At 34.1% G+C, this 72089-nt stretch overlaps 3 protein-coding genes across 3 annotated transcripts; 1 reads left to right on the forward strand and 2 right to left on the reverse strand.

Moving 5' to 3' along the window:
• Positions 1-3544: 3544 nt before the first annotated feature.
• LOC142615000 (uncharacterized) lies at positions 3545-13963 on the reverse strand. The gene is made up of 20 exons (XM_075787654.1): positions 13374-13963; positions 12148-12273; positions 11826-12068; positions 11606-11737; positions 11421-11510; positions 11130-11303; positions 10945-11034; positions 10740-10829; positions 9850-9978; positions 9539-9748; positions 9364-9435; positions 8474-8602; positions 8110-8181; positions 7931-8023; positions 7711-7812; positions 7225-7596; positions 6825-7112; positions 5854-6243; positions 5502-5745; positions 3545-4791 (listed from the first exon to the last, which is right to left on the reverse strand). The coding sequence occupies exons 1-20, from the start codon at positions 13453-13455 to the stop codon at positions 4104-4106; spliced, it is 3816 nt and encodes a 1271-aa protein (XP_075643769.1). The 5' UTR covers positions 13456-13963; the 3' UTR covers positions 3545-4103.
• An 8524-nt stretch (positions 13964-22487) lies between these two features.
• On the reverse strand, positions 22488-29656 carry LOC142621847 (zinc finger CCCH domain-containing protein 64). Its single transcript, XM_075795214.1, has 10 exons — positions 29506-29656; positions 29130-29403; positions 27538-27667; positions 27293-27412; positions 26974-27091; positions 26108-26556; positions 25415-25700; positions 25081-25174; positions 24585-24730; positions 22488-23146 (listed from the first exon to the last, which is right to left on the reverse strand). Exons 1-10 carry the CDS (start codon positions 29578-29580, stop codon positions 23018-23020), a joined length of 1821 nt encoding a protein of 606 aa, XP_075651329.1. The 5' UTR covers positions 29581-29656; the 3' UTR covers positions 22488-23017.
• A 29179-nt stretch (positions 29657-58835) lies between these two features.
• Positions 58836-60482, forward strand: LOC142629056 (uncharacterized). The gene has a single exon (XM_075803063.1). It carries the CDS (start codon positions 58969-58971, stop codon positions 59764-59766), a length of 798 nt encoding a protein of 265 aa, XP_075659178.1. The 5' UTR covers positions 58836-58968; the 3' UTR covers positions 59767-60482.
• Positions 60483-72089: the final 11607 nt, after the last annotated feature.

Raw genomic sequence — 72089 nt, forward strand, 5'->3', positions numbered from 1 at the left:
TTTGCTGCAAGTGGAGCTAATAATTATGCCTCTTAGGTTCCGGACAGAGGAGGTTGCGTCAGAAATCCAGGGACAGCTACGTCAATCAACGCTAGCCTTGGATCCTTCGCCCTGATCACGTGCTTAGGATTTTGAATGCGATTAAAGATGGGCTTGAATCCGAGGATCACATGAACTGCCCGGAGTTATCCATCTCGGTGGAGGAAGATCTCTAATTAAAGATTCGATTGAGATCCGCAAAATTTACCAAGCTCTTGGTCGGGGCTGTATGAAATTCGTCTGCAAGTAAACCAAAAGTGTAAGTCACAAGCTAATTTAGTTCTTAAAAAAAATAAAATAAATAAATCCAGGAGAAAGTGGATGCCCTAAGTTAATCTATAATCTGTGGAAACCTTACCTAGTTCCCTATCTTCGGTAGGACAATGCAATCCATCATGCCAGTCTTCTGAGACAATGAGGAAGTCTTTGTCCACGCCTTTATTCGACTCAGGTATACAAGAGATTAACCTAACAGAGGGGACCCTACACTTGAAGTAGTAACTGGTATCTTTTCCTTTTTGGAAATTTTATACCCAGTTTACATCGTTCCACATGAGATTAGTCTCCATCTTTCAGTTCATCATATCTACACTACCAAGGACCCTAAAAAGGTTGGGAGATCATTGGGTTGGGGATAACCTATAGTTAATAAGAAAGTCCCTAGTAACTCTACCCATTGGAATTTCCAACCTGCCTTCTATGAAGGCAATCATCGGAATAACTACTGAACCAAGTGGTCTGTTTATGACTAACCATTTGCCTAGTTCACAATGTTGGATTTCAACATTGTTGGAAATCCTATACTTAGTCCTAAAAGCGGGCATGCCTTCGAGAGTGTCAACTAGCGTAGCAAATCTACCCATAGGTTCTTATAAGGTTAAATTATAAAAACAAAAAATAACAACAAGTAAATCCCTTTGTGGTACGAAGTGTGAGACCAAACGCACCTACAAGCACTGAAAAAGCTTCTCCTTGAACTGTTGCTTCAACGAAAAATTGAAAAACAAGTAAATGGGACAGAATCACTCCCAACACCTTTTTATATAGGAGTAAAAAAATGAGCGGTAAATTTCCCGTTCAATAAACTACGGAAAATGAGGACCGTAGGATCATCATGCCGCCATAGAACGTAAGGGCAGCAAATAGTCGCCTGACGCAATAACTGTAGGAACGTGGATACCGAAGTGCTAGGGAAGTGTAGAAGATAGCTGAAACGACATCTCCATGTGGGAACGCGCTTGGCACGTACTAACCAGCCTAGTGTTACTAAAACCTTACTCTTAGATCAAGTTTCAATAGCCAAGTTTTAGGGGGCTCATGTGGGGTGTCCGAGGACCGAGAAGAATAGGGAGTAGGATGTCCTTCACCAACTCATTTGTAAAGCGCCTTTGACTCGAGAAGTTGGTATACCCGAGAAGAGGATAAGGAAGGTGCATAATGTCTTATGAGTGCCCGAGTGGGAGAAATAGCATTCTAGGAGAGGAATAGTGTAGTTAGAGGAAGCTCCCTAAAAGGCTATACCTACTACCCCGCATTGAATGCTCTATAACAATCTTATCAGCTGTATTAATGAAGAAGTGACCCCTGAACAATGATTTCATAGCTAGCAACCCCTTTCTACCACCTTCAACAGAGCCTTGATGGGACAAGTATCAAAGGAAGAGTTTTGGGGTGTACAAGTGGAGGACTAGGATACCAAAAAGGAAGATATATAAGAAGAAAGAAGCTCTACAATGAAGGGACTTTTTGAGAGAGAGAAAAGAAAAGAACAGAAAAAAGAATAGTGTATTGACTGATATAAACCCGAGAAAGACTTATATAAGAACGCTTCTTTGGAAGGGACCGAGGAGAGTTTTTTTTCAACAGTTGCTTTACTCATTCTTCCTTAACTGTGAACCACTTCACTAGCCTAAACCTTAACGAGCAACTGTATTGTAATTGCCTTCCCATCTCTACATGCAAACAACTTTATTGTTTGGGCTTGGGTTGAAGTACAAGGCACCACTATTCTAAGTGGGCTTGGGCTTCTAACTCCAATTCTTACCGTTTTCAAATTTCATCCTCCAACCATCTATGTTAGTGATATTGTCATGACAACTAATTCAATCAAAATAAGCAAATATACATATCAACAAAGCCAATTATTTTCTCTCTTTTTTTTCCCTTCCATGTCATTGCCATCGGCCACATATCTCTCCAAAAAAACGCCAGCCTTCCAACTTGTCAACCAACCCGAACTACTTGTCCCCCATTCTAGAACCCACCCAAACTACTTATCAAATTAACCAAATACCCACTTCAAAACATACTCTACAAAATCATTTCCATACACTCGTAAAACAATCAAATCCAACTAATAATTAAACAATCAAAATTTGAACCGCAAAAAGGTCCCCTATAGAGGTACCGGGTGGTGGGTTTATTAGTCCAAGATGTGACATAAATCTTGAGGTTCAAGTTCAGCCTACTACACATTGGCCCAATGAGTTTTTGGAGTATCTCATGGGCATGGAATAGCTTGGTCAAATATTGGGACGCTAGTTCCTTATATATAAACAAATATTTTAAAAAATAAAATAAATAAATAAAAGGGGGCTTACTCTGCTTACCATGAGACTACTTCACTTATATGAGACCACGAAGTGTTTTGAGTGAAATAGAAGAGCTTGTGGTGAAAAGAGATTCAGAAGATTATGGTGAAACCATGAATGATTCAAAGATGGACAAATTTATTATCAAATGCAGACAAAGAGATCCTAATCAAAGTAGTAGCACAAATCATACCTATTAATGCAATGAGTATGTTCAAGCTACCACTCTTGGCTGCGCTGTGACCACATAATCAAAGCAAGGAGCATGAGCTCGCCTACTTTTCACAGGTCCCCCAGCGCAGCCATCAGATTTCTTCTCATTGATGTGGCAGGAAATGGAACATGACGATGCAGAGTTGGAGCTGCTTATAACATTGGCTTGGAAGTTGGAAACTATGGCAGAACAGAAATGGTAGAAAGACTGAAAGCACTTGAAACTCTACTGGCTACAGTATTGGCAGCACAAACAGCCACAACACATACAATCTGCGAGGCATTGGACACCACCAAGTGGAGTTCTCCTCAAGTTATACGGCAGTAATTGGAGCTATTATAAGGAATGAACAGGGCCTTCCTATTGCAGACCTTAGCTGAGAGGAGAGGCTAGTCAGTAGTATGAAGAAGAGAAATTCGGATCCGAAAACAGGTACTAGAGAGCAACTCACTCATCAGTCAAGGCATTGCTGGCAAGACGGTCCATGCCTCACAAAGATTGGCCATATTGTAGAAGATGCAAAGAAGCAGCTGGCACAACTTAGAAGATGGGATGTGCAGCACGTTAAAGGGCAAGGAAACAAATGAAGTTGCCCATTATTTAGCTAGATATGCCTAAAATATAGAAAACTTAAATGTCTGGATTGAAGATGTGCCAACCTTTATAGCCCCACACATTCACCATGATGTTTCACACATGATTGAATGAATGAAAAATCTGCGTTCATTATCCAAAATAAATTATTTACATCCTATGAAAAGTAACAGCGTAACTACAAAATTCACTGCATTGGAAGTGGAGAATTGAATCTAACAGGAAGCATTTCTCGATACAAAATGTTATATACATTTTCAGTAATAAAAGCAACATTTTCTTTTTTCAATTACACATCAGTGGACTGACAGTTTGAAAACGTTGTAGTAGCCTCGATCCAGAATTATTGCCAATGCAACTCCATCAATACAAGTATAGACAGACAATGGAGGCCCAGTCCGAGACCAACTTCCGTTATCATTTGATAATTATTACTGCAAATCTGAATTATATTCAAACTCTTCCCAATAGGCATTTGCATCCAGAAGTTAATTTATTGCAGCGTAAGTATTGCAGTTCCAATCATAACTTGATTACATCCCACTTCCGAGCCTCAGCAAGCCATTCTTGTCAGCATGATGGAACAACTTCCTGCTTGTGCTTCCAAATTTAAGTTCCAAAAATTCAAAGAAAAATTAACCTTTAGCCACTGTAATTTATGGCATTCAATGGGAACCTGGCCATAACCTGAACATAACCCCATGTTCACTCACACTGCCCCCAGACAATCTCCTAATTCTCTGCCAGAAGTGCCTGCCCCTTCCTGTTCTCAAAGGACCTGAACTACAGTACCTCCTAAATGACCCAGATGCCTGTCTTTCCAATCTTGCCGATGAACTAAATAAATCCGATACCGATAGTCCTCTCTCAGTATCAATTCCGGAATTAAAGTTAGGAACAAAGTAATCACTTGGCAAAGGATCTGGCAACTGTCCTGAGCCAGTAACAACACCAGCATCCATGTCAATTGACAAATCTTCCTGGCTTGAGCATCTTGAACCTATCTTTGCCTCATCACACTCATTACATACCAGTTTTAAGGCCTGAACAACCTCACCCATAAATGGACGGTGTGATACCTCTGGTTGTACACACATTGATGCAATGGCTGCTACTTTGGCAATGCTATCAAAAGGCACATCAGATCCTAGAGACGCATCAATCATTGTCTCCAAACCTTCTTTACTAGTGAGGAGCGGACGGGCCCATGCCACTAAATTCTCTTGGCCAGGTGGTTGCGACATATCTACTGGTTTTCTCCCAGTCAAAAGCTCAAGAAGGACAACTCCATAACTGTAAACATCACTTTTTACAAGAAGATGACCAGTCATCGCATACTCCGGAGCCACATACCTGGTAGGTTATGAGGATGAAAGATTAATCAAAAATAGAGAAGCACTAAAGCAATGCAGCAGAGCTATGCAAAATAATTTAGACAACAATAACTTCTGCTATATTTAGATATGAAATTGCTTTAAATAACAATGACCAATCAGGGAAGGGTGACAATAACCCAAATGCTGCTTCTTCTTCTTTTTTTCTTCCAACTTTCATAATTATTCTTCTAGAAGAAATAGCATGGAGTAGTAACTAGTAGGAAGTAAGGAAGAGTAAAGGATAGATTTTAGGCCTAAAATTTTTACTTTAACATTAGTTTAAACTATCATTTTTATTTTTATTTTTAACTTGGTTAGAAATACTAGATATGCTGCCCCACAGCTTGAACCCGCTCCCCACTCCTCAACTCCCAAGCAATTAGTACTTGGGGAGGTACCAATCTGCCTCAGATGCGGTTGGCAGTTTAAGCTACGTTTAAGATCTAGGTTTAACAAGACCTCACTGAAATTCTCGGAAACACCACTGACTGCATTTTAGGCCTATGGTTCCTCTGAAAGAAAAAACCAGACTGTCATAAATCAGTCATCATGACCTGTGACATGCATGATTTTCCAGAATGTTAATAGTCGGCTCAGATGTGGGTATATTGTCTTTGGGAGATAAGAGCGTGTCTATTGTCCCCATTCAAAGATATAACTTATATCTTTAAAAAAAAATGGTCATACCCAAAAGTTCCCATGACACGTGTTGATATGTGTTTGTTTTCCTCATCCAAGGCAGTTCGAGCCAAACCAAAATCAGACACTTTAGGTGTAAAATCATGTTCCAACAAGATGTTGCTGGACTTGAAGTCCCTATGTATGACACGAGGGCTGGAATCCTCATGCAGATAAGCTAGACCACGAGCAGCGCCAAGTGCTATCTTCATGCGGGCAGCCCAATCAAGTGGAGCAGTTTCCTTGTCAACTCCTACAAGCAAAGAAAATTATCAAAAATATAAACATTTTTACATAGAGTTTAACTATTATAAACAGCAGCTGAACTCCAAAGCAAGCCCGGATAGAGCAAAACAACTACCATGTAAATGAGATTCCACACTGCCATTTGGAATGAGTTCATAAACCAAGCTGCGAGCACGCTCCTCTGTACATATACCAATCAACTTGACTAAGTTACGATGATGAAGACGGCTAAGCATCTCAACTTCCGCTAAGAACTCCCGCCCTCCCTGCTGATCATCTCTCTTTAAAACTTTGACAGCTACGTTGGTCCCATCTTCAAGAACACCACTGTAAACAAGGCCAAAGCCACCTTCCCCAAGTATTCTTGAAACATCAAAATTGTCAGTAGCTTTCTCTATATCGCTCATACTGAATGTCTTCGCAGATCCAGTATAAGGAGGAATACTGGATCCAAATGATAATGACGCAGAACTGGGCCCACTTCCCATCAAAGACCCAGCAAGCCCTGCAAAATATATTCTTCTTTATATTGAAAGAGTAAAACTTCTGGATGAACCAAGTTTGAGCGTGAAACCCCTGATTAAGTGATTTTGTAGGGGCCAAAATGGTTACACATTAAAGAAATTTACATATAAGAGATGTCTTAAAGCTTCATAAGTCTAAATAATCTGGGATTACCTAATAATTACTCTCAAAAAGTATTGAGAACAGCTTATTTAGCTTTCTACTAAAATATTTTTGCTAAAAGTGTGTTAAAGTATACTTTAACTTTGAAAAAGTAAGAAAAATTAAGGTTTTAAAAAGCAGTACATAAAAGTTAAAAGCAAACACACGCAAATGTATTAGGTGGTTTTCTTCTGTTGGTATGGAGTACCACATGGTTGTACTCTAGGAGTACCTAATAATTACTCAACTTATACATGTTAGATTTGTGTAAAAGTCAATAATTAATTGAAAGCATTAAAGCTGAAAGTATTTTCTGTCCAGAAGATCAAATAAACTTGCCAAGTCCAACCACTTTGAACAACCAAGTAGCTAATGTTATAACAGACTGCACCAGGTAATAGTATTCATAATTGGGATTACCTGATGGTTTGGTTAGAGGTGGCAAAGTATGTGCAGTTGGCACTGTTCCACAAACATTGTTTCTATGTTTGAAGAGCACCACCCATGCAGCAGCAGAGCATAAGACCACCCCTACAAAAGCTGAAAGTGCAATAATAGCAATTATGCCACCACTAAGCCCATTATTGTGCCGCCCTTTCTGCAACTCGACCCCAAGAGGTTTATTTGTCCTTGCATTGCTAGTACCAGAATACGGACCACCATCTATTATGGTAATTCCTGAAGGTAAAGGTGGAGATGGGGGCAAACCTACAATTACAGGTGCAGTAATCTATATTAGTTCCCAGTTAAAAATTATTACACAGAGAGAGAGAGAGAGAGAGAGAGAGAGAGAGGAAAGAACCGGAGTGTTACTATATACCTTGGTAGCGGACATATAGTACTTCATAGTCTCCAAAGTAGGAAGATTTTATAACAACTTGTTTATGCCAAAATCTCTGAAAAGTCAACATGGCTGTGGTACTATCAAACTTTTCGTCTAGGGGTACCAAGTCTATATTGACAATAGTCTTCTCTGCTTGCTGACTATCAGCATTGGCTCCAATAATGCGAACTTGACTTTGTTTCATAAAAACCCCAGCAGCAGTTTCTTTAGCCAGCTCTGAAACCAAAGGGAAGAAGGTATACAGATCAACACTCAGGAGCAGTCCAACTTGCATGGGCCTGACACAGCCACAGGGTGACCCAGGAGGAGTATTCGTATAGGGTTCTATGCATATGGTTGATGAACAATCTACAAGGAAGAACATATATGTTACATTCTATTAAAAAGAATAATATTATTGGAGCAAAAGAACTGCAGAGACACTATTAACCATTAGTTATAGAAAATTGAGTTTATACATACCTTCATTAGGAGGTGGAGGTGGAAATGCTTTAAGTGGTGGCAGGACTGGCATCTTTGGACTCTTTGATCCAGAAGGCGAAACATTAGGGGGAAGAAGGGGCACTTGAGATTGCAAACATAATCCATCAGGTAAGCTATTGACTTGACTATAACTGAACTGAGAAAGTTCAATCAATAATATTTAACGTATTAGGAATAAAGAATCTTGAGTTTTCCTTACTTTTGGTATGGCTGGATGCAGCTTTTGGAGGTGGAGAAGGAGCAGGTGAAACATTGCTCATTGGTGAAGGAAGGGGGACATGAGATCGGGAAACTGACCATGCATTAATGGATTAGAAGTCGAGACAACCTTATAGCTCACTGCTGAGTAGTTGGAATAAACGTTCGCTATAATGTTACCTGGCATCAGGGGAGGAGGAGCATAGTGTGCTCGTCTACTTGTCGGGAGCAAACCTGGAGACATGACCGGACCTACATATAATAATGAAATGAAAAGCAACATGTGATGTCTTTTTTTTTTTTGATAAGTAAAATTAAGGTAATGATAGAAGCAACAACATATGATGTCTTTAATGTCAGAGAATATAATAATATATCAAATAAAGTATTTATGTACATATCTAAGGTAAAATGAAAGAGATGGTGCAGGAGCATAATCAGAATGCCTCATAGCTTTGTGTGTGGAAGGAGCCAAAGTTGGAAAAGAATCTTCCAATAATATTAACAATTATATTTTACCAATCTAGCTGAAATACGCATTTACCTTGAGCTGGTGAATGGTCCACAGGGGGTGATGGCTTGACTGTTTCATGTGGAGGTGCAGCCTCCGGAATCCTATTCCTCTTTCCTCCTATGCTTGAAGGAGGAGTTGATGCAGGTGAGACATCAGGGTCTGCACTTCATGGGGGCCAACCAAATATAATATCAGTCAGATAAAGAGCTTTAACAACCATGGCAACCATATCATCAGAAAATAAATGGATAAAGTGGTTAAATGTATATATTGGCCCTCTTAGAGAAATGGTCAGATTTTTAATACTTAAAACAGAATATAAAAAAATGGGGGCATGTGAGGTTGAAAGGAAATGGGATTCCATAAGTCCAAAGAAAGCCTTATCGAGAACAATTTTTGAGTAGAACCAAAAAAAAAATCAAGTTGTGAAAAAATTCGCTGGTGTGTTATATCTTTAAGATTACAGTGTAAATACAACTCAACCATCAAAGTCTTCTTGAAACAATTTTGAGTTGTCACAGCAATTTTTATTTATTTATTAATTTGTGTCATAGATATGTCATGATCACCTTATTTCTCTTGAACTTTGCTCATTGGTAAAGGAAAGGGGAAATGGGATTGGAAAGGGAAAGGGAAAGGATTCCGTCCCATTTAAATCCTCCAATTTTCTCCAATTTTAATCTAGGTGTAGACACATGGCATTTAAACAATCCAATGGTCTTAAAAAAACTCATGTAAACCACATAAAATCAAATAACGCCATGTGTCTCATATCTAACAAAAATTGGAGGGAATCGGAGCATTTAAATGGGAGGGGATCTTTTCCCAATTGTAAAACTGAGAATGCAGCAGTTGATTGGAAATGCCATATAGCTCACTGCTGAGTCTTTAGTTGGAATAAAAATTCACTATTATGGTACCTCGCTTCAGGGGTGAAGGAGCATAGTGCTTTGGTCCCCTTGTTGGAGGTAATGCTGGAGAGACGACCGGACCTACATATAATAATGAAACAAAATGTGATGCAATATATTATCTCAAAGAACGTAATGTATCAAATAAATTTTTTCTGTACATATCTAAGGCAAAATATTAAACCTTGCTGTTTTGTAGTGGGAGAAGAAACCGGATATGATGATGTAGGAGCAGGACTGGTGATTTTGTTCCTTGTATGGTGATGCTTATAAAATGAGGTTGTAGGTGGAGGTGCAGGAGAATGATACCCTTTATTTAATGGAGATTTAGGAGATAAAATAGATGGTGCAGGAGAATAATGAGAATGACTCATATCTTTGTGTGTGGAAGGAGCTACAGCAGGAAATAACAAATAATATTATGAAAAGTTTTACTATCTGATAAAACATAATTTATTTTTCCAAACTAGCTGAAATATGTAGTTTTCTGTAAACCTTGAGCAGGAGAATGGTCCCCAGGGGTTAATGGCTTGGGTGTTTCATGAGGAGGTGCAGCCTCTGGAATTCTATTCCTCTTCCAACCAATACTTGAAGGAGGAGTAGAAGCAGGTGAGACATCAGGGTCTGCACTTCACAGAGGCCAAACAAATATAATATCAGTCAGACTATACAGACCTTTACCATGGCAACTAGCCCTTGGAAAACAAATGGATAAACTGGTTAATTGCAAATATTGTCCATCTTAATGAATATCTTAATGAAATGGCTAGATTTTAAACACCTAAAAGAGAAAATAATGAAATAGGGGGAAGTGAGGTTGAAAGAAATGGGGTACCATAATACCAGAGGAAACCTTGTCAAGAGTAACTGTTGAGTAGAACAAACAAAATTACATTGTGCCAAAAAAAAGTATGCCGGTATGGTATTTCTTTAAGCTTGTGCTGTACATACAACTCAACCATCGAAGTATTATCGCAACAATTTCAGGCTTGTCACAGAAATTCTACTATTGCCACATTATATATATATATATATATATATATATATATATGTATATATCATGATTACCATATTTCTATTGACCGTATGTATGGACAACATAGCAACATGAGATAAATGAAGGCAATGCCATATTTCCTTGGATTACTTACAGCCTTAGTGTTTCAACTTGAAGCATGCAGCAATAAAGGACATAAAAACACAGGTGTCATTTCTTGTAGAGAATATAAATTCCCAAAAGAGGGAAAAAAAATGAAGAGGGAAAAAATACCTCCTTTATTTAAAGCATAAAGGTTCATGAAGCAAACTGGGTGGAGGAACATAAACTCCCAAAATTTAGACATAAAGAAATCATTGAATTTTTTTTTTTTTTCTATAAGTTGCACCTGGTAATACAGATGGGGATTCACCAGGCATAACAGGATGGATGACCGGTGAATTTTGTGGCAATTTACTTGGTGGTGATGCAACTGGCACTGCAGAATTATGAAAAAAATAGGAAACAGTTAGGTCAATTCAACAGGTCATTCTGAATCTCTTATAGTTAATTAGAAACTTTAGTTTTGAAAAAATGAATGTAATTAGATGCACCAGGTAATTTGGATGGTGTTATTTCTGGCATATTTGGGTGAACTGCAGGTGGATTTTGTCCCACTTTCCTTGGTGGGGATGCAACGGTTACTGTATTTCATAAAAAGGGGTGGGGCGAGCAACTCAGAACATTCCAACCGCAGATTTAGCAAAGGGGTGAAAACTGAGAAGTACTGGTCACATACCGGGAGTAATTGGTTCTGGGATGGGAGCCTTATTATCTGGTGCATTGCTTTGATGAGAGTTTGGTGACAAAGTTCCTGGCACACCAGGTAATACGGATGGGGATTCACCAGGCATAACTGGATGGGTGACCGGTGAATTTTGTGGCAATTTACTTGGTGGTGATGCAACTGGCACTGCAGGATTACGAAAAAAAAAGAGGAAACAGTTAGGTCAATTCAACAGGTCATTCTGAATCTCTGATAGTTAATTAGAAACTTTAGTTTTGAAAAAATGAATGTAATAAGGTGCACCAGGTAATACGGATGGTGTTATTTCTGGCATATTTGGGTGAACTGCAGGTGGATTTTGTCCCACTTTCCTTGGTGGGGATGCTATGGTTACTGGATTTCATAAAAAGGGGTGGGGGGAGCAACTCAGAACATTCCAACCACAGATTTAGCAAACAGGTGAAAACTGAGAAGTACTGGTCACATACCAGGAGTAATTGGTTCTGGGATGGGAGCCTTATTATCTGGTGCATTGCTTTGATGAGAGCTTGGTGACAAAGTTCCTGGCACACCTGGGTGGCTGACTGGTGAGTTTTGTGGCAAATTCCTAGGAGTTGCTACTGGAATTTTACGTTAAGACAAAGCAGCTAATTCAGAACCAATTTCAACTGGGAATACAGCACAACAAAAGCCTAATAAGTTCTGTACCTGGAGCAGCAACTGGCATTGATGCAGCAGTCTTCTTAACTGGTGAAGGACTTGGCGGAATGGATGGTACATGTCCTTGAATAGTCAGAGGTGGAGGAGCTATTCTATATGGTGGTGATACAGTTGGAGTGCTTGACACAGTTGGAGTGCTTGGTGACAAGGATGGTACAAGCCCTTGAATACCTCCAGGCAATGGGGCAGATGTAAGGGGCGGTGATGCAAGTGGAGGGTGGGAATCTGACCCTGGATTGTCCAAACTAGAAGCTTATTTAGATGGCCTCAAGATAATTAACATTCTATAATGCCAGGTCATAAGGATTACCGTTTGGCTGTGATGATGAGCTTGGTGCACTTGTTCTCCATGACTTTCTATGATATGCAGGACCAGGTGTTCCTTCTATCGGAGGAACTAAAGAAAAACTTGCTGGAGATGGGGATATATTGGAGTCTGAAAGAAAATAAAAGGCAATTGATATTATTACGAAACTCAAACAAGCAATGAACAGGTCAAAAAATTGCTAATCCTTGTACATTATTCATTAGAATGATGAACACAGATTTTTAGCATTAAAATTATAATTCAAACTATTTTGGCAAGTTTCAAAAATGTCAAATAGAGGGCTGACTTATGGGCTCTATTTATGAAATCTTCAGTAACATTAAGTGACATTTTTCTCGCTCATGAGCCTTTGCAGGAATATGAATTTTGATTACATGATTAAAGTGTTGATGATCCCATGTGGTATTAGAAGGGAAAATTATCAAACAATACTTGTTTCTTCTATTGAATCTATTCACTGTGAGAATCTGGGGTCATCATAATCTCTGTCACTCTCATGAAAATATTCCAAAGAACTTAGCAATTTAGCCTGCAGACAAGTGAATCTCATGAGAAGATACCCCACCGGTCAAAATTGTGCCTTGACTGCCGGAATTTTTACAGTTCTCAATGAGATCTGAGAGCTAGCCTTAACTAAGCAACTCCTATATGGATTGCATTTCCTCAGATAAAGCCTCAATGGATCAGCATTCCCCAGATGAAGCCTGAGCTAGGATAATTGTTGCTAAATAAATAGCACTTAACCACAACACTAGGCGGGATTTTAGAAAATAGATTAGTTGAATATTAGCTATTGGAATTTCCTGGAAAACTTTAGCTTGAAACTACTTGCTGCTAACTCTGGATATAAAACTACAGTGAAGTAAATTTGATAAAAGCTGGTAATAAAATATAAAACGTTCAGATCGATGAAACACCAATGTCCAAAACAGCTTATCTCAACCTATTACTCTTCATGAATAAATTAAAACATGAATTAACTGCAGCATTGAGCTACATGTTCAGACTGTCCACATTTTTGATCAGATAAACTAAACTGACAGCATGAAATTTCATTTACCAGAATCACAAGATGTTGCTTAAGCACAGATTAATCAAAACCCATGTTAAATTTGTTAACTTTATCACATGGGTTTTTTATCATATACGTCAACTTTTAACTAAAAGCAAAATCTTTTGAAAATAAAATAAATAAATAAATAATTTACCTGTAGATCCTTGGACAGCCAAAGCAAAGCCAATGACACAGAGTTTCATCAGCTGGAGCATGGCTGGCATCACCACCGCCATCCCATACAACACCAAATCTCAAAATCTCCAACACAAACTTCCCAATGATGATGAAGTAAATGAAACTCCAATATAATAGTAAAAGAAAGGAACCAAATTACAATACTAGGAATCAATAACTTGAAGCAGGAACAAAAAGGGGGTATTAAATTAAAGAAGACCCACAAATAGTGAGAGCCAAGCAATGAGTAGTATTCATGCTATAAGGAAACAAAGAAGTGGGTTTGGTGGAAGAAACCCAAGCAATAGTTTTCTCAGAACTCAAGCACTGGAACTTGCAGAGCTTTGAGTTTCCCATGTGGGATAGAACCGCCCACATAAACATAAGCTAATGAACACAATTAGAACTGACACAGAAGAAGCAAACAAATAAAATATTTACAAAGCCCTTTAAAAGTACGAACATAAAACTACTCACAAGGTCACAGTGCTAAGTAACAGACACAAACACTTTTAAGAGAGAGATTAAGGTGGGTAGAGAGAGAGAGAGATATTCTTTGTCAATATTTTAATGGGAGGGTTGGATTTAAGTGGGTATGTTAATGGGGATTGAACCAACTTTTTTTACTTGGGGTTGAAAGTTGACACTATTTGGGCTACTTTTTTTTTTTTTTTTTTTTTTGTTTAGTTTAATGGGATTTTGCTTGACTCATTTCCTTTCCTGGTTATAAGTTGTTTCTGTTGGCCATTTGAAGATAGTGACTTTTTGAGGGTGAAATGAGGCATGTGTCAAAGCTTGAATATGACACATCACCCACTGTTTCTTTCAAGATTGAGATCATTTCAATTTTTAACGCAAACTAATGAGATACCTTGGTGTATGGTATTGGTAAGCATATTCTAATATTTATGGTTTAGCAATCAGCATCCACATCTGCTTCTTGGTCCTAAAATATATATATATATATATTAGTCACCAACAATGGTCACCAAATCATGGACTACAATTGTCTACAGCTTATACAAAGTCTAAAACCTCTGATCAAAAAAATATCTTAAAAACTACGGTTGCAAAAAAGATAAATAAATGCCACAATTTATAGGTTTTAAGTTATGTAATTGGTAGGCTTTTTTTCCCCACTCCAAAACTATAAATTGTTGCCCAGCAACCTTTAACTGAAAACTGCAATTATTATAGAAAGAGAGTCATCATTCTTGTTGAAAGTTAATTGGATTTTTATTGGGAATATTTAATGTAGTCAACTTGTATTCATAATATTTTTACAATATTTTTATAACAAATCTCAAGTGATAGGTTCTTATTTGTTGTTACAGGTGGCTACAAAAGTTATTTAAATAATGGTTTTAAATTAAAAACTCGTAACAACTTACCACTTAAGATTAAAATGTTATGGACATAGCACTAAAATGGTGATTTACAGCCGATTGTATCGGAGACTTTTCCAGATGTTTTGATTTGTGCTAATGTTTCGACTGTTACAAGAAAAATAATAATAAATACTTTTAAAAGTGTTTCGATGGAAAACCTTGTGTAAAGATAATTTTTCGTGTTTTCTAGTATTTGGTAGCATAAAAAAAATGAGCCAAATAAAAACTATCTTTGGTCAACAGAAAAAAGTATAGCTTTATTTTTTGAGATAGTTTTCTATTAAATATTTTTCAAAAACAACTCTATCTCATAGCAAAATAAGGAATATTAAGAGATTATTTTTAACTCATTTTAGGTTGTTACTAAAGATAAGAAAATAAGATAATTTTATCCAAAATACTTTTTATACATAGGAAACCTTCCCTCCTTAACTATCAAATTATATTTTTAAAAAATCAAATCATTTATTACTCACTGAGGGAAGGGAAGGGAGGGAGGCATAAATGCTAATACCAAGAAAATGCACCTATTTCGTGGTTTTGAAAATCACCAAATCAAAAATTATATTAGAGGATGATAGAACAACCCCCACCCACTCATCCAAATTCTAAAAAAATAAAAATAAAAGGCATAAAAAGGTGGAGTCTTTTGGGTAAATATTGGTAAAAATGAAGTTTTTTGGGGTTATAGTCACTGTTCGAAGTTATTTGGGAAAATGAGGAGAGAGAGTGAATTTCGGCAACAGTGTTGCCGAAATTCGAAGAAAAGTATGAGAGAGAAAATCCAAACTGAGGAGAGAGAAATTTTGAGAATTTCGGCAACAGTGTTGCCGAAATTCCTTCGCCCAAACCCCGCCCGCTTCACGAGTGCCCATGCGCGTGAGTGCCAAAAGGAAAAAATAAAAAAGGTTTGTGGCAATCCCATTGCCGAAAATGGAGGGAAAAGAAAAAAAAAAAAAAAAAAAGAAGAGAGAATTACAGCAATGAGATTGCCGAAATAGGGGGGGAAAGAAAAAGAAAAAAGAAAAAAAAAAAAAGTGGCCATGTAGTGCCGAAATAGGAAAAAAAAAAAAAAGGAAAATTTGCAATGGGTTGCCGAAATAGGGGGAAAAAAAAAAGTGGCCATGTAGTGCCAAAATAGGAAAAAAAAAAAAAAAAAAGAGGAAATGTGACAATGGGATTGCCGAAATAGGGGGAAAGAAAAAAAAACAAATGTGGCACTACATAGCCACCTTTTTTTTTTTTTTTTTTTTTTTTTTTCTCTCCCCTATTTCGGCAACCCCATTGCCAATTTTTTTTTTTTTTTTTTTTTTTTTTTTTTTTTCTTCTTCTTTCCCCCCCTATTTCGGCAACCCCATTGCCAATTTTCCTCTTTTTTTTTTTTTTTTTTTTTCTTTCCCCCCTATTTCGGCAACCCCATTGCCAATTTTCCTTCTTTTTTTTTTTTTTTTTTTTTCCCCTATTTCGGCAACCCCATTGCCAATTTTTATTTTTTTTTTTTTTTTTATTTCCCCAATATTTCGGCAAACCCATTGCCAATTTTCATTTTTTTTTTTTTTTTTTTTCTTTTCTTTCCCCCCTATTTCGGCAACCCCATTGCCAATTTTTTTTTTTTTTTTTTTTTCCTTTTCCCCCTATTTCGGCAACCCATTGCCAATTTTCCTTTTTTTTTTTCCCCTATTCGGCAACCCCATTGCCAATTTTCCTTTTTTTTTTTCCTATTTTGGCACTACATGGCCACTTTTTTTTTCCCCCTATTTCGGCAACCCATTGCGAATTTTCCTTTTTTTTTTTTTTTCCTATTTCGGCACTACATGGCCACTTTTTTTTTTTTTTTTCTTTTTCTTTCCCCCCTATTTCGGCAATCCCATTGCTGTAATTCTCTCTCTTTTTTTTTTTTTTTTTTTTTTTTTTTCTTTTCCCTCCATTTTCGGCAATGGGATTGCCACAAACCTTTTTTATTTTTTCCTTTTGGCACTCATGCGCATGGGCACTCAGTGAAGCGGGCAGGGTTTGGGCAGAAGGAATTTCGGCAACACTGTTGCCGAAATTCTCAAAATTTCTCTCTCCTCAATTTGGATTTTCTCTCTCATACTTTTCTTCGAATTTCGGCAACACTGTTGCCGAAATTCACTCTCTCTCCTCATTTTCCCAAATAACTTCGAACAGTGACTATAACCCCAAAAAACTTCATTTTTACCAATATTTACCCAAAAGACTCTAAAAAGGTGTACTCCTTACTTGGAAACACGACTAGAAAATTATATTTTCGAAGGCAAACTTTTTTCTAATTTTTCTTTATTTAATTACTAACCATCCCCTCCTACCAAGGATCTTTGTATTTGTGAACAATTATAAGAGCATGTTCACTATATTGTAGAATGTGAAAGTGTGACAATTATCTTCGTATGTGTTTGGATGGAGCTTTTTGCTATGACTTGTTTATATTCTAGAAGAGAAGATTAGGACATGGGAACACAACTTTAAAATAACTTAGTGGAGGTAGATTCTTTTCTAGTTTTCACTACTTAACAACTACCCATTCCCTTTCTTCAGGGACCTTTGTATTTGTGACTAATTGTAGGAGCCTGTTGACTAAATTATGGAACATGAAAGTATGACGATTATCTAAGATTGTGTTTGTTTCACCTATAACTTTTTTTTCAGGATATATTTTCCCCAATTGTCGATGTCTAGTGTGACCAAAAATGATGGTCAGCCTAAATATATTTTTCCAGTTGACCATAAAATAAGAGGCATTTTAGTGTAAAATATTTTACACCCTGATTTGAGATCCTGAAATTTTACGCCCTAAAAGTCCTTCACATTTGAACAAGAAAACTCCCCCTTCCCCTTAACGGTAACCCAACCACCATGACCAAATCAAATTGTAAGGACCCTCCCAGCCATTACACCAACGTTGCTCATTGCCACACCAAGCCGTTGTTGCTCACCCAAGTAAGACTCTCTCTCTCTCTCTCTCTCTCTCTCTCTCTCTCTCTCTCAACCCATCGTGCTTTTGTTTCGCAACCACCACCAGCACCCCCCCCCCCCAACAAACATGTTTTGTGACCACCATGATCACCCCAATGTTGATCTTCATTTTGTGACCACAACCAACCCCAAAAAAATCTATTTTTTGTGACCTTCGTTTGGCTCTCTCTCTCTCTCTCTCTCTCTCTCTCTCAACTTCTCATTTTTTTATTAATTTATATTTTTAGTTTGGAATGTAAAATTTGTTTAGCATATATTTGATTGAGAGTTGAGAAAATGTGGGAAGGTATTAGAAATTTTTTTTTTTAGAGCATTTTCAATTTTTAATAATGCAACCAAAACAATTAAAATGTTTTTTGAAACATTTTTTAGGCCCGCAACCAAATACTTATTTTTATTTTTATTTTTAAAAAAATATTTTCACCTAATAAAATTTTTCTCTAAAAAAACTATTTTCAAGTGAAACAAACATTACGTTTGGAAGCAACTTTTTGTTGAGGATTATTTATTGTTTATTTACTAAAAGTTGGACAAAATATCTCTCTCAAAAAAAAAAAAGTTGGACAAAATATGGTTATATTAAGAAAAAATTGAGGTCTAAATATACTGAACATAAAAAATAAGCTTAAAAATAAGAAGTTGATGGCAAGCAGACTTAGCGTGGATAATTGCTGGATTCTTTTTGGATTTATGTCCGACACCCCCAGCTTGTTTTATCTACCTTTTGTGAGATGCTGTGCACGTAACACCTACGAGGTAAATAACTTTAATATTTTAACAGTTAAAGTGACTAGGTGGGACCTTGGGTGGCTGTATAAAAGTCAATGTGAAGTGTGAACCATTTTATTTCGCAAAAGTTTGTATAACATTTATTATTTTAATGAAATTGTCATTATTTATTTGTCACTCTCCTTATAAAAATATTTTAAACTGAATGACAAAACTCAATTCATTTGCATTGTATTAATTATTAGCCCAAAGAGCCATACACATTCATACATATATAAGTAATACATTATGTGTTCTTCATCTTCCCTTAAAAGTTACTATGACTTTTGAGTAGAGTTATAATGTGTATTTGTGTTATAACTCATTTCTCTTTCTGTGTATGTATGTTTGTTTCTAATAATAATAATAATAATAATGCACTATATGTCTACTTAACTTTATCAAAAATGTTTAAAGAGTCACTAACTTTACTATTTTTTTTAATCACTAACTTTATAACAAAATGTTATTATAATATGATAACAACACACACATTAACACATACACACACACACACACACATATATATATATATATATATATAACAAACCCTTTATATTTTCTAATTATTAAATTATATAAAATTATATTATATTTATATTATCCACGCACGCATTCACACAAATAACATTATAAAAAAGTAAATAAATAAATAATGCACAAAAACTCACACACTCACAAATAATATATAAATTTATAATAAAAATATATATAAGTAAAACTCTCAAACACTTACTATTTACTTTTAAAGTCAGATAGAGAGAGATTCATGAGAGAGAGAGAGAGAGAGAAATCTGTGATTTATGTTATTGATTGGTTTTGGGATGGACTGATTTGTGTTGTTTAGCTTTGTGTTTTTTTTTTATATTATGATAACTCTTTATTATTAGACCAAAATACCAATCAATTTTTTGTGTAGGCGGGGGTTGAACTTCAGATCTCTTATACAATCATCAGAAACTCTATCAATTAAGCTAACTGGGAGTATGCAAAATTTAAATCAGGGGTGCAAAAGTATTTTTAAAGGTAAATTAAACTAATAAAATAATATTTTATACATAAATATTTTTTTAGGTAAATGAACCCCCTAAAGCATTAGTAATGCGCCCCCTGTTTTTAAAACTGGAGTAGGCCAAATAAAAGCCGATCATCTATAAGTATGTAAAGTGAAATTAACCTTCTAAATAAATAACTAGGCTCATCCCACGCGCTTTGCGCGTGCGATGAGGCTTTTTTTTTTTAGTGGTCCTATTTTGTAGAAAAAAAACAGTATTTAATTATTATTATTATATATATCTATAATTTTTATTTTAACAATCTAATTTATAAGTGAATAAATCAATTTAAAAATTAATAGGAGAGTGGTCTTATTTTTTAGGCAATGTTTTAGTGGGAGTTAGAGTTGCATTTTTACCGGATTGACCATTAATTTTGTCTTTATTTAAATATAGGACTGTAGGAGAATTTTTGAACTAAAAAATTGAATAATCCAAACAGGAAAAACCCCTTAAACAGTAGTATAGATGATTTATAGGCAGAAACTACAAGTGTGTTAACGACTTAACGTGCTCCAATACCGACATGACAGTGTTTAAATTACATAATTCTTAATTTGCACACTGTCATAAAGATGATGGTTTCAAGGCCAAATTCAATGACATGCACTATTTCTATTAAAATGAAATCAGCAATGTCAGCTCGTTCTGAAGTGATACTCTTAACCAATAAAATAATGTTATTTATGCAAATGTGTAAGTCAAATTCTTAATCAGCACAAAAATTAAAAATTTCTAGATGATGTCACATTTGCATAGATAGCAGCGTTTTATTGATTAGATAAAACAGAATAACCACTTCTATAATTCTCCCGTTGAACCTAATAATCTCTCCTATTAAACATGAAATCAACAATGTTGGCTCATTCCTAGACAAAATAATGCAATTTTCATGACCTACAACGCCAATCTTCACGCTTCTAATCCATAATTCTTATGGCCATCTAGTCACTACATTCATTTTGTCTTAGCAATAAAGGAAGGAATTCTTTGGGACTCACTCAATACCCATAAAGAAAATTACTTTACAGATAGTAATACATGGAAAATTATTATGTACTCCCAGAGTATCATTAATATGTACTCTCTCCTCTTACATAAATAGTAGGTCCCACTAATTAAATTTATAGTGAGACCCACCATTCATGTGAAAGGATGGAGTACGCATTTATAGTACTCCAGGAGTACCTAATAATTTTTTGTAGTAATACATTAGGTTTTTTTTTTTTTTTTGAGAAACTAATACATTAGGTAATTTATTTCCCAATGAAGTATCATTTCTAATTTTTTGAAGTTCATTACAGCAATGGAAGAGAGAGACCATCCGTGAATTGAATTCTTATACCTTAATATAATCAGACAACGAAGAAAACAAGATGTAGATATAGACAAGCAGGCAACAAAATAAGCACCTCATATGGATTTATGGGGGGACCGTTTGAAGAGCTGGATTAGTATCTTATTTTTGTCTCACATGGACCAACCCCACACACTCGATAAACTTTGATGAGCATATGAAAATATGAGACGAAAGAGTCTGCGTTGTGACTTGTTAACTTGTGGGGAACACTTGCAATTTATTCCTTCCTTTTATTATTGAAACTTATTAATTCAGGAATTCTTAGGCGGAATACATTATTTCTTACCAAAAACAAACAAGACCGGTCGTCTCATAGACCACATAATAGGTTTTTTTTTTTTTTTAAGCTTACAAGATTAGCAACTTTTTTCTTTTTTTTTTCTAGAGAACCTAATTAAGTTACTTCACAAAAAGTCTTCCCTTTTATTCTTACCAATTTTGACAAAAAGCTTTTTTTATGGGCAGAATTATCAAAGAGCTCCTAACTCAATATAATTATATATTTTTTTAATTACATTCTTTGGCAACACTGTCCAAAAAATGTCGGTCAGCCTATGAAAATAATAAGCTTTTCCTAGCTTTGGTCCTTATTAATTAGCCAAAAATTAGAAAAATGTAATCCTTATAAAACCCTGTATGTGTAACAAACACTCTGCTATGCTCATTAATAGAACAGAACAACAAAAGCCACTGGTCTATCTTTCTTGAAAGAAGCTAGAAACCTTCTATAAGTATAGGACCATTCCAATCACTTTTACAAACCACGTGCAAATATGCAAATTACCACTTCCACTCAATCATTTCCATCGGCCTTTTTTTTTTCTTTTTAATTTAAATCTTAAATTGCTTTGTTTGCCTTTGAATTAAGGCTGAAAAAGAGACATCCTTTAAATGAATATTCCTCGTGGCTGTTACGTTGGCTCCTACCAAAACTATGTCTCAAGGAACCGATCACGAGACACACATATTATATTATCATTATGATTCCCAGGACCCCACGAGGGTGACCCTTGGGCCCTCTCACCTTCGCTAGATCCCAAAGGCCTGGACAAACCTGGACCCGTGGTGCAATAATGCAAATTGATCGTCTACAAGTCAAAAAGACCAGGACAGTGGCAAAGTTAAAACATATCGCAACAAAGAAGACAACATTTAATCAAAATTACACTATTTTATAGCCTCTAAATGAATTCAAGTACATGTAAGGGCAACAGCTTCGAACAAAGAAGAAGACAACTTTTAATCAAAACTACACTATTTTATGTCCCCTAAATGAATTAAACTACATGTAACATGTAAGGGCAACAGATTTGAAAAAAATTGAATGGACCAATGGGGGAAAAGGGGGAACTCTTCGTTGTGAAATCAATGTCAACTACAAGTCTACACAGAATACAAAGTGATAAAGGGCCGAGTAGAACATATTCCAGTAGCAAAGGCAGAACCTGTTTGGATACATGCAGGCAATGGAATCGTTTATGTAAAAACAATAATAATTTCTATTTCCAGGTTGCAAAGTATGGCAGTAACTCGGAAATTTGCAGATGGCATTAGATCAATGGTAACATTTGTAAATATGTGGCAGACATCCAAATTCCAAATGTGAACTAAAAGCCCAATGAATAACATCCAGCACACTAAAGATATTTGGGCTTACATCAACTGGTCTTATCTCTTCTTTACCTTGAAACATTACATATTTTGAAGGAAAAGCAGTTTCAAAAATCTCCTGTTAGGGAGGGTACCTCTCAATTCCACTTGTTGCAAGACATGAAAGTTAGTTGGCTGGCAATCTTTATAGGGAGCAGTGGAGACTGCCTGGTGTGTGCATCTATGCTGGCGTTTTTCCACCTAGGATACAACAAAAAACCCTCAGCACTGTTGAAACGACAAATCAATATCACCCATTGATCTATGGCCTCTTGTGATCTAAAATTGAGGAAGTCAACATATATTCTATGGTGGTTAGCATCCTTGACAACTGGTGTATAATCTCTAGAGGTACACTAGAATAACATCGGACAAAATATCAGTTCTGACATCTGTTACTGGAAAGTCACTTATTTGGATCAAATTCTTGAAACTGATTCTTAAAATCTTCTGCCATCTTTGTTTCCTCTTCTTTGCTTTGGGAACAATTCCTCCAATCGGCCCTGTCTGCCATGTTCAGCAAGCCTGCCAGAACCTGTGACATATACCACATGCTATAGAATTTCAAGTATTTTCCTATGACAATTCCGTTGTCCATGAGAATAGATTTGTTACTTTGGATAGAGAAGGGAGGGAGAAAGGGTTTTACACTTTGACCAAAGAAATTCTAGTAAAAATAAATTTATGCTGATAAACATTAGCTCTTCATTTATCAGAAGATTTAAAAACAGATATGCTGTAAAATTCTGTACTTCACTAGATTGGAGGCCAACAACAAATCACTCATTAAGATCAATAAACCAAAATATTAAAGAAAGAAAATCTAAAATCACACATTTAAACAAAAACCATCACCCAAAATGTCCAACAATGTAAGGAATGACTATGCTGTTTGTGAAAAGTAAGGAATTAGACACACAGTCGCCTTTATCTGATTGCATCTTGTCATACAACATAATAATTCTGAAGCTGACATTACGGGTCTGTTTGGATAGAACTTATTGCTGAAAACTGAAAACTGAAAACACTGTAGCAAAATAATTTTAAATGTGTGAATAGTATGGTGGGACCCATTTTTAATGAAAAAGTGGTTAAAAAGTGATATTTATGGGTCCCATGAACAGTACAGGATGCACTGTTTACGCAAAAAGTACAAATTCACGGCTGTGAACAGTACATCAACAGTGAAAACTGTCTCCTGCTCTCCTCTGAAACGCGTGAAGCAGGAAAAGAAAAAAAAGAAAACTTGAAAACGCAAAACTCAGACGTGGAAACGTGAATCCAAACACTCACTACATCTAAAAAGTTACACAATTCCATGCTAGTATTATTTCTTAAACATAAATTCTTGCCAATGCCATGAACCACATCCAGACTGTATAGTAGCTTGGACCAAAAAAAAAAAACACAAAACAAAAAACAAAACCAGACGAGAGCAAAAACAAAAACAAATAAGGAATCCATAATAGCCATAACAAAATTTCAACATAAGTTCATCCACAAAAAAAAAAATTTACAAATTAGGGCACGATTTTTTCCTTTAAGACAAGCATGGTTTCTCCCCATTTTTGTCATGACTAAAAAGGATCTGTCAAAGCACAAAAGGTGAAATATGATTCAGTTGGTGCATATATGTGTCTAGAAACCACTCTAAATCCAGCTTGCTTATTGAAAGTTTGCTGTTGGCTACAAACCAAATCCTAGTCGTCTCAGGTTAATATCACTAATGAAAATGAGAAAGAACACCAAAACCAGACAGATGGTGTAAAAAAGCCCTTGGATAATTAATGGTATGGCTCAAGAATATTATGAGGTGCACAGAAAAATCACTGACATCCACATCAAAAATAAAATACTGAAATTTATTAGTCAATTTCCAAATATTGGAAAATTCTATCTTTTGAGGAAAATATGAGAAAAAAAAATTATGCATATTTTGAACCAATACACAAAAAGGAAAGCAAGCAGCTTACCTCGCGTCCAAACTGAGCAGGAAATCTCTCATTTTCCTCAACCAAATGTGAAAATATTGTACCATCAGGGAGTTCAACATAGAAGAAGCTAAAATTCTTATCAAACTGTGTCCTCAACACTTTTCTTCTATCAGAATTCTCACTCTCTGCAATCAGAGAACATCAGAATTACAATACAGTGAATGCCAAGAACTTTGCACATACAAGTCAGCCATGTTGGGCAAGGTAAAATTGATAGGGTGGGTAGACAGAAAATGAGAAAATGCAAATATTTGGAATTTGACATATCTACCTCTCTGTATATCTGTCTATCTATATATCTATCTACACACACAAAAGCAAGAATTAAACATTTACATCATCTGCAGACAATATATTGGGGCGCAGCATAAACAAGGTTGCAGCAGAAAAATCAGGCATATGGGGGATTTGAAGCATCCAGGGTAGTATTCATGAGCCAATTGGCACAACAAAACACTTGAACATTAAAACTTACTTCTCAAGGCCACAAATTTAAAGCCCAATTTTTCAGCAGCTAAATTAAATATATCTTGAACAGCAGCTGCTCTGGATGATGCAACAGGAATAGCCTACACAAAGAACATGTGGAATAAGTAAAATACCCCCAAAGAAAACTGAGAAAAAATTATTTTTTTTAAAAAGTTCATATTCTACGGTTCAGCCTAACTATTCAGTTGTGGAAACAAGAGTGGCTTGTGACGTTTGTCATACATGAAAAAATTTGGAAGGGGTAGGTGATTGTCAGCAATTCCCAAGTCTTAACACATTATGCATCTAATAAAGAAACTTGCAAAAGATATATCTGTTACCTGAAGATTAGCATGAGTACTACGTTTTGAAACCCACTCAAAGAAAACAACTGATTTCCCTTGATTCTTATAATAACTCTTGAGACTATTCTGGAACCTACCAAGCTCAATTTCAGTTTCTGGTGGTAGCAAAACAGTATTGGGTAAATGCTCAACAGGTATTATCAGTATATGATCTTGAACAAGTGGGCCTTTAGCCAGTGCACAGTAAAAGTACTCTCCTATGCTGACAATTAGATGTGACTCTATGTTCGGGCTTGACAAACAAAACCAGCACTCCCTTGACCTGTAATTCAGTGCAAAATAGATAGTTAATACAAGACTCTGATCATTTTATAAGAATGAATACTGTGGCATCAAAAGAACATACACATATTATATAAATATAACACATGTTAGAGTTAGTTCTTGTAAGTTTTTTATATTAGCATGTTAATAACAGTATTTTTGTAATCATGCTATAAACCCTAATATAAATATATGCTAAGTTGTGGGCTTAACTGATTATGACCTTTTTTTCTCTGTCTCTCTCTATTCTTCTCTTCATTGTTCTTCTCACTTAACCCTCAATCTTCATATTTTACATCTCTAACTACACATAATAAGTGTGTGCGAGCGTTTAACAAGCCAATCAACTTTTGTTTTATAACAAAACTAATGACTCAAACATCTTCACAAAACAAAAAGACCAACCTGCTACTAGCATTCTCAGATCCTCGTTTCTTGTGAGAAAAACTCTCACCTTCATCCTGCAGGCTGTGCTTAAAGTTGCAATTTGGACCCCTTTCACATCTTCCTTTGTTAAGAAAATCAAAACAAACACCTCTCAGAGATTGTTCCCTTGCATTCTCGTCATGTTGAAAGTTGCATTTGTCCCCCCGTGGACAAGAACCAGAAGATACAAATTTAAAACACAGCCTGTCACCATCTCCAGCTCCATACTTCTGCCGTTTTTGTGAGACATCATATCTCCAATATTGTGAGTCAGCATCACTATCACTAGGCCTTTTTGTCGCTTCTTTGGTGAGAACAGTTTGGTCTGCATATGTATATGGAGATAAGGTAGTGTTCAGGGGCTTCGTGCTAATCTCAACAGCTGACATGGTAGATGCTGGGGTAGGAGAAATCGCATGAATAAATTTCTGTGGACCAAGTTTGCAACCAACATTTTTCAGAGTAAAGTATGGTAAAGTAATTCTTAAAGTGCAGTATCTAGAAATCATAAGTAAGATATAAATGCAAGTGATGTTAAAATTGTCCTCAGGAGTAGTCAAGTGCTTAGCTACATGATGGCCATCTCTGTGAAGCATATCATACTTAGTCCATACACAAGTCCAACGCAATCCCTTTCCAAAGTAGTTTTAGTTGAAAATTTCAGTATTAATGAAACAATGATGGATAGTCGATTAAGACTTTATGTTGACAAAGGTGAATAACTAAATAAATTGATAGAGTTTATACAGTGGGAAAAACTCAACAGAAACAGTTTGAAATTAATAAGATTATGGCAGCAAAAGAATTAATGAACACTTTCAAAAATTATGATGAGAAAATCATACCTGCTTCTCTTTATTGGCAACAGAAGCAAGACCCAAGAAGCGAGTCACATGCACAGCATCAACATTGAAGTAAGGTTCACGAGCGTAGAATATACCTTTAGTACCTGCAATGTGATAGCTACCACAGAAGACAGACTTCAATATAAAAACAACATAACTTATAATACAACCAATGCAGCCCAGAAAGCAGCTAATAAAATGTGTAGCATGCTGGGAAACACATACCAAAGAGGAATATCTATGCATGGAGTACTACTAATTTTGATTCTACATTTACGTACAATGATCAATCATGCAATAATGCCCAAGTATCACATACCGTGGTTTAATCTCTGCTACTAACTCTGCTATGACAGAATCACTTCCAGATGAGTCCGAAAACCCATGGGGAAGATCAGATGCAGATGCTCTGTTTGTGACCCCGCTTGGCCATTCATTAGTGGTAAGTGATTAAGGAAATCAGCTAAACAGATCACACATTAAAAATTCAGCGCACGATATTCAGCATTACGTATAAAATAATTAACTATAGAATGGTTCTCATTCATAGCAAGTCAAGGATATGTTAGGAACAAGTCAAATATTCCAGGATCCTCGGCTATAGCTCGCAATGCATCCACATCATCTTGAGTGTATGTTCCAAATTGTTGACCATCCGAAAAATGCCTACCAGATAAATACGCCACAGATAACCCTATAAATGAGTGAAATAAATCAGGTAATAATAAATTTAATACAAAATCGCCACCATTTATCTGTTGAAAAAAAACCATATAATTGGAAGTCAAACATATCATCAAATGACAATCTTCGTCATTAAGATTATCAAAAATCCACAAAGCAATTAGCTTGTCATTTCTATCCTAAGTCATGCTATATAACACCTTTTTAACCAGACTAGTTCAATCATAACTCATAAGCAATAACTAAATTTCTAACCAAAACAAATTAATTTTCCCTGTTATACCATATTCTTTTTTCCTCTAAAATATAACTACCATATATTCTTTTTGGCTGCTAAAAACACTTTTGAAAATACATACATATATACACACACACACACACACACACACACACACACATATTTAGCTAAAAAAGCTAACATATAGATCAATTTGACCACATTACAGTTGCAGTACCGTGTGGTGATACGGTGACTGATAGACTCTATTAACTTATCAAAACTAGCAAAATCTTAAATCACATGACTTATGTAATAGCATTGTGAATTGTTTAGCTCACTCAGTGACTCATGCGAGTAAAAATTTAAATTCACGCTATTGGTGATCTGATCACTATGTATTGGATTAGAGGAGATTCCTTCAAAGCAGTTTCAAGGAAACCTTTGTCTATAACTTCATTTCTAACAAAAAATTAATTAATTTACACATTATCCATATCCTTTTTCTTTTTCTTTTTTAAATATAACACTACAAAAATAAATATAAAAAATAAATTACAACATTGAATTTGTAACCCAGCAAAGCTTGTTGGAATTATAAATGAGAGAGAGAAGAGAGTGAAATGGAAAGTGGAAGTGAAATAAATGCGGTTTAATCTAACGGCCTACATCGTGAACATAAAACCCAGAACAACAATTTATTATAGGGTAGACTAAAATATGTACCAATCCTATGATGGGTTCGGTTAGGGCATACATTAATCATCCATCTTTTTATGGGAAATTGAAAAACTATTAAAAAAAAAAAAAAAGTTAGTTACTTTTTTATTTTCTGATAAAATGTTTTTTAAAATGGTTTACTCAATCTATGTCCTATGTGCATATGTTAGTAAAACCCTTCTACAATTCATTTACTTACATTACAAGTTAGGATACTACATTTAGAGTGCATTTGGGAGGGGCTGAATTACCCCGCGTCTGCGTTTCAGCCCCTTCCCTTTTTTCTTTGTTTTCTTCACTGGGATGCGCATTGTGTACAGTTCATTGGTCATGAACAGTGATTTTAGTCCAATGAACAGTGATTTCAAGAGTTTCAGCTACGTCCAAACAGATTAGTTTTTTTAGTCTCAGGATTCCTACAAGTAAATCCTAGTACAGTGGGCATTGAAATATTTAAGAAGTTGAAGTAACCTACTAAAATGACTATAATAATAATAATTGCAAAAATACACATTAAAGAAAATATGGAGAGTACCATGGAGATTGAACCTGCCACTGCCTTTTAACCAGAACAAGTTTTGGCAAACCTTGAGACCGTCCATCTTGAAGCCAAGGTTCGCCGAGTCCTTCGAAGCCGATAAGAGGTGTTTAGCGGCGCCGATTCCGTAGTCGCCGATGAAGTATGTGGGCAGAGGGACTTGGGATCGGCCTTCAATGTAGTCCGTTAGCTCGCCAAGCTGCTCCGGCGAGTCCGGGAAGAACTGGCCAACGCAAATTAGGGCATCGAATGGCCCAGCCGCTTTGTTTACCTGATGAGAGAGAAAAAAGTGAACTGAGAAATGAATGGAAGATAATAATAAACCCTAGATATATGTAAATGCTTAGAGAGAGAGAGAGAGAGAGAGAGAGACCGATGAGACTCGCTTGAAGAGCTGGTTGAGGCGGCCGAGAACGTCGCCACAGAGCAGAATTCTTGGGGGAGCCATGTGTGTTTGCTCGAGAGAGAAAGAGAAGGGTCTGGACTGTGAACTTTGAAGTCTGATGCTTGGAGTTGAAGATGAAAGAGTCCGTGGGCTGAAATGCTATGAAATGGGCCGTACCGGGCCTGGCCCAGGCCCCTTATCTTGGACTTTTGGGGTGAAATCCCATTTTTGTCTGTGGAAGAGAAAAATTTTGTTGATCTCTTGGGCTAGTAAAGTTTTTCTCTTATGGTCCGTTTGTATAGAACTTATTACTAAAAACTAAAAACACCGTAATAAAATAATTTTTAAATATATAAATAGTGCCGTAAGACTCATTTTTAATGAAAAAATTGCTGAAAAGTAAAGTTTGTGGATCCCATGAACAATGCACGAGAGCATTGTTCACAGGAGAAAAGTCAACAACTACGGCTAAAAAAAAAAAAAAAGAAGGTGAAACGTGAAACTCAGCAAATTCAAACGCAATCCTCCGAATCCAACAGATACTAAAATCGGATTTAAGAAATGGGGAAATTACACTTTACCACCCTAAGTTATGCACCAGATTACACTTTGCACCATATACTATCCAAATGCACACTATGCACCCTAAACTATTACACTTATCACACTTTGCACCCCAGTGTTACTTTTACTGTTATGTTTAACGGAATCTTGCTGCATGTGACAAGCACATACTTTTTTACTTAGGTGGAACAAAATTAAAAGACTGAAATGCCCTTCTTCAAAATTACTTAAAACAGCAAGATTTCGTTAAACATAACAGCAAAAGTAATACCGGGGTGCAAAGTGTGATAAGTGTAATAGTTTAGGGTGCAAAGTATGCATTTGGATAGTTTCTGGTGCAAAGTGTAATCTAGTACATAGTTTAGGATGGTAAAGTGTAATTTTCCCTAAATAAATCTCCATGTATTACATGTAATAGTTGAATTGATTATTTGTGTATAATTTATCTAAACAAATCACCTGATTTAAAAAAAAACCGTGTGATTGTAAAAATAAAAAATAAAAATACAAGTGAATAGCAACTAAATTGCATTTAACTTTATTTTGAATTGGTTTTAATAAAAATATTTGTCTAATTTACAATGTACTGGAGAGAAAGAATTAGAGTTCAAACCATAGATACACCACAAAAAATTTCTTTATTATTAAACTTCAGTTCTTTTTAATTGTTCAAGTTAATTCAGAATTCTAACCACTCTTTTTCAAGAGACGTCTTCTCAAGGTTTAATTTCTTGCATTCACCAATCACTAACTTATTAACAAACAAACAACAAAAACAAAATTTTGAAATATTTGCCAACAAATATAGGTTAACGATTCCTTTATTTGGCATGGTATACATTTGAAAATTATTCATCAGCTTGCTAAGGCTACACTAGTGGCTCTCACGTAAGAGCACTAGCATTGGGGAGTGTTTACACCCCTAGTTATTATTTTACAACCTAAGACAACAAAAACTCACTCCATTCGGGTTTGTATACTTAAAAAAATTTGCAACCTATGAATAGTAAGGTTGCACATATGCAACCTTTAAAGCATTGGCATCTGGGGACGCAAACAAAAAAAAAAAAAACTTATTTTGCATTCTCAAACACAACTTTATTTATTTTACCAACTCATTTTACAACTCACTCTACATCCTACTTTTTATTTTTACATACAACCCAATAAAATAATATAAATTACCTACTAAAATAATGAAAGTATTATTCTCTTTTTTTCCCCCACTCAATTTTTCTCTTCACACACAATCACATATTATTATTTTTTTTTTTACAACCTATGAATAGTAAGAGCACTAGCATCCGAAGATGTAAAATAGTGTCTATTTTACATCCTTAAAACCCACTTTATCTATTTTATCATCTCATTTTACAACCCACCCTACATCCTAGTTTCTAATTTTTCATACAACTCATTAAAATAATATAAACTACACATATAGAAAAAAAAAATTTATTTCTCTCTCTTCTCTTCCATCTCTCTATTTTGCCCAACATATCCCTCCCACTCTTCCCTACTCTTCCCACTGCTACCCACCAACTTCACCCACAAGGCCACAACCCATACAAAAAAAACAACCGAACCACCACTACAATCCCAACAACACCATAGACCCAACAAATCACCAAGACCCACCACCATCCACATAGCAAACCACCAAGAACTACCCAAAAAACCCATATCAAACCCACAAACCACTAGCCACCACTACCATAATCCCGGAGAAATCAACAAAACTTCTAGCCATCGTTGTCAAACACTCCTAGATCCATACCCATTGCCACTTCACATCCACCATAGCCACAAGAACACACATCAAAACTCCAAAATCCATTTTTGAAACAAATCCCAAAACCTGGAACAAAAATCTTTTTTTTCTTAAACCTTCAGCCTAAAAATCCCCAATCCTCAAACCCAAGCAAATCTAAAAGCAAAAACAATAAAAAAGAACAAAAGAAAAAATGGAGCTTTCGAATCAAACAAAAAAATAAAAATAAAAAATAGAAAAGGGAGAGAAGAAAGACCAACAACCATCAGGGTGGGTTTGCCGTTGCGCACCATTGCCAATAATGGTGGTCATGGGTTCAACCCCCATGGGCTGAGCTTGAGCAGAGAAAGAGAGATAGTGAGAATAGAGGGTGAAGAGAGAGGGAGATTCAATACCGTGAATCTGTGACAGTTGTGGCGGTGAATGAAGGGAGACTTTGCTTTGAGAGCTTTAGCCATGGAGCTCTGTGCATTTCGAGAAATTATATAGTCCTCATGGTGAACCACGTCACTTATCCATCATTCCACTAAAAGACTCCCACTTGTTTAAAATTGCTAAGTTAGTAATCAGTTTCTGTTTTTTTTTTTTTTAACTATAACTTAGCAATTTTAAACAAGTGAGAGTCTTTTAGTGAAATGGTAGACCACGTCACTTGTCCACCACGATGACCTTACAATTTCTCATGCGTTTGAGGAATTAAAGAAACAGAGGTTGAGAGAAAGAAGGAGACCAAACATTTTTGGGAGAGAGAAAAAGTTGATCTTTTTAATAAAATAATATATTTTCTTTTACTAACTAAGCTACAATAGGTTGTACATATCACAACCAACTGTTCACAATTGCTCAAACAAAATAGATATAGCAACTGGGATGAGGCTGATTATTTGCTGGTTGGATGGTAAAATAGCAACTGGGGGGTTTTTACACCCCCCAATGCTAATGCTCTAAAGTTGCATATATGCAACCTTACTATTCATAGGTTGCAAATTTTATTAAGTTTACAAACCCGGATGGAATGGGTTTTGAGTGACTTAGGTTGTAAAATAGCAAATAGCACTCAGTTCATAGGTTGTAAAGAAAAAAATAATGGTTAATTTAGTGGTTGTGTGTGAAGAGAAAAAGACTGAGGGGGGAAAGAGAGAGAAAAAAATACTTTTATTATTTTATTAGGTAGTTTATATTATTTTATTGAGTTGTATGTAAAAATAAAAATAGTATTTATGGTGAGTTGTAAAATGAGTTGGTAAAATAGTGTTTGAGGATGCAAAATAGGTTTTTTTTTTTTACATCCCCAGATACTAGTGCTCTTAGCATTCACAACAAAGGTGTTAAACCCACTAAAAACTTATTTTTAGCATCATAAACCACAAAAATCATGCTCCATCAAAGATGTTGTATCTTAAAAAAGTTGACATCCTTCTACAGTGAACTCTCATAAATAAGAGCTCACTGTAGCAACTTGTTATTATTTTTTAATAATTTTGTGGTGGTTGGTTTTTGTGGTGATTGTTTTTTATTACTTTAATGAATTGTTTATATTATTATGAATGAAATGGTAAAAAAAAAAAAAAAAAAGAATCTTTGATGTGGGATGAACTGTAAAGTGAGTTGTTAAAATTGATCAAGTAGGTTTTTGAGTTGCTAAATGTTTTTTTTTTTTTGAGGTCCTTAATGTGAATGCTCCAGTTTTATTTTCAACTCAAAATGTTATTTTTGTAATGGCTGCATGGAGGAGTGTTAGCCCAAAGTTAAATTAAGTCTACATTGTTCTTTGTAACATCTATAGATTGAATCAATAGTAATATGAGGCATACAACAAAAAGTTACAATAATTTGGCAATATTATTAAATTAGAATACCAATTCACACATGGATCCATTGCAATCTCCAATTTTTTTTTTTAATGAAATGACATGTTAATTTGGAATGTTGTGAAACTATAACAAATTTTTATTGTGTCTATAGCATTACTCTTAATCAATCATACCCCACATTTATTCTAATGCTTAACAAGGCGACACATTTCCTTAAAATAGCCAACACCAACTTAAAAGGAGACTTCCGCAATGTTCACCACATTCCATTACAATTTAGGTCTGTTACCTACGATTTCCTTGCGTCAAACCCACATAAGGTTTGACTCGAAACTCATCATCACTTTTTTTCTTATCTCATGCATTCGGCATATGCATTCTCTCTCAAAATATATGATTCCACACTTTTCTTATCAGGACATGTTATCCCTAACTAGGGCCAACTCAATGCAGTTTGAGGCATAAGGTAGTAATTTTAATGGGCTTTTTATATTTAAATATCACTTAAATAATTTTTAGTTAATGTTCCAAATTATATATTTTCAATACATTATTCTTACTTGTTAATATGATTAATTTACCTAATGGTGATTGAGCTAGCTTTCTATTGATCCTTTTTTTTGTTGGAAGAATGATAAAATTTCTATAAATTTTACTACTAATGTGGCGATAAATGTGGTTGGTGGAACTTTAAAAATATAATAAATATGTATTTGAATCACTTCTTGTAATTGATATACATCAATTTGTAAAATCTAGGCTAAATTACAAATTTTTCCTCTAATTTGACTTAAAATTTATTTTAGTTCTTTAACTTTACTTTCATTCAATTAAATCATCTAAGTTTCAAATTTATTCAATTTCGGTCTTATGTTTAATTTCATTAAAAAATTTCCTCTAAAAAAATTTTCTTTCATGAAAAAAAAAATCTATAGACTTAATAAAAATATTTTGTAGATTTTTTATGTAAGATTTTTTTTCAATTTTTTTTATTCGTTAATTGCATACCTAATGGCAAATTTTTAATGGAATTGGACGAAAAACCTAAATTGAATAAATTAAAACTTAGATGACTTAATTGAGCGAAAGTAAAGTTTGAAGACTGAAATGAATTTCAATCAAATTTAAATGGTACAGTTTGTAATTTTACTTAAAATTTATATAGAAAATATGTTAAAATTTGTATCATCTCTAGGACTTACCAATTGTTTGATTTTTCTTGAGAGAGAAAAAAGATATACACTATTGACTTTGTTTTATTTATATAAAAGAACACTTAATGGTCTCCATATTTGGGGAACTTTCTCTAGTAGGGGCCTAGGACATGGCCTAAGTGGGGATAGAGTTAGTCCTATCCTTAACTTTCGGACACCATTTTCTGTCGAAATTTATATGCCTAACTTTCACGTGTGTGGTGTTGTGGGGACAAGAGATGCAAATTAGTAGAGAAATGTGTCAATATGGTTAGAGAAATGATAAAAAGACCGTGACAGTTTTAGGAAAACAGAGTAATGATTTTTTTGGACAGTACATGACTTTTTTATAGGGTTTTCTCTATTTGAGTTCTTCATTTTTTTTTTTAAATTAAAAAATGTCCTTACACTTTATATTTAAGTAAAGACAAAATTAAAAGATAATTTGGTAAAAATACAATTCTAACTTCTATTAAAACATTATTTAAAAAATAGGACCACTATCCTATTAATTTTTAAATTGTTTTATCACTTGTAAATTAAATTCTCAAAATAAAAATTATATATATAAAATAAAATATAAATTTTTTTTTTTTGCTAAAAAAAATCTCATCGCACGTAGCACGTGCGATGGGACTTAGTTAAGATAATCCTATGGTAAGAGAGATGATTTAAACCTCAGCGTCAATGTTTAAAATATGAGAAAGTGTCGGTCAAGATAAAAAATTCTTGGATACTTTTACTTTTCTGTAAACTAGTCCAAATATACAATTCAAAACTTGTTTCTTTTGTAAGTGCAACCTACCCCTACCTTAACCTCCCCTAGTTTGAATTTTTGCGGTTGTGACTTATGAGTAGCGGTAAATGGAGATTAACATGCAGTATGAACCTCTCCACCTTTCCTTTATTTGTTTGAGTTGTAAAACAATGGAAGTTAATTAAAATTTTGGCTAAATGCAAAAATCATCATCTAACTTTTTTTAAATTTGTTTCTCAAAAAAATTTAAAATTTCATTTCGGTCTCCTAATTTTATTTTCGTTCATTTCGGTTATCTAAGTTTTAAATTTATTTAATTAAGGTCATTCCAATAACTTTCGTTAAAATTTTTTGAAAAAAAAATATGGAAAATATTTTTCAATCATTAATTGAATTTTTTTTTAATTTAAAAAATTTGAAGAAAAATTTTAAAAATTGAAAAATTGACCATAACATATAATAAAAATGTATGAAAAAGCTTAATTGGATAAATTAAAAGTTAAAGAACTGAAATAAATAAAAGTAAAATTAGATGATTGAAATAAAATTTAAAAAATCAATTTTACATTGATTTTAACGAAGACATTAGAAGGTCTGTTTGTAGACCGTTTATTACTGAAAACTGAAAACTTATTGATACAACTATTATAACAAAATAATTTTTAAATATGTGAATAATACCGTAGAACCTAATTTTAAAGTAAAATTTGTGAAATTATGTATTTACAAGTTCGGTAAACAGTACACGAGACTTAGATGAACGCAAACGAAGACACAAACGCCAGGGGGAAAAACGTTATCCAAACTCGCGCTAGAAATCAAATACCGCGATGTCATATTCTTACGAGGTTATACCATTTGAACGGTAGCATTGAATCATTGAGATACAGTTATTGACTTAGTGTGTCTCAGGAAACAATTCAAACTTATACAGCTGGCCCATAAAAACAACACCTAAACACTACATAGCTTTCAAACTGAAAGGTTGCTTCCGACGAAAATAACATATAAAAAAACATGTCGACGACGCTTCGTTACATCCACTGATCCAAGTAAGAAATAGTCCTAGTCTTGGTCAATCTTAAGTCCTCCTCACTTGGCACGTTCTGGTAAGCGAAATTCAGCTTCAAACTCTCAAAAGTGTGAACACTGATTAAGTTGACAGATGGTCCCACAAAATAATTAAAAACACGTTAACGACTACTCATTAAATGCTGGCCAAATGGCGTTTGGCATATATAATCAATGGCCTGTCGATAGCTGTACCAAATAGAAAGTCACTAATGCTTTTGTTTTTGTTTTTGTTTTTACCGCAACATTCGAAGTGTTTTGACAGGATAGCGGCTAAATTCGTGGTTTATGAAGTAGTTGAGTCTGGTATTCATACAAATGGATTGTAGCCATTACCGATTGATGTGTTTTCTAATATCTTATTGAAATAACGAATTAATTTATACTGCAAAAAATAGTTTTCTTATGTGTAAATTTTTTAAGCATTGAAACACGAACAAATAGATGGGAAGAAATTATGCTAAATTATATTTGACAATATTAAATGAATATATTTATCAATGCTCAAGTTGATATATATAGCACTAAAGTCATACCAGCAAATGCATCAAATAATATCATGTGAAAATATGTTAGGAGAGTAAGATACAAAAAAATTTATCTTAGTTGTGAACAACCCATATTCCTCTTTTGGCCAAAAACAAATCACAAGTTGTGCAATAAATCAAGTGTCAAGGATTCACATGGATAAATATGAGGTGACAACAACTATTAATGAATCTAACTCCTTATTAGGGCTGTAAAAGAAACTAAGTCGTTTATGAACAACTTGAGCCCGACTCCATAAAAAGGTCGTTTATGTTTGTTTTGTTTACAAATAAGTCAAGCTTGAGCCTTAGTTTTGGGCTTGTTTGATAAACAAGCCAAGCTCAAGCAAAAAAATATTGTTCATGAATAAGCTCGTGAATAATAGGGCTCGATACAAAACATGCTGAGCTTAGCCTCGTTTATAGCTTGATATATGTTTACTAATTAAACTTATTATTATGATATTACACATATGTTTTGGAATATTAATTTATTACTTGTTTATTCATATATGTTTTGGAATATTAATTTATTTAGATTTGTGAAAATTATATTTGCACGATTGACAAATGTAGTGATGTACAAATTGTATTTTGAACAATTATTCAAGCTATAGACAATGAATGATAATGGATGGATTTAATTATGTAAAGTTGTAATTTAAACAATTTCTAATCATGAGTGTTAGAAGCGTGATAAAATGAGTATATTATATATATATATATATATATATATATATATATATATATATATATTTGTTTACTTGATTTTTGGTGATATAAGCATTTGATGATGCAATTTTTTTGATCCCAAGCTAAAAAACTTGACTTGAGCTCCAGTTTGAGCTTGATATTAAGCTCGAGCTTGGTTTGACTAATTAATCAAGCCAAGCTTAGCTCAAGCGTTTTGGCACTCTCACGAGCTCGAATTCAAATATTGTTTTTAGACTTGTCTCAAGCTCAAGCCAAACTTGAGCATTTGATTTTTATTGACGAGTCAAGCTAAAACACACACTACTCGACAAAGTTTGGCTCGTTTACAGCCCTACTCCCTATCACGTTAGTGATGTACAAGAGGGAAAATGACAAGATGTAACGAAGATTATATCTCACAAAACTTAGATAAATCACGGTGTTAGCCTTGAAATAAGGATAATTAGGATTAATGGAATGAAGGTGAAAAAAATCACTTATGTCTTGTGAATTCAGAAACTCATGGAAGCATTTTGAGCCATCTGTTAGATTTGTTTGAAGGTTTATGGAAGTGTAAAAGATCACCTTAAGGAAAATGAAATTTTTTGTATTACTCCAAGTCTCCTAATGTATGATCCTTATAACGTTCAATTCCTCTTCTCTTTTATAGATTTTTTGATGTCCAAAAAATTTGTTAAACGAGAGGATAATTTGTATTTGGTGGATATTAGCATATGATTGCATTGAGCAATGAAGCCTCGAAAGCACCATGCTGCTATAAGATTTTGTTTTCAAAATTCTATTCAATCAGTTGGCCTAAGAGCCACATAATTGCTTTTCTAAAAAGAAAACTACCTTCCCAATGTGCCTAATTTAATTAGGGGATTTCTCATAACTGGTTTACTCTCTTTATTGGGAAGAGAAATGTGTGTTTTGGCGATATGTTTCAATTTAGCAGGCATTTGGTCCTTCCATCAGTGATTTTGTGTTGCTTATTACATGTAGTATGGGTTCATTAGTCTCATTAGTGTTTCAAACCCAATGAGAAACTGTTTAGTGAGTTCATACTAATACAAAATAACTCTTTTGCCTTCCAATTTACATCTCCTAATTATCCAATATGTTAGGTTCTTTCTTTTAAATGCGGGTTTGGTCCACATAGCAAAATTGGAATACAAATATAAGTTGGATTGAATATTCTTTATTGATTGATGTTGGACCTTGGATGCTTATCTATAAGAAAGTATATTTGTATAGGACCTTAATTGATTTGTTAAGGGGGGGGGGGGGGGAATTGCTCTCAACTTTTTAATTAATAAATACAACAAGTCTTTTAAAAAAAAGAAAATGCTAACGGATGCTTTTAAAATAATAATTAACAATTTATTTAAAGAAAGTTTTTATAGGATAAGGAAAAAAAATTAATATTCTGATTACTTTTTCTATTTTTCATAAAAGTTGTGCCAAAATTTTCCTAAAATAAATTGTAAACCATTATTCTAAGAGTACCCGTTAGCATGCCTCTCAAAAAAATTCCCACTCATTTTATTTTCAATAGATTAATGATTTGAATAGATTTGCATGAAGTCATGAACTCCCTCTCAAAACTCTATCATTGTGAGTGATGTCAAGCATATTTACAGATTTATATCAATGTTTATTTTCATAGTTTCTTTAACCACTGGATTGATTCAAAAGCCAATTCATGGGAATGTAATGGGCACTAGCTTTAACATGAAAATATGAAATTACTCAATTTTTTTTCTTTTCTTTAGGTCGGCTTCAATAATGATCATTACTTAATAAAGTAATGAAAAACTATGACCAAAAAAAAAAAAAAAAAAAAACTCAACTCAATTGTGTCAAAAAGGGATATCCGGATATATCTTGCAACTCAAAACTCGATGTGAAAGGAGAAATATCGCTAAAAAGTTGGTGTGTTTTTCGTTGATAATAAGTGTGTGTGTTTTCTTAATAAGCAAGTTAGTGTGTTTAAACATCGAATAAAAGTCTAAATAACCTGCTATTCTTTTTTGTTTTTTTCTTCGGTGAGCTACTATTTTGTTTTTTGATGATGGTTTAAAAAGTACTGTTATAATCACCATAAATAATATCCCCCCCACATTGCATTCTCAGATTCGGAATCAAATTAAAACTGATCCTTTGGGCTTTTTGATAATGGACAACAGCGCAACTATTTTGCAGTTTTGTCGTTAAATTTTGGCCAAATAAATCTTTTGCACGTGGCATGAGTGCGCACATTTTGTAATTATCTACGTCACCGTGATGATTTCAGATGCAAAGTGAACCGACGAAGTATCTAAACTCTGAAGTCTAGGCTAGGCCAGTCAGAGGCCGAGCCGAAAACTAGAACAATGAGTCAATGATATTTTTTTGATGAACAATGAGTCAATGATATATATATACACACTCAGATTTGCGTCATTCTGCATCACGAGGAATGCAAATGACAATTCATTAATATTTACTTTTCTTAGCCGAATTTATTAACATAAAAATACATTATGCTCGTGTTGAGAGTAAATCCCAGATACCATCCACCATTATAGATGCTTGGCCATCTTTAACATTTAATTACTGTATTTGATTTTATTTTACTATGATCCCATCATCAACTGAAAAATAATTCTAATAAAAATGGTGACTATTTGTTGCTGTTCAAAATTCTTATCTTTTTTTTTTTTTCCTTGTGAGATGAAATTCCTCAAACTTTGATTAAAGAAAACTAGTCATTGACAAGAAGAACATCACGAGGGTGTGGAGAAATATTTTCTATCCATACCGAATAATGTGTTTTGCAAAAGAAAGTAGGTGACTAGAGATGAAAGACTTATTTTCACTCCTCAAGATTTTGATGGCCATTTCATAATCCTCCTCATGGATAATGGATGAAAGCCTAAGCTCAGAAGTGAAGGAGAGAGCTCTTACAGTCATCATAGCTTCAACATCATTAGTTGAGGATGAGAGCTTGACTTTTTTAGATAAAGAAGTCAGAACCAATCCTTGATGGTTTCAAACAACTACCCCCCGATCTACTTCGCTTGCTTCCCTAACACTGTACTATCAAAATTAACCTTAGTTGATTTTCATTCAAATTAAATTGAAAGACAATAAATGATGGTTCGGATAACTATTTAGTATGATGATCTAATAAAAAATCTATTTACTATCTTTTAATCAAATGACTCGTTAACATACCTAAATAAGTTACTAAAAAACTTAAGTACAATTTTTTAGGTGTTATTTTATATTTCCAATATATATGTGTGTGTGTGTGTGTGTGTGTGTGTGTGTGTGTGTGGGGGGGAGGGGGGGTCTGAGGATCGAGGAAGACTAGGAACAATATGACCTTCATCAATTCATTTATGAAGCTCCTTAAACCTGAGAAGAGGATGGGAAGGTGCACAATGTTTCATGAGTACCCGAGTGGAAGAAATGGCCTTCTAGGAGAAGGCCAAGGCAGCTGGGAGAAGTTTCCTGTAAAAGCTTACCTACTACCCTCACATTGAATGACTGGTAACGACTTTATCAGTTGCATTAATGAGGAAGTGACACTTGAACAGTAATTTCGTAGCTAAGCAACCTCTTCTACCACCTTTAACAGAATTTTGATAGGACAAATGTCCTAAGGAGAACCTTGAAGTATACAGGTGAAGTGATAGGATGCAAAGAAGAAATGATGATATAAAGGAAGAGAACTCCCAGTTGAGGGGGGGGGGGTGAATTTTTTCTAAGAAATAAAAGGAAAAAGATAAGAACAAGACTAGTGGTGAGGAATAAAGAGTGAGACTTGTGTAGATCATTGTGTAAGAACTCATCCTCAGACTGACCTGAGGAAAGCATTAATATCAATTACTCTTCAATTCAATCTTTTCCCTTTTTACTTGAATCTTCGGCCTTAGATATAGACTTAATTAAACCAACACCAGATTCATTTTTTCATTCTCTATACAAACTCTATCTTTTTGGGCTTAATTTGAAGATACAGGCTTCACTATTCTCAGTGGGCTTAGGCCATCAATTTTTGAGTGCCTACAATATATATATATATATCTGTGTGTGTGTGTGTGTGTGTGGTTATGTATTGACTAATGCTACAAAAACAATGATATATTTCCTGATAATTACTAAATTTAACTAGTTTCTCCAAAAAAGAAAAATTTAACCATGTAACTCATCACCTTATTAGTTAATGTAATCATATAATTGAATTTATTTAGGAAACTTACGATACACCTAACAAACTATACATAAATTTTAATACTTAAAAACTGTACCCAAGGTATCATAATTAAATTCAAACTGCGTGGTTGTCATGAACAATACAACAAAGGAAAAAGGTTTTATTTTTTAAAGATGATTAAATTCAACAATTTATTGGTCTATTCATCTATACAGTGGAATTTAATTAGGAAACTTAAGGTACAACACTTAGAGCAACTACATCAGTTGCTCTAAAGTCTTCTAAAATAGAAAAAACTACCAATTTTACACATTTTGAGCAAAAAAACACCCATATTAGTGGGTGTAAAAATGTGCAAAATTGTGCAAATCCATCCACGAGCTACAGTAACCGTGTATATTTACATGGTTACTATAGCTCGTTTATACATTATTTTATTAATTTCCGTTAGCTCCTTTTTTTCTCTCTCTTCTCCGTGCTCAACAAACCCAGTTAACTTCTCCTCTCCTCATCTTCTTCTTTTTCCTCAGATGCACACAAACACAAACACATCCACATAGACAATTCAACAGAGATACCCTTGCTCAAAAAAAAAAAAAAAAACAACACAGAGAGACAGATCGGTGCTTGATCAGAGCTCGGAGCTTGTGGGTCTTGCCTGTGGATCAGAGCTGGAAGCTCGGAGCTCGTGGACTGGGTCTTGCCTGTGGATCGGAGCTCATGGATTGGAGCTCGTGGATCGGAGCTAAGGAGAGTTGATCGAGAGGGAGAGTTTTTCAGGAGAGAGATGGGTATAGAGAGAGAGAGAGCAACAAATAGAAATGTGTAGAGAGAGAGAGAGAGACGCGTATATATATCCGAGTAGTTAGAGAAATAATAAAAAATTTGAGGAAATTGATTATTTAATTAAAAGATGTGATAGAATAGATGAACTGATGTGGGTGTTTTGTAAAAATAGATGTGTAAACTAGAGGAACTAATGTGGTTGCTCTTAGCGTGCGTTTACCTAGAAATTATTAGGTGTTTTGCATTTTTTTGGTTGGGTCCCACGGCACTATTCACGACCCAGCCAAACTTCAAAAAATGCACATAAGCAAGTCAGCCATGGGTTCCACGACACTATTCATAGTTTAAAAATTATTTTGCTCAATATTTTTAGCAATAAATTTTCAGTTTTCAACAAAATAAGTGGTATTCAAACAGACCCTTACATTGAATTGCTCTTTAGTTTTATCAAGTTAAATATACATATAAATAAGCATAAATGTTTTCTCCAAACTAATTTGATGCTCTATTTGCTTTAAAATATAGGGACCCTTACACAAAAAAAGCTTAAAATTTACACATTGTTTCATATTGGGTCTCAAGTATTTATATTTTGCTAGTTAAAATCCCAAACTTATTAGTGTGTTTGTTTTTTTTACAAGTGATAGGGCATATTTTTTGACTCTTTAGCCTAGAACTACCCTTCGCTCTCCAATGGGTCATCAGTCGCTAAATCCTCATTGGGATCACGCTGATGAAAAATCAGCCCAAGCTCCCCACTCCTATCCACCACGACATCGTCGGTCACTAAGTCATAGGCATCGTCAGGTAGCCATTAGCCAAGGATTCGTCATGCCCATCATGGCACTTGGTCCATACAGACGACTAATATCTCCATACCAACAAGTAATTACACCTAGTCCCATGCCATTTGCATTTCTTCACTCATGAATCCTTATATGGAAAGAGCTTACGCGCTACATCCAAAAATCCTTCTACATATTCGCGTTCTTCAAATATAGAAAATAAAGCCCAAAAATCTTAGAACATTAACTTTATATCTTCCTTACAATGAAAGATTTTATGTTCAGAGGATTTTAGTTAACCCTATACCACTATATAAACACCAAACATCCTTTTTTCAAAGTATGTGCAATTTCTCAGCTTTTACGCATTTAAAGTTATTGAAGATCCTTCTATCATTGACTTAACTTTCGGAGAGTTTTTGATTAGCATTTTACTGGTAATCTTTGTAAGTTTTAAACCTTTTTGTTTTACAGGTACCTCCAGTCACCACATGTGTGGACAGTCAATTTATTAACGATTTTGTGCATCAATCAATAAGCAAGTTAGTGTGTTTAAACATAGAATGAATCAAGAATCGAATAAAATTCTAACCTTGTATATATATATATATATATATATATATATATATATATATATATATATATATATATATATATATATATATATATATATATATATATATATATATATATTTTTTTTTTTTTGTCTTATTTTTTCTTGATGAGCTACTATTTTGTTTTTAGATAATGGTTTAAAAAGTAGTTTTTTTTTTTAATAACCTTAAAAGAGTACTGTTATAATCACCATATCCCCACATTTGCATTTAGATTCGGAGTCAAATTAAACTTATCCTTTTAGGCTTTTGATGATGGACAACAACCATGCCACTATTTGCAGTTTGCAGCCGTTTATTCGTTATCTCTAAATTTTGGTCAAATCAAACTTTCTCACGTGGCACGAGTGCGCACATTTTGTAATTATCAGCGACACCTTTTGATGATTCCAAAATCCAAAGGCAAAAGTGAACCGGTGAGAAGGACAATACGGTATAAGGAGTTTAAATATATGTTTTTAGTTTTTAAATAGTATTACATATTTTTTTACTCACATATATTTTTAAAAAATACAAATAATGTTACTAGAACAATGTTATCAAACAATCTTGAAATATCTAAAGTCTTGTAAAAATGTAGAATATAGTCATATAGGCCACTCATAAGCCGAGCCGAAAATAGAACATTGAGTCAATGAGATATATTATATACTCAATAAATATAATATTTAGAGATTGGCATCATTCATTAACACGAGGAATAAGTTATCAAAAAAAGAAAAGAAAAAAGTAACACCAGGAATAAGAATAAATATGACAATTCATTAATATTTGTTGAAGCATTTTAATATTAAATAATTAAAATGAATAAATGTTACTGTGAGGACGAAAGGGTCAGGATATGTTCTTGGGTTTTGGGCCTGATCCAAGGGTATTAATTTGTCCGAGGAAGGTTTAAGAGTATTAATGATACTATACTTAAAGGCCCATAAGCAAATTGTTGCGAAAAAGGTTGGTGAAAATAGTCCGAGGAGGAACATCTCCTCGACTATATGAAGTGAAGACTATACTATACGCCATGATGTTTTATAAGGAAATTCTAGGAGGTCTGGTGGATGAAGATGTGTTCTACAAGGATACGGAGAGAAAGAGTGAATGAGAAGTATCTTAGAAAAAGCTGATACCACCGTATTAAAGACTCTACACCTACCTCTCTGGCCGCATTAATGAAGAAATGACCTCTGAACAGTAGTGATAAGCCTTATAGCTATTGTCTGAAGACTTTAAGAGGGTAGTAGATGGGACAAGTATCTAGATTGATGATCTGAGCCATACATGGAAGATGGAGGGAAGAAGGAGGATGATATAAAAGAAAAAGAAAAACATTTAAGCAAGGGAACGGGAGAAAAAAGAAAAAAGGACTGTAGACACCAACCTCCATTTTAATCTATCTTTAGAATAGGAAAACACAATACAAACCGTCATCGGCATACGTCCGAAGAGAGTTTCTGTTATATAATCAGTTTGTTGCATGTGACTTGGGGATCTAGCCCATAATCTTTGTTATCCAACATCCATAGAACCTAAGTTTCAAGCCCACTCTCTACAAATTTTATTGTATTGGGCTTTTTGGGCCTGTTCCCTTCATACAGTTAGGTTCAGGTCAAATTGTGACCTTACAGTTACAATATAAATGTAAAGATACGGGAGTGAATATGGAAGATGAGGAGTTAGTGAAAATGTTTAATCCCACATTGAAAAGGAGATAGACAATTTTATTTGTTTTAATTGTGGTGATTAATGGGCTAACATGAATTATCTCAGATATTGGGTCAGATACGTGTGCAAGGGGGAGGTGAAGCGTGGAGGTATCCAAAATGGAAATGAATCAACCTCTTGAATCCTCCTACTTGACAGCCTATTTAGAGTAATTACCATATCCGTTGGTGAGTAAATGGCCCTAGTGTTCTTTCTGGTAGATCTTTAGGCTCAAACACTTTGTGCAAAGGTTGTTCTAGCCATACGACACTTGTTGGGCCGTTGTATCCTGGGGGAGACAAGTCAGAGATGGTCTACATCGGTTACGAAGTTTAACCAACCAAAGGCTTGAATCTCCTTAAAGAGAGCGAATGTCGCGCCTCAGTCTAAATAGTGTTGTGTACTTTCTCTCTTTAAATTAATATAATTCAGTAGTGTTATTCAGTTTTTCTTTGTATTATTTCCATTATCATTATGTTTGCACCATCAATTTTAAGGAGATTCAACACATGGAGCCTACACAAGAGAAACCAAATGAGCCTGTTGGAGATCTCAACAAGCTCTTTCGCTTTAAGGGAGCCCACTTCAAGAGGTGGAAAGGAAATGTCTTCTTCTACTTGAGTCTTCTCAAAGTCGCCTACATCCTCACTGACAAGAATTCATCAAAGGTTCCTACCAATAAGATGAGTGAGTGATAGATCAAAAACGTATTGACCCCTTGTGATGGATTAAGTTGATTAATTAACCAAGTTATTAATTAATTAAATTAACATGCAAACGCGTGGTAGCACAAACAAATCACCAATTAAACTAAAGTATGTAATGGAAAATAAATGACACGATGATTTGTTTACGAATAGGAAAAACATACACGGCAAAACTCCACCGGGTGAATTTAAGGTCACCACTCTCGAAATTCCACTATTATCACAACAAGCGGTTACAAGTAAAGGAATCCTAAGTACCTTACCAACCTACAGTTGAACCCTTACCCAAATACCCAATTGGACTTATTATGTAGTGACAATTTCTCCTTTTCGATGCACGGCTCCCAAGTACGTGACTAACCAATTGCGTGGATCCCAGTACGCGACTTCAATCACCAACTAAAGAAGATTGTTGGCTGCAAAGTTCTTCAATTCATCCACACGATGAAGATCAAGAAGATGCTTGGTTACAAAACCCTACGGTGCAAAGACACAGCAACTTCTTCGCAAGAAAGATGAACTAAGGCAAGAACTTTGTCTCAAGTTACAATTTGCATGAACAAGGATTTCTCAATACTTGTGTAACTTGCCACACTTTGACGGCCCTTAAAATAATCATTTTATATGTCTAGGGTTAGGAGAAAAGAAGGCCCAAAAACACATCTACGGATTGGAATCAAAACAGAACTCAGAATCTATATTTCTTAAATCTCGACAACTAAAGGTGTCGAGGTGTTGTCGAGCCTCGGGGCCAAAGTAGCTTCTTAAAACTCGATAGATGCAGCTGTCGAGCTTTAATAAAGAGCACTTCTAAGCTTGTTTCTTGGACAGACTTGATGACTTCAACACTTGATCTTGAAACACAGTTTCTTGAATTATAAAACTCATCCTAATTCTACCCAATTACAAGTAAAATGCGTTTTGACAAAGGATTAGTCAATTACATAAATAATGAATGACATATGTTCTAAACAAGTGAAACACATATGTTCTAACAATGAGGAAGAATATAGTCTCCATCAAGAAAAAATAGAAAAGTATACAAAAGATGAATACAATTGTCGCTCTTATCTTTTAAATTGTCATGACAATCATTTTTATGATCATTATGATACAACTTATTATTCTGCCAAGAAAATTTGGAAAGCTTTACAAAGCAAGTATGATACCAATGAGGCAAGTGCAAAGAAGTATACTGCTAGTAGATTTTTCCGTTACCAAATGGTGGATCAAGCGCAAACTTCCAAATGATTGTGGTAGAATTGAAATCCAAAGGCATAAAGATTGGAGACAATTTGGTAGTAGCTAGCATAATTGATAAACTACCGCAATCTTGGAGGGAGTTCCAAAAGACTTTGCGGTACAAACAAAAGGAGACATCCTTGGAGACTTTGATCACATGCATCTGTGTGGAGGAGGAGGCTAGAGGACAAGATGCACTCATGACACAAGAGAGCAATGGTAATTCTACCACAAAGGTAAACCTTATTTCAGCCAATAATAATATACCTAAAAATTATTTTCCTAGAAATGGTCAATTAAAGCCTAAAAAGAGAGCCTTTAAATATAATAATATACCTCAAGGAAGGGGAAACTCGAATAAAAATTATACCTCAAGGAAGGAAAAACTTGAATAAAAATTATATTAAGAACCAAGGACCCTCTTCACAAGATCAATTTAATAGATCATGTTTTGTCTGTGGCAAGAGTGGGCATATTGCTTGATTTTGCAAATTTCGGAAACGTGAACCTGTCCCGCAGGCTAATGTAACCGAAGAGCCCTTAGTGTCTATAATTGCAGACATCAATACAGTGCAATATGTTAAAGGGTGGTGGGCAGATTCTGATTCTAATAGGCACGTCTGCTATGACAAAAGTTGGTTCAAATTGTACGCTTCTTATTGAAGAAGAAAAAATCGTTATGCTTGGTGACTCTAGCAAAACCAAGGTTCTTGGGTGTGATGAGGTTGAATTGAAATCCACTTCTGAACGTGTGCAAACATTGAAAGATGTACTTTACACTCCGTCTATGAGGAAGAATTTGATGTCAAGTTTTTTGCTTAACAAAGCTAGCTTCAAGCAAATTATGGAATCTGATAATTATACAATCACTAAAAATGGATTATTTGTGGGTAAGGGTTATGCTTGTGATGGAATGTTCAAATTGAATGTTGAGAATAATAAAACATCTACCAGTTCAGTTTATATGCTTTCTTCTATTAATTTTTGGCATGCTCGTTTGTGTCATATAAATAGTAGATATGTGGAAATCATGAGTAGTTTAGGATTAACTCCAAGACTGTCAAAAGATTTTGAAAAATGTGAAACTTGTAGTCAAGTTAAGATTACAAAAATGTCTCATAAAAGTGTTGTAAGAAATACCGAATTACTTGTGTTAATTCACTCCGATTTATGTGAATTTGAGGGAATTTTAACTCATGGAGAAAATAGATATATTATCACTTTTATTGATGATTTCTAAAAATATATAACTATTTTTTTGTTGAAAAATAAAAGTGATGCTTTTGAAAATTTTTAAAATTTTTTAAAAGAAGTTGAAAATCAATTCGGTAGAAAAATAAAAAGAATAAGAAGTGATAGAGGCCGTGCGTATAAATCATGTGCATTCAACTCATTTGTTCAATCTTTGGGAATTATCCATGAAATTACTTCACCATATTCACGTGCTTCTAATGGTGTGACTGAAAGAAAAAATAGAACTTTAATTGAGTTGACAAATGTCATGTTAATTGAATCTGGTGCACCTTTACTTTTTGGAGTGAAGCTATTTTAATTGCATGTCATGTTTTGAATAGGGTGCCACATAAAAAGTCACACACCACACTTTTTGAAATGTGGAAAGGACATAAGCTAAATTTGGGATATTTGAGAGTATGGAGTTGTCTTGCTTATGTAAAACTTACTGACCCTAAAATGCCTACATTAGGTATAACAGCTACTGCTTGTACTTTTCCTAGTTATGCATTTAATAGTGTAGCTTATAGATTTTTTTTATCTTGAAAGCAAAATAAATTTTGAATCTGGTGATGCAATTTTTCATGAAAAAAAATTTCATTTTAAATTGAAAAATAGTGGGGGTGAAGAAAATATTTTGTCATAACTTAGTTTTTCTACTTCACATTTACAAAATCAAGAAAATTTTGAAATGGAACCTAAAAGAAGTAAAAGAGCTAGAGTTGAAAAAGATTTTGGTCCTGATCATTATGTTTTTAACATTGAGAAAATTCTCCAAAATTTAAAAGAGACTTTAATATCACCTGATGTTATATTTTGGAAAGAGGCTGTAAATGATAAGATCGAATCTCTAATTTCTAATAGAACTTGTAAATTAGTAGATCTTTCACCGGGTTGTAAGACCATAGGTTGTAAATGGGTCCTTAGAAAAAAGTTGAAACCGAATGGATCAATAGATAAGTTTAAAGCTAGACTTATTGCAAAAGGCTTTAAACAAAAAGTTGATCTTGAATTCTTTGATATATTTTCTCTGTTAACAAGAATTACATCTATTAGATTGTTAATTGCTATTGCTGCAATTTTTTATTTGAAAATTCATCAAATGGATGTAAGAACTGCTTTTCTAAAAGGGGACCTAGAAGAAGAGATTTATATAAATCAACCCAAAAGCTTTGTAGAGTCTGGATAAGAAAGCAAGGTATGTAAGCTAACTAAATCTCCATATGGCTTAAAACAAGCACCTAAGCAGTGGCATGAAAAGTTTGCTTCCTACATGATTGAAAACGGTTATAAATCAAATGAATGTGATAAATGTATTTATTTTAAATCATGAAATGATTTACATGTTATTATTAGCCTCTATGTGGATGATATGTTGATTTTTGGCTCAAATATGCATGTTATAAATGAGACAAAAAATATGCTTAAAAACCATTTTGATATAAAAGATCTTAGTGAGGCTAATTTTATTTTGGACATGAAAATTACAAAAGCATGTGACGGAATATATCTTGATCAATCACATTATGTTGAGAAAATATAATTTTCATGATCACAAAACTGTAGCTACTCCTTTTAACTCTAGTGTTCATTTATTTCCTGTGAATAATGATGATGAGATTTTTAATCAAAATGATTATGCTAGCATCATTGGTAGTTTGCGTTATGCTACTGATTATACTAGAGCTGACATTGCATATGCAGTAGGAGTGCTTAGCGAATTTACTAGCAAGCCTAGTAGAGATCATTGACTAGTTATTGAGTGAGTCATGAGATATTTAATTGGTACAAAAAACTATGACCTATTTTATAAAAATTACTCTGCTGTGATTGAAGCTTTTAGTGATGCCGATTGGAATATTTTGTCAAGTGATTCTCTCTCGACCACTGGTTATATTTCTACGTTAGGTAGTAGTGCTATTTGTTGGAAACCTAAAAGGCAAATAATAATTGCTAATTCAACAATGGAAGCTGAATTAATAACATTAGCTTCAGCTAGTGAAGAGGCAAATTGGCTTTAGAGATTTGTTATATGAAATTCCACTTTGGAAAAAGCCAATTCCACCTATATTAATTCATTGTGATAGCACTGCTGCAATTGGTAGAGTTAAAAACCGTTACTACAATGGTAAATCTAGACCTATAAGAAGAAAGCACAGTACCGTGCGATCTTATTTGAGTAGCAGCATCATAACTGTGGATTATATTAAATTTAATGAGAATCTTGCAAATTCATTTACCAAAGCCTTGGCAAAAGATAGAGTTTGGAATACATTGAAGGGGACGGGACTAAAGTCCATAGAATCATGAGCCATGTATGAGGATACCCAACCCAAGGACCATAAATCCTGAGAATTGGGTTCAATAGAAAAAACGAATCATACAATGGTCGTAAGAAATGCACTATTTATTTTTTTTAATGATTTATTTTGTAAATAATTTTTTAATTGTTCATCCCTATGATGTGAGTGCATTTATCCTGTAATGTGGAGAGGTTGAGTAAAAAACTCTTAATGAAATTCGTAACTCATATGAGTGGAGTGTCAGAATTACAGGAGCACCCTTAACAAAATTTCACCTATGTGAGTGGAGGGTGGGGCCGCTCCCTATGAGATTTGGACTTAATCTCAAATACACTCATGAAACTAGGATCAACACACGGCCGTAAAGTGCTAGCTATAAAAGCTCATGTCAACACCTGGGTTATTATGTGTAAGCAGTGACGCTTCATTTCCCTAGAGCAGTCCTAGTTCAAGTCGGAGACCACTACGACTCTGGAGTTGAGATCGTTGCTTTACTAAGTGAAGGTTCAATGCAGAGCACACCTTCATGATGCATTGTGACCCATCTTTGCCTAGTAATCTCTCTTTAACTAAAATTTAATACTAAAATGAGTGGAGAATTTTTGGAGCATTTTAATATTAAATAATTAATGTTACAACATAAATGTAAAAATATGGGAGTGAATATGGAAGATGAGGAGTTAGTGAAAATATTTAATCCCACATTGAAAATGAGAGAGACTATTTTATTCTTTTTAATTGTGGTAATTAATGGGCTAACATGAATTGTCTCAGATATTGGGTCAGATATGTGCGCAAGGGAGAGATGAAGGGTGGAGGTATCAAAAATGGAAATAAATCAGCCTCTTGGATCCTCCTACTTGACAGCTCATTCAGAGTAATTACTATATTCGTTGGTGAATAATTGACTCGAATTAATACTCCATTTTTATCATGGAAAATGAAGAGCCATTAACCCACTTAATGGACTATTCGTTTGGGCCTTTTTATTCTTCAGAAACTCTTTATCTCATCATTAATTGTGTAACTCCGATCCATCAGATTAATATCCAACAATTAATCTTGTAACACTCACTACATCAGATTAATTTGGGTAGTAATTTCATGAGGCCCGTTGAGCCTATAAATAGACTCATTTAGACCTAATCCAAGTTACTGGAATATACACTTAAAAAAAAAAAAAAAAAAGGTTCTTGGCAAGGAAAGGTGTTCTTTCTGGTGGAGTTTTGGGTTTGAACACTTAGTGCAAATGTTGTTCTAGCCATACGACACTTGTTGGGCTGTTGTATTCTGGGGAAGACAAGTCAGAGACGGCCTGTACCGGTTATAAAGTTTAGCCAACCAAGGGCTTGAATCTCCTTAAAGAGAGTGAGTGCTGCGCCTCAATCCAAATAGTGTTGTGTATTTTCTCTCTTTAAATTAATATAATTCAGAAGTATTATTCAGTTTTTCTTTGTGATATTTCCATTATCATTGTGTTTGCACCATCAATATTTATCTTTCAGACAAAACTTAGGTACGGTACCTTAGGTGCTATTCTTTAGGTTCACATCTAAAGATTCAATAATGTGACTACTTAATTAAAAAATACACTTTCATCCCATGAAAAAAAAAATTTACATGGCACAATCTTAAAAGGGGAACTGAAAGAACTGCACCTAAGTCTTGCTCTTACCTTTCTTAACAACTCATGTTGAGATTTGACAGTAAACCTCAATGAATAAATATGACCCTTCATTGTAAATGCTTTGTCAACTTTAACATTTTTTTTTCAATAAACGATACTATCTAAGACACCCACATGTGTATGTGTTGTGTATGAGTGTATTCTCTCGTCTCATCCTCTTTCCCCTATACGTGTGTGTGTCTTAGATAGTATTGTTTATCAAAAATTAAAAAGGTGCTCGGTGTTGTTGAGTCATCCCACATCGATAAGGTATGAACTTTAACATTTAATTACTAGTATATTATTTTATTGTGATCCCGTCATCTAATAATAATAATAATAATAATAATAATAATAAGGTGTTTAAGGGGGTGATTCCTTTAAGTAAGTTATGAGCCAAAGAAGTTGGGTCAGAGTAGCGATTCGAGGAGTTGGGCCTGACCCAACTTCAGCAAAGAAAGTATTGAGCAAACATGAAAGCAAAAGACTAAACTAGGATCCTTTTGCCAAGGTAAGCTAATGAGACCATATTGCCAAGGTAACACCTCACTCAAGGACTACCGATCGAGGAGGAAGACATTACCCAAAAAACAAGCCAAAGATCCAGAAAGGGTGTCCCGCAACCCAATGTAATAGTGACTTTGACATTAATTGTGTGTTCTTGCCCAATACAAATTGCATTAAATGGTGAATGACCAACCTAAATAGTACTGTACACCTCAAAAGTCTTCTTTCAACATGAACGGGAATGAGAAAAATGCATGATAGGACAAGCACAGTCTGACATCCAACATGATAATCCACTACCTGGAAGGAAGGGAGGTGAACTGAGAGTATAAAGAGGACCTTCCCCTACACAAAATGGGGATTGGAAAATTTTGAGAGAAACGAGAGCTTAAGCCTTAATAGCGTCTTTACTCGTAAAAGTGTTGTAAACCTCATCAAAATTAAGTGTATTCCAGTAAATAAATTCAATAGAGTTTAGTCTAATTCCTGATTACATCTGTTCAGTCTTCCCATTGTAAATTACTCTCTTGTTTTTACTAATTAGCTGTGACAATGGAAGCTCTAGGGCTAGGACTTTTTAGCTTGTTCTAAGTGCTTTTGACCCCCCCACATGTGTCTGTTTGTTCAGCCTTCCTATTATAGATTACTCTCTTGTTTTTACAAATTAATTGTGACAATTGAAGCTCTAGGGCTAGGACTTTTTAGCCTGTTTTAACTGTTTTTGACTCCCATATGTCTATTTGTTTTTAGGCGTAAATGCACTTTTAGTCTCTACATTTTTGCACTTTTTTCATTTTGGTCCCTATATTTTATTTTTACCACTTTTAGTCCTTAAACCAATTAACGCGAGTTATTTTCGTCATTTTCGTCGGTCAATTGACGGAAATAGCTGAGGTGGAAGCTGGAGGAATTAAAATATTATAAAAAATGTCACATCACCCATGACACATCAGCATCTTCTTCTTCTTCTTTTTTTATAAATAATTTGTCAATTTTAACTAAAAAAAAAATTTAAAAACACAAACTCAAATTTAAAAAACACAAGAACACAAACCTAGAAAATCAGATCCAAGAACACGAATTCAAAATTAAACCCATTGAATCAACTTCCTTTCCCACTTAAAATCAAATTAATAATGCAATAAAATTTGAGAAGAGAACAAAGACTAATGCTAAAAGACCCATGCTGAAAACCCATTAGTTTTTCTCGTGCTTCCCCAAAGATTCATAGCCAAAATCATAAAATCAAAGAAAACCCAAAAATCTCAAACACTCAAAAACCCAGAAACCCAAAAACAATCCAAACAAGGGGAGTAGACTAGAAACTAGAAACTAGAAACCTCAAACCCTCGTCCATCGTCCCCGTCCCATGGTCAACACCAAAAGCTAGCAACAATACCACTATGCGAACCACAAAATTGCACCAATACAGATTCCAAATATACAAAATACAATACAAAACCACCAATCCAGAACTACATCACCAAAGCAAAAGTCCTTATATGCTACTGATTATAGCTCGAATTCTCCCCCAAATCATAGTGTTTCTTCTAAATCGAAACCCTAAAGACCCCGAATCGTAACAGATTTCTCTAATCTAATACAAATCTGACTTTATTTTGATCGAATTGAAGGGTCAAAATCAACAAATAACAAGAAAGTGAAACTTTAAGATTGATAGTGATGGGGTATAAAAAATACAACTCCAATTTCGTCCATGGAGGTCGTCCAAGACAAGACTAGGTAGGCAGAGGTTGTAAGAAGCTTGTCCAGGATAAGGCCGTCCACGCGGTAAGGTGTGTGGGCAAAGCTACGGATGGACAAAGTTTTGCCACATCATGCCATGTCGTCCAAAGAAAACCATCAACCTCGTCCTGGGAAATCGCCCAGAAGGGAAACGAGACCGCTTGGAAGCAAGATGCGCCTAACTGGAGGTTCCCTGGATGAGCCCATGACACTTAGGGAAAAATTCCTAAGTGAATATAACAACTCTGTATCACACGCATAACTTCCAGTGACCATTTTGTGAGGAAAAATGTAACTTCTAAACCGTTGAAGAAGTTCTCCCTGAATCCTCACACCTCCTCAAATTCAGGGGAGGTTAAAAGTTTGATAACTGTCTTTAGGACACTATATAAACGCCCATTCAGACCAAACAAAGATACGTTTTTACATTTCCTAAAAAGTTGGAACTCCAAGAATACAGAGAGGAAAACTAACTTTGCCATTGGAGAGTTCTTGACCGGCAACCCCGGTCACCTTTGATTGTCTTTCTTTCTTTTTCAGGCCATCGAAAGAGCAAGTAGTCATTTCAAGTCCGAAGCATCCAGCCTATTGATTTTCTTCTTATCATCAGATTATATAGTATAAAAATTTAAAAAAAAGAAAGAGGGAGGGGTAAAAGTGAGAAATTACAAGAACGTGTCGACGAGAGGAGCAAGGAGAAGGACAACACTGTGCCAATTCTCGGAGACCTTGTGGTGGATCTTGCCTGGAATGTCTTTCCAAAGGTCAGGCGTCACCTTTTGCTGGAACGGTGAGAGTGCGTACACCATCGCCTTCATCCTCACTGGTTGCTTCCCCATCGTCGTCGAGATCTTCTCTTCTGCGATTCGAGAAGGTAATGCCTCTGTGTGTGTGTGTGTCTCTCTCTCTCTCTATTTGCTACCCCAAAAATCATAATTTTTTTTTATGAAAGAAATTGGGTTTTGTTTGAGTTTTTGGGTTTATGGGTTTTTGAGTGTCTGAGATTTCTGAGTTTTCTTTGATTTTATGATTTTGGCTATGAATCTTTGGAGAAGAACGAGAAAAACTGATCGATTTTCTGCATTGATCTTTGTTCTCTTCTCAAATTTTATTGCATTATTGATTTGATTTTTAAGTGGGAAAGGAAGTTGATTCAATGCGTTTAATTTTGAATTCGTGTTATTGGGTCTGATTTTCTGAGTTTGTGTTCTTGTGTTTTTAAATTTGAGTTTGTGTTTTTAAATTTTCATTTTTTATTTAGTTAAAATTGACAAATTATTTATATAAAAAAAAAAATAGAGGCTGATGTGTCATGAGTGATGTGACATTTTTTATAATATTTTAATTCTTTCGGCTGCCACCTCAGCTATATCCGTCGGTTAATCGACGGAAAGGACTAAAATAACACACGTTAATTGGTTTAGGGACTAAAAGCGGTAAAAATAAAATGTAGGGACTAAAATGAAAAAAAGTGTAAAAATGTATAAACTAAAAGTGCATTTACGCCTTGTTTTTAATTAGAAAACTTAAAGTATAGCATTTAAGAAATTGTTTTTAAATTTTATTTAGTTAAAAAATATGTCATAGGATTAAAAGTACATATAAACAAGCATTTTTTACTCCAAACTACTTTGATTGTCTTTTTGGTATAGAATATAAGGGGAAGTCACATAAAAATACTCAAAATTTATACCTTATTTTCATATTAGGTCTCAATATTTTTATATTTTGTTAGTTAAAATTCTAAACTTATAAAATAATTTCAATTTGAAGTCCCTATTTATCTACACCATTCATTTACGTTATTATGTATAAGTAATAATATAGAGAAAAAGGGAAGATGTTGATAAAACGTTGTGTTTCACACAGGTAATCAATTTAAATTGTGCAACAACCGTTTTCTCCCTCTTTAAACATAGCTTCTCTTTACCCTCAATAATATTGATTTGCAAAGAAGTCATAGATGAAATTTATTTATTTATTTATTTATTTTTCTTTTTTATTTCTGTTTTAGAAAGATGAAAAAATAAAGTTTAATCAATAGTTTGTTATTTATCTACTGTATTATTGCTCAAATTCAAAAGAACAAAAATAAATCGCAGAATTGGACCGATGCCTTAAATTGAAACGGTTTCATAAATTTAAACTTTTAATTGACATAATCAAAAACTTAAGACCTAATATAAAACAGGGTATAAATTTTGCTGTCTTTTTAATTTTTATATAGTTTTCTAAAATATTTTTGTTAATCTTATCAAAATAAAAAACGTCACTGTCCCTTATCTTGTTGTACAGGTTAAACTTTGATTCCCATTTTTAGGTAGGGGAAACCAAAGACTTTCATCTGTTTAAGTCAAGAGACAGTACCCCACTCTTTCTCGTATTTAATAATAAATGTAAACAGCTTTATCAATCTGTCCTTATTTTTATCTTTTATCTTCTTTTTTTTTTATCATTTTGCTTAGAGCTGTCCTAAAACGTTATTAAATAGAAGAATGAACATCACATGTCACATTATACAATTAAATAATATGAGTAGTGTTGGCAATTAAATAATAAGGGTTGTGTTGGTGCCGTTAACAACACAGTTAATGGCAACTAGTGTTTTGGGTAACTTTTGACAGTTTTTAGTATTTTTTTTTTTATATATCTTTTTTGACAATTTTTTTTTATATAAAAAGTAATACACACAAAAAAAAATGCTGATTGACAATTTTTTTTTTGTCTCTTGATAATTTAAAAAAAAAATTCCTTTTTTTTAAATAAGACACATAAAAGAAAAAATTTTAACAAGCACCACTGTGCTTGTTAACAATATCAAAATAATAAAACTGAACAAAATGACACTCAAAATTTATATAAATAAATAAATACGAGTTTGACTTACTTCTAATACTTTTTTAATTTTGTCTATTTGATTATTTTAAATATACAATGGCAAGTATTAGTGAATTTTTTTTTCTTTTCTTTTTAAGTAAAACACAAAAAAGAAAATGTTAACAAGCACCACATGTGCTTGTTAACATTATCAAAATAATAAAAATGAACAAAATGACAATCCAAATTTATATAAATAAATAAAAATGAGTTTAACTTACTTCAAATATTTTTTTAATTTTATTTATTTAATTGTTTTAAATATATAATAACAAGTAATAATAAATTTTAATTTTAATTTTTTATTTAATTAGTGAGTGAGGTGGCAATTTTTTAATTAGGACGCAACTTTTACTGTACCCGCTACGGTCATGAAATGCGCCATTTTCGCAGCAATCCACTGTTACTGGATGACAGCAGCCACATTTTCCCAGCACATATGTTAGAAAAGTATTTTTTATTTTTTTCTTGAGAACAAGTAAAAAAAGTATTGAAAACAACTTAAACCCAACAAAAAAATCACAGGCTCTGGACTATAAACATAAATAGCTGCCTTTTAGCTGAAACAAAACCACAAGATCTCTCATAATTTTTCTCGTTCCTTTCTGCCAAAATAATCTTTCTCTGTCTCTCTCTCTTTCTCTCTGCGTTAAAACCAAAGTCCAAAGCAAAGTATAGAAGAAGAAGTGAGCGATGAGCACTATGTGGGCTTTCATGGCGAGCTGGTTCACACCCTCTTCGCTTTTCGTTTTCGTCAACCTCACCATCATCACCATCATTCTCACCTCTCGTTTCACCTCTCACAGAAAACCACCCCAACATCAACAGCAACAACTGGTACGAGTACCCTCTGTGTTAGAACGAGTCACGTCCTTCAACTTTTCGCTCTACAAGTTCGACCAACCCATCAACCCAGAACCACCAGTGCTCTCCGAATATCCTACCCTCCAGCACTCCGAACCCGAGCATGTTAACCCGGATCCTCCGACCCAAATCGCCAGAACCCCTTCCCTTCTCGAACGGCTCAAGTCTCTATCGGTTCTGTACCGGTCCGACTCGGCCACTCCAGAACCCGAAACTGACACAGACGAATCGGAAGAGCATGCTAACCCGGATCCTCCGACCCAAATCGCCAGAACTCCTTCCCTTCTCGAACGGCTCAAGTCTATATCGGTTCTGTACCGGTCCGACTCGGCCACTCCAGAACCCGAAACTGACACAGACGAATCGGAAGACGAAATTTCGGATCCGGGTCATGACCATTTGGTGAGGAGGAGCAAGTCCGACAAGGCTGGTGGTGTTTTGGTAAAGCGGGGCGAGAAGATGACGAAATCGGCGAGCGAGAAAACGGCGCAGGAAAGGAAGATGGAAACGGCGTCGCTTGGGTTCGACGAAGAGGTGGATGCTAAGGCTGATGATTTCATCAATAGGTTTAAGCAACAGCTACGTCTGCAAAGGCTCAACTCTCTTCTAAGTTCTAGAGGAAAGTAATCATTTTTTTTTAATGTCCCACCTATACATTTCCGAATTATTTTCTTTTTATTATTTTTAAAATTTTGGTTTTTATTCAGGGTTTTAAAAAAAAAAAAAAAAAACACAAAATTTTTCACACCTTATAAGTCATAACTCATAATTTGGAAGAATATTACGCCATTTTTGTTATGAAATTGATTAAGAGACCTCTTTATGAAAAGAAGCTTGTGAAAAATTTTGTGCCTTTCTTAGATTTATTGTACTGGGTGGGAATTTAGGCTTTTTCATGTATTTTTAGAATTGAAGGTCGGAATGTAAAGGTGTGCCCTAGCAAATTCTTTTTTTTTTTTTTTTTGGTTTTGTTTTGGAAATGTTTGAGGGTATAATGGTCATTTCAGCTCTTGGTGGCACTACATGGAGTGATTTGTGTCAGTGAGGAGAGCCGATGCATTGAAGGGTTTGTTATTGGTAGGAAGGGGAAGAAGTGAAAATAGCCCTTGTGTTCATGGGTGTCTTTGAAAAATGACAAAGATGATCTCTTGGGCTTGCACTGGACTTCGATTGAATTTCATGGGGGTCATTCTGTCATTTGGCTTCTTTTAGGTTTATTAAAATGATGTAATTTTATGAAGTTCCTTGGAATTGTTACTTAATATTTTGTGTCAGTTTGATGTTTGTTTTAAGTTACTACTTGCATTTTCATAAATCAACTGAGATTGCCTGATGTTACAATTTCTCTTTTGTATGTGCCTTAAAATCTACCTTAATTTAAGGCAAGTGTTTAGTAGCTTAACTGGCGCCTCTATGTGTTTCAAACGGAAACATCAAGATTTATCTTCGCACTCTCGATATAATTATCAAATTTTTTTTTTTAAAAAAAAATCCAACATTGTGGCTCCTTTCACTAATTTACAAGTAATTTTCCACTAATTTCAAGGAAATCACTTTAATGTTATAAGGACAAATTATAATTTTCTTTCTTCTCTTTGAAATTTGGGGCAGATTGGATTTGGTCTCTCAAAGTTAATTTACTTTACAACAAACGGCTATCACTTGAATGCCTATAAATAAAGGGGAGTTAGTTATAAATTGGACATATCTATATGTTTAAATTCATTGTCCGTCCTAAGTTTGTACTTCATTTATCACTCAATTAACAATATTAATTTGTTAATAAAATGACTAAAATCTATAATTGGATGAACATCTCATAGAAAAATATTTTCAAATTAGAGTTGTTGGAATATATTTCTTCCACTCTTTCTTACGTTCTTATAAATATCAAAATGATTTGAATTGAGTTAATTATAGAAAAGAATCAAAACAAAATATTAGGTATACTCCACAAAAACAGTGAGATAAATAATCTTTCTTCATATTTATATTGAACTCTAATAAAATTTTAACTAATTTGATTTTAAATAAGTATAAAAAATGAAATAACAATATTTTTATTTCACGATTCAAAATTGTTTATATGAAGTTACTGCATTGACAACAAAGCGTTATAATATTCTAGTTTCATCATTTAGAAAGTATATAATACATTAAAATAAAATTGATTATTACCATTTTTCTTAAAGGATTAATATGCCCATTACGTAATTTGTGATAATATCATCGGCTGCTAAACAAAAGTATCTTAGTTTGATTTTTTATTATTATTTTCTTTGGAGAAGAAACAAAAGAAGTGTCTTGGTTTGGTGCCTGGTCATTGCTTGCAACGAAGTTAATATATGGCTGATAATAATTATTGTTGACTTCACATTTTTGTATCTGATTCAGCCTAAAGATTAAAGAGGTCTTATAGATGATGATGAAGTTGTGACAAAAGTTCAAAATTTTCAATCAATTTCAGAGAGTGATTAGCCATGTTACAAATCAACGACCATATGGTTCATGTCCATATTACCATATAGTATTAGACTGAAAGAAAAGTAGGTGGAAGTGATAAGAATTCTCAGATCTTTTAACTACAGTCCATAACAATCAATTAGGTGCTTAATTAATTATTGGGAAAAAAAAAGTATGACTCGATTTGGTATTTTGGTGTTTTTCTCTCTACATATAATTTTTTTTTTATCTGGTTCAGTTGACAAAGAGGATTTGCGTAATTGCATGGAATAATCTGTATTTGACCATAATGCCACAGGTGCAAACGTACGATTCTTGGCGTACTAACTATCATGCATGTCAATTTTTAAATGGGGTTTGTTTTGCCTGGAATCTGGATGCTTACACTAGTGACTTAATAAAAGTGTTCTGTTGCTAATAGTGTTGTTAAGCTTTATAAAGAAAATAAAATATTTTATGCAATAAGTCTATAGACAAAAGATGTCCTAATTTCACAATTATTAATGTAATTTCTTTTGATTGGTGTATGATAAAAATTGCATCATAAACTGGTATGTGTAAAAATTATATTAATTCAATCACAACTTACTATCATAATAATGTTATGATAGATGATCAACAAGATGGAGTTTTTGTGAAAAACAAATATATTATAAATCAATTAACATCTTATGGTATTTTTAATAGGACAAATTTCAATTACAAACTTAGTTGTAACCAATGGCTACAGTTCCCACTAAAGAAATTAGCATGATTACATATTTTTAAAATATAACCTTTAAATTGCATGATTTTTATATTTTTAACATGCATATTAAATTTTGTACTAATCAGATATTACTTATTGTTTGATTCATAAATTTATTTTTTATACATAATTTTATATTATAAAAATTTAAAATTCAAACATTTGATTAATGAAATAGCTATTGATCTTTGATTTTGAAATTCTGCAAATATGAAAAATATAAACAAGAAAATGTTATTCAATGGTGGATTTGCCAAATTCATATTCAATAAAAAGATGTCTACGGACGGATTGTAGCTAAATTTTGTCATTTTCAATAAAGACACCTACATTTCCCAACTATAGAATTTCAAAAAAAAAAAAAGAAAAAAAAAGAAAAAAAAAAAGTTGTTCTGTACTGCTACATACAAAAAATTTGATCACTTTTTTCACACTTTGAGTTGGCAAGGTTTCACTGATTCTCATTTGGATCTACCATTAATATCATTTTTTTTTACCCTCCACAAATAATCTGTCACATCAGTATGTGCCAAATTTTTTATGTTTTGCGGATAAAAATGCTAGATATACATGGAAAGAATATCAACAAATCTTTTTTTTTTTAAATTATCGCCAGGTTCTTTAATCTTTATGAAAAGATTTTTTTTTTTCCATTTATGAACGAAAAAGCCTAAGAACACAAATAATTTTACAAATAGTTTGATACTTGTTGACGTGACAAATTATTAGTAGTAAGGAAAAAAAGAAAAAAAAAAAAAAGATGTTAGCAATGATCTCAGATAAAAACGAGCAAAACCTTACAACTCAACTGATGAAAAATGTAGTCAAATTTTGTGTTTCGTAGCATTACACTTTATGAACCGATTCTTTTACATTATTGCCTGGGCATGTTCCTTGATTCTGAAATAAAATGTAAAAGTATGTCTTTGTTAGAGCTGACTCGGATTCTCGAAAGCTACTCTATAAGTAAATATGTAAAGGACAAGACACAAGTGAGTTGCGTCGTGCGTGCTCTAATAAAATAATCAACCTCTAAAGGTACAATTTTATATATCATAAAAAAAGGGTACAATTCTATAATATAACACGTTCATAAAAAATATATATATATATATATATATATATATATATATAACACTACTCTATATGCTCTAAAAAGCATTAGGGTACTATCATAAGATGTGCACGCCAAACACTAAAAATCAATTCTCATCAAATATTTCAAATTTCAAATATTTTATCACATTGCTACAGTACTGTCTCAAATATGAGATGGTACAAACATTAATGCCAAAATTTTATTTACTTATTTTATTTACTTTTCTCTCTCCTCCCAGCACATATCTCTCTCTCTCTCCGTCTGCAACCTCTCTCCTCTCTGGTCTCAATCTCTCCTGTTGCTTCCTATTTCTTTTTCACTCTCATTTTTTTTTCTCTCTTACTCTTTTCCTCTCTCGTCCTCACTCTACTCCGCCTCACCTCGCCAATCTCTCTCTCTCTCTCTTGATGGTTGGTTGTTTTGATTGTTGGTGGTTGGCTGATTTTGGTTGATGGTGGTGGGTTGATCGGGTTGTGGGTGTGAGATTTGGGATGGGTTTGAGATTTGGGATGGTCTTAGATCGGGTTGTGGGTTGTGGGTGTGAGCTTGAGTTATGGGTGTGAGATTTGTGGTTGTGGATGGGTCTCACCAACGCTGCTGCCAATATTGGTTGTGGTGGTTAATGTTGTAGTTTTTTTTTTTTGGTAGTAGTGACTGAGATTAGTGGTCGATGGTTGATCTGTGGGGGTGGCCGGTGGTTGTGGGCTGTGAAGGTTGATATGTGGGTGTGGGTTGTTGTTGTTGATGATGATGATAGAGAGAAGTTAATATATTATTTTAATGTGTAGTAAATATTATTTTAATGTATATAATTGAAGGATAAAATATCTTATGAATGTAATATTATAAAATGATGTGATAAAATAATAAAGTAAGCTTTTCGTGTATCAAAATGACATTTTTTATAAAACAACTGATGAGAATGCTCTTATAGTTTTCTCTCTTTTTCTCTTTTTTTTTTTTCTCAATTATATTTTAAAATATTTAGTCAAGAAAGTTTGGTTTGCATCTGGTCAAAAAAATGATCATATATCACTTATGTGTCTAGTTCAATGTAATAGAACACAGCAAAAATTATGCTTTCATTTAAAAATTATATAATATAACACCACTCTATGTGCTCTAAAAAGCATTATAATTTTCTCTCCTTTTCTTTGTTTTTTTTCCCAATTATATTTTAAAATATTTAATCAAGAGAGTTTGGTTTGCATCCAGTCAAAAAAATGATCATTTTTCACTTATGTGTCTCGTTCAATGCATTTGAACACAGCAAAAATTATGCTTTTATTTAAAAGGAATGCTTACCCAAAATGAAAATTTGTAGGGAAAAGTACATTATAATAAGAGAAATGATATGTCCACAATATTTTCACAACAAATCCTAAGTAGCAGGTTGTTACTGGTTACTATTGCTGGGGCAAAAAAGTCATTTTAGTGTTAGATTCAAATTTGAACCAATGATAACTAACCACCTGTGATTTGTTGTGAAAATGTTGTAAAAATGTTGTGGACGTAGCATCTCTTTTACAATAAAACCCCATATAATTTTATGAGTCCAAATTTAGTAAGAATATTGTGTAAATTCTTGTTCTATACAACCCGATAAGAGTTTGTCACATCAGCCTTTTATTTAAAACTCAATTCATCATATCACACTTAATAATATTTTAATAAACTCCTAATTGGGTTGAATTTTCAAATGGGTATTAGAATTGATTGGGTGTAGTTGTGTTTATTCTTTAATATGTGATATGATGATGTGGTATGTTGAAATTGGAGAGTGTAAAACTTGGGCTTTACTTTTACACCACATACTTATAGAATTTAATTTCTAATTTTATCTTTAGGACACATTTAATTTCAAACTTTTAAATGAGACATTTTTAATCATATACTTTTACAAATATTCCCAAAAAAAAAAAATCAATCAAATACCACTGTCACGTTGTTAGTCCTCTTAATTACAGTGAAATCACTTATTTCTCTCCCTCTATGCTTCTCTCTCTCTCTCAAATTGGTCAAAACTTGGAGAGAGAGAGAGAGAGAGATTCCATCATCTATTCCCGTGCTAACAGGCAATCTTGGCCTATTGCATAATGCATATACTTGTATGCTACTTTTGCCTTCTAAATAAAACTGCAGAATAAATTTTTCCTCGGGAGAATTATTTGGAGAAAAAGTTTCAAGACATAACAAAATTTTATAATATTTTAACCAGATTTTAATTTCCTGTATAGAATATCAATAAAATATTTTATTATTTTATTTAATATTAATTTTACTTCTAATGGATTGACAACTCAATTATTGTAAACACATTGTGATATTTTGTTTTGTTGCGGCAGTAAACACAAATCTTATCTTATTCGGTACTTATCATTAAATCTGGCCAGTAAAGATAAAGTACTTGACGACGTTAATTAATGTGAAGTAGATGGGATATCCATAATACACGTGGTCCCCCCCCCCTTGATTGGGAGGTGGTATATCCTGCACCCGGCATATATGCCGGGTGTCTCACACAGGGGCGGGCCCCACACACTGTGGGGCCCGCCCCTGTGTCTCACACCCGGCATATATGCCGGGTACAAGATATAAAAATTGCTTGATTGGGGGCAATTGTGTTTGTTTCCTTGGAAAACACACAGCAATGCAAAGTAATTCTTAAATACTTTTGGAACATGAAAAATGGTGTTTTTTTTTTTTTTCATATTTATGATAGAGTCTGCTCATTAAATTCATGGTAAAGTTCACCATAAATGTGAGAAGAGAGAGTACCATTTCATTATACTCCAAGACTACCTAAAAATTTTTCCCGCAATGTAACTCTCCCACTAAATTATTTGCCTGTTTGGATGCACGTTGCATTTTGCAAAGCTGCCTTTTCACATTTCCTTTCTTTTTTTCTTTTTTCTTCTGCTGCTATTGCACGCAGGAGAACAACAGTACTGTTCATGCTACTGTTTATGAACAGTAACCGTGATTTATTGACTTTTTCGTCTTTTTTGTCACATCTGTGGGTCCTATGTACTGTTCATTGGACCCACAACTTCACTTTTCAGCCAATTTTTATTAAAAATGGGTTCTACGACACTATTTACACATTTAAAAATTATTTTGCTTCAGTGTTTTCAATTTTCAGTTTTCAACTTTTAGCAATAAATTCTATCTAAATGTACCCTATAATAAAATTTGCAATCAAGCAATTGGTAGCCTTCATATCAATCTTTACTACTTTTATTTTATGTCTTATATCATGGTACTGGGATGGGAGCTAAGCTGTTCTTGTCCTCTAGATAGGTCCCAGGAAGAGGAGGCTCTGAAGGACAAAAAAAGAATAAGAAGAAGGAGAGCTATATCCAAAGAAGGTTGACCTTGTGAAGGACTTGGGAACCAAAAGGCTTATGTTGATGGGAGGAAATTCAATCCAGTGCTTGAAGAGAAAGGGATACACAATGAAACAAAAAAAGCGAAAGATTATTGAGGAAATAAAGAAAACTTTAATGGCTCAAAAGCGGGATCAAAATCCATGTTCTAGCCTTCTAGGACAATTTTTACACCACATAGGAGTTGCTAATGGATTACTATAAATCTGTCCTTAAAAATCAATATACAACTGTAAGTATTCAAAAATTGATGGCCAGAGCCCACTAAGAATTGTGATGCCTTGTCCTTCAAACCAAACCAAAACAATAGAATTTTTATATAGAATAGAAAAACAATTCAATTGGAGTTCAAAATTAAGGGGTGTTTGGATTTCTAGTTTCCATAACTCATAACTCAAAAATAGTGGGACCCATGACTCAAAACCTTGTTTGGATTAACATGACTCTATTTCCAGTTTTTGTTTTCATCATTAAATTTTCTGATTTTTGAGTTATGAGTTATGGAAACTGAAAACATATTTTAGCTGTTTTTAGTTTCCAAAACTCAGTTTTCAATTACATTTTGGTAATTAAACATACATGAAGGGATCCACTAGTCAGGGTCAACCGCAACTTTTGACCCTTTTTTGTTTTTTCTTTCTTCTTCGCTTTTCTTCCGTTGTTCTTTCTTCTTTTCTTTTCTTTTTTTTCCTTTTCGCTCTTGTCAATTTGTTCTCCCTATTTTTTTTTTGTTCTTCATCACATAATATTTTTGGTCTTCGCTCAATTTTTTTTTCTTCTCCACTGTTCTTCCGTTGTTCTTTCTTTCTTTTTTTTCTTTTTTTTTTCTTCCTTTTCGCTATTGTCAGTTCGTTCTTCCTTTTTTTTTATTCTTCATCACATAATATTTTTGGTCTTCGCTTAGTTCTTTCTTCTTCTTTTTCTTCTTCTTTCACTGGTTTCCGTTGGCTGAGTTTTTTTTCACTGGGTTTGATGAGTTTGGGTACTAGGGGTTGAAGGAAAAAAGAAGAAGAAGGTAAAAGCTGCACCAAGTGATGGGTATGGGCCCACAAATAGTTGAAAAATATTGAGTGATGATAATTTGAGTGATGGTAGCCAAATAGACTTGTGTAGAGTGATGGAGTATTTTGAGTGATGAGTGATAAGTGACGAAAATTGAGTGAGGAGTGATGAAAAAAAATCCAAACAGGGCCTAAGTTTTCTAGGTTTTGCACTATATCTAACCCTGTCTCCATTTTTCTCTCTTCTTCAATAAGAAAATGTTCAACCCCTTAATTGGGAGGTTCCCCTCCCTTATATCATTATTCCTTGCATCCTAGCCCATTTGTATACTTCAAGACTTTTCTTAGAATACTTGTCCCATCAAAGTAATATTGAAGGCGGTAGAAGGGGTTGCTAACTGTGAAGTCATTGTTCAAGTGTCATTTCCTCATTAATGCAGTTGATAAGGTTGTTGTAAAGTATTCAACACAGAGGGGAAGGTATGCCTTTCAAGGAAGCTTCCTCCCAGCGTCTTGCCCCCTTCAAGGTCTTTCCTCTACTCCACAAGTTCTCACGAAATACTATTCTGTATCTCCTCACATCCTCGGGTTGGTGAAGTCTTTGGGGCGAATACCCTTCTACAAGTGGGATTGTACGAGATGTTTTCGTGTTCTAATTCTCTTCGATCCTCAGACCTCCCACAACAACCAGTTTTATTGGTTCTACATGTAGCAATTTTACAGAGACTCACGTGATTTTTAATGTTTTTGATTTCATAAGAGAAATCAATCCTCCCGTAATAACGAGAATTTAAATAATATTTTTAATCCATGGAAAGTCACAATAAAGTGTTATTCTTGTTAAAAAACAGTAAGAAATAATCTCCCCACATTCATAAATATTTTAACTATCCAGTGGTTTAAAGTTGGTAGAAAAGGCAATTATGCATATCTTGCCTAAATTTAGTTGAACAAGCTTCTAATGAGAATACTTAAAAATCACTAGATTAGAGCATTCGCATCTGGAATGCTAAATGCCAGGTGTTGCTTTTATTTAGCATTTGTCTCTCAAAAACCTCCAACATCCAGAATTGTAAAAAAATTTCCAATACTACTACAGTGCCATCCTACTTTTATGATGGCACTGTAGACTATTGTATTTGTTTTTTAATCTTTTTTATTATTTCTCTCTCCTCTGTCAGACTTCTCAACTCTCTCTCTTTCCTCATTTTGTTTCCCTCTCTCTTTGTGCTGGTGGTTGGGCCTCCACGCCAGTATGTGGGTCGTGGGTTAGTGGATCAGCGGGTTTGGATTTATGGGTTCTGTGGTTTTTTTTTTTTTTGGTTGTGACCGATGCTTAAAGGAAGAGGTGTTTGGGTCCAGTGTTGTTGGGTTTTTTTGGTCGTCGGAGATCGTCGGTGTTTGTTTGTTGGGTTTGGGTTTGGTGTTGCTAGGTTTTTTTTGGTCATTTGTGGGTTTTGTTTTGGCGGTGGTGGGTGATGGGCAGTGAGGCCTTAATTGTATAATCTTTGATTTGAATATAATTCTCTTTGTTTTCAATCAATTTTGAATAATTGGTGTGTGTGATTTTGATTTTTTGTGTGTTGTTGTAGATTCGGCATTGAGAGAGAGGCAAAATAAGATTATGGCTTTAGACTATTTCACCACCTCACTGAAAATGAAGGCTTCAGAAGTTGCAGCTGGAAGAGAGGTAAAAATGAGAGAGATGAGAGAGATGGGAGAAAATAGATATGATTTTGGGATATAATATTTCATTGTGTAGAAATATTATTTTAATGTGTTGTATTGTAAAATAAAAGTTAGGATGTTGATTGTATTGTAAAATGGTATTGTATAATTGATAAAGTAAGTTTTTGAGATGATCAAATATAATAGGATAGGATTTTGGGATGGAGATGCTTAAGAAAGTTTTGCTAAATTCTCGTGAGCTTCTCGGTCAACTGAATTTCGATAAACCTACTAAAAATCTAACGAAACCACAACAAATGCATTTTCCACTTTGTTCTCTTTTGTTTCCTACGCTCTATCTCTTTTAAAGAAATAAAAACACTCTTTCACTTCCAATGTAAGATCAAACAATATTCTTCCACCACCAAAGTGAGATCAAATTTGAATTAAAACTTATTTAGATATACAAAATATCCAACAATCTCCAACTAGTTTGTAATATACACTCATTCACAATTATTCCCTCATGCCATGGGCCCTTTTTGTTTGAGTGTAGTCAATCTCCAATTATTCCTTCATGTAAAGGACGCAACAATCACTTTTAGTGCTTTATATTTTCTTCCATATGTGTCACTCAAGTATTATCACAAAGTGCCTAGAAATCTTGTCATTGCCTATGTGTTGTCTTCACTTTTTTTTTTTTTTTAAATTTTCATCCATCATTCTTTTTTCTAGTTGGTCCACAATTTAGTCCTATGTAAATCAAGAAATTCAGCAATAAATTTTAATCAATCCGTAAAAATATTATCACCAAAGTTATCAAGCTAAAAGATATCAATAGCACATAATTACACAAAAAATGATGTGAAAAAACCACTCTTAAAGGAGAAAACCACAAGAACAACTCTAAATGAATTCACTATTTTAAAACCAAATACCTACCACAAAACCCTCAAAATTTTCATATTTGCGCGTTTCATGGGTCATTGCTGAAGAAAAAATGACTGCTTGTCTATGCTTTCACATATGCACTGCACCCTTTTTATTTTAAATGGGAAACACACCCCAAAAAATACATAAACCTTTCTTTATATAAACCCTAGTTGCCTTTAGTATTCTAGACACTCACAATATCCAATTTCTAATCAACAGTGCTATGGAAATAATAAATTTAAGACTTGTTGGGGTGTGAAATTGTGATTAAAAAACATCATTTTCACATGGAACCATCATTGATATTACATTTATCATATACCACTCCTGATTTATCACCTCAGTAACTGAAAAAAATTGTACAATTTGTTATGCCGTTAGACTTGCTGATTTTTAATTGAAATAGTACTAGTTTTCTTTAACGTTGCAATTGCACTCTCAATTGCAAGAGTAATGTTAGGAATACAATAATTTTCATAACAACTAACATAGGCTAAGGTGATTTGATAAATACCCGTACTCTCGTTTTCAACTTGCTCTATATCCGATACTACTTTTATTATTCATAAATTACAATAAATTATGTTATGAAAAATGTTGTAACCATGAAGATTTTGCACTTGTGATACTGATGGGTAACCCACTCAACCCTAATCATGACCAAGGTTGTCGTTCTGTCATGGGAGATGTGTAAAGATCAAACATAGCTCGTTTAACTATGGGGACTAGGGTGTCACATCTCTCTGTGATTGCACATAACTAGCGAGACATGAACTTTATCTGTTGGATCAGTTTTTGCAAATGGGATATGGGCCCTTCCCGTCTTCTTTTTTCCTCGTTGTTCGAGATGGGCTGTGGACCATACCATATTCGAGAAATGCTTGGTTCTATGTGTGAAATGGAATCTCCCATGAGGAATACTAGTAAACCCATCACATGTATGTGAGGTCCGACTACCAATCAGGTCTACCAATACAAAATCTAGTACACAACCCCTTTTTTTTTTTGTCACATCTCTAATGATATAGTTGTGAGTCTGTGACTGCTCAAAAAAATTCTGAGATAAGGTGAAAATGATGACTAATTACTTATATTTTGTCACATCAAAATTATGATAAAATTACAGTAAAAAGAGATGTGGTAAATTATATCGTGTTTGACATCAATCTTTTTTCTTTTTTTTTTCCTGTAAGTGGACTAAAATATATTTATACTTTAAAAAAAAAATCAGATTTTAAAAAACTAAACAAAAAAGAGTTAAAAGCAATAGTTGTGCACAAAGAGACTAACTTCTTGTAAATTATTATTATTTCTTGCTGACTAAGAAGACTTTATCAAAAATATGTTTTCAGTTTTAAAAAAATATTACACGCATTTTCACATACTTTTTCATCCACACGTATTTTTAAAAAATAAAAACAACATTACTAGAACAACATTACAAAACAGTCCCAAAATTGCTATAATAGACTATTTGGCTAATACATGAGTATCATTGTTAGCTTCTCTATTAACCCAATTAAAGGACATCCCAATACTAGATTAAGTTACATTTACATGCCTATGCCTTGTTGAGTTGTGAAGAAATTTTGTGAAAAGAATTCACTCCACTTTTGTTTCTTTTACATCACTTTTATATTTCCTTATATATG

Source organism: Castanea sativa, chromosome 1 (assembly GCF_040712315.1).
Source record: "Castanea sativa cultivar Marrone di Chiusa Pesio chromosome 1, ASM4071231v1".
Lineage (NCBI taxonomy): Eukaryota > Viridiplantae > Streptophyta > Magnoliopsida > Fagales > Fagaceae > Castanea > Castanea sativa.

Coding starts and splice junctions, on each gene's coding strand:
- LOC142615000 (XM_075787654.1), bottom strand. CDS start 13,455: ATGGCGGTGGTGATGCCAGCCATGCTCCAGCTGATGAAACTCTGTGTC. Junction 11,511..11,605: donor CCCAGAACCAATTACTCCTG/GTATGTGACCAG, acceptor TATGAAATCCAG/TAACCATAGCATCCCCACCA. Junction 8,603..9,363: donor TCCTTCACCCCTGAAGCGAG/GTACCATAATAG, acceptor CATGAAGTGCAG/ACCCTGATGTCTCACCTGCA.
- LOC142629056 (XM_075803063.1), top strand. CDS start 58,969: ATGAGCACTATGTGGGCTTTCATGGCGAGCTGGTTCACACCCTCTTCG.
- LOC142621847 (XM_075795214.1), bottom strand. CDS start 29,580: ATGGCTCCCCCAAGAATTCTGCTCTGTGGCGACGTTCTCGGCCGCCTC. Junction 27,668..29,129: donor TGGCAGGTTCAATCTCCATG/GTACTCTCCATA, acceptor ACTCATTTATAG/GGTTATCTGTGGCGTATTTA. Junction 25,175..25,414: donor GTACTCATGCTAATCTTCAG/GTAACAGATATA, acceptor TTCTTTGTGTAG/GCTATTCCTGTTGCATCATC.